The sequence below is a fragment of the Anomaloglossus baeobatrachus genome, chromosome 4 (assembly GCF_048569485.1).
Source record: "Anomaloglossus baeobatrachus isolate aAnoBae1 chromosome 4, aAnoBae1.hap1, whole genome shotgun sequence".
NCBI classification, from domain to species: Eukaryota; Metazoa; Chordata; class Amphibia; order Anura; family Aromobatidae; genus Anomaloglossus; species Anomaloglossus baeobatrachus.
In genome coordinates this window covers 565,990,435-566,062,523 of record NC_134356.1, presented here as the reverse complement: position 1 = coordinate 566,062,523, position 72,089 = coordinate 565,990,435, and the positions used below count along the sequence as shown (strand labels likewise).

General features: G+C 47.0%; 1 protein-coding gene across 2 annotated transcripts; it reads left to right on the top strand.

Moving 5' to 3' along the window:
• Nucleotides 1-28,893: 28,893 nt before the first annotated feature.
• Nucleotides 28,894-59,236, top strand: PARP16 (poly(ADP-ribose) polymerase family member 16). Of its 2 annotated transcripts, none has more exons than XM_075346032.1 (7): nt 28,894-28,973; nt 33,716-33,895; nt 35,065-35,202; nt 44,698-44,904; nt 46,553-46,724; nt 46,888-47,032; nt 57,233-59,235. In XM_075346032.1, exons 2-7 carry the CDS (start codon nt 33,743-33,745, stop codon nt 57,363-57,365), a joined length of 948 nt encoding a protein of 315 aa, XP_075202147.1. In that variant the 5' UTR covers nt 28,894-28,973; nt 33,716-33,742; the 3' UTR covers nt 57,366-59,235. The 2 variants fall into 2 exon arrangements, with proteins under 2 accessions (XP_075202147.1, XP_075202146.1); XM_075346031.1 differs by lacking the exon at nt 28,894-28,973 and adding an exon at nt 33,593-33,632 and having other exon boundaries at nt 57,233-59,236.
• Nucleotides 59,237-72,089: the final 12,853 nt, after the last annotated feature.

The window sequence follows — 72,089 nt, the reverse complement described above, 5'->3', positions numbered from 1 at the left end:
GTTGTTCCTCGTTCCTGCAGCACCACACATCACTGTGTGGGAAGTCGCAGGAATGACAAACATCTCCTTACCTGCGTCCCGCCAGCAATGCGGATGGAAGAAGGTGGGCGGGATGTTATGTCCCGCTCATCTCCGCCCCTCCGCTTCTATTGGCCGGCTGCTTAGGGACGTCGCTGTGACACTGTAAGCACCTCCCCCTTGAAGGAGGGATTGTTCGGTGGTCATAGCGACATCGCCAACCAGGTATGTGCGTGTGAAGCTGCCGTAGCGATAATGTTCGCTACGGCAGCAATCCCCACATATCGCATGTGCCCCGCGGGCGGGTGCTATCGCGCTCGACATCGCTAGCAATTGCTAGCGATGTCGCAGCGTGTAAAGCCCGCCTAAGACTAATAATTGAATACTTGGTTGCACAACCTTTAGCCAAAATAACTGCGAACAACCGCTTCTGGTAACCATCAATGAGTTTCTTACAATGCTTTTCTGGAATTTTAGACCATTGTTCTTTGTTAAACTGCTTCAGGTCCCTGAGATTTGAAGGGTGCCTTCTCCAAACTGCCATTTTGAGATCTCTCCACAGGTGTTATATGGGATTCAGGTCTGGACTCATTGCTGGCCACTTTAGTAGTCTCCAGTTCTTTCTATTAAACAATTTTCTAGTGCTTTTTGAAGTGTGTTTTGGGTCATTGTCCTGCTGGAAGACCCATGACCTCTGAGGAAGAACCAGCTTTCTCACACTGGGCCCTACATTATGCTGCAAAATTTGTTGGTAGTCTTCAGACTTCAGAATGTCATGCACACGGTCAAGCAGTCCAGTGCCAGAGGCAGCAAAGCAACCTCAAAACATCAGGGAACCTCCGCCATGTTTGACTGTAGGGACCGTGTTCTTTTCTTTGAATGTCTCTTTTTTTTTTCTCCTGTAAACTCAATGTTGATGGCTTTTCCCAAAAAGCTCTACTTTTGTCTCATCTGACCAGAGAACATTCTTCCAAAACGATTTAGGCTTTCTCAGGTAAGTTTTGGCAAACTCCAGCCTGGCTTTTTTTATGTCTCGGGGTAAGAAGTGGGGGTCTTCCTGGATATCCTACTATACAGTCCCTTTTCATTCAGACGCCGACAGATAGTACGGGTTGACACTGTTGTACCCTCGGACTGCAGGGCAGCTTGAACTTGTTCGGATGTTAGTCGACGTTCTTTATCCACCATCCGCACAATCTTGCGTTGAAATCTCTCGTCACTTTTTCTTTTTCTTCCACATCTAGGGAGGTTAGCCACAGTGCCATGGGCTTTAAACTTCTTGATGACACTGCGCACCGTAGACACAGGAACTTTCAGGTCTTTGGAGATGGACTTGTAGCCTTGACATTGGTCATGCTTCCTCGCAATTTGGATTCTCAAGTTCTTAGACCGTTCTTTGGTCTTCTTTCTTTTCTCCATGCTCAATGTGGTACACACAAGGACCCAGGACAGAGGATGAGTCAACTGTAATCCATGTCAACTGGCTGCAAGTGTGATTTAGTTTTTGCCAACACCTGTTAGGTGCCACAGGTAAGTTACAGGTGCTGTTAATTACACAAATTAGAGAAGCATCACATGATTTTTCAAACAGTGCCAATACTTTTGTCTACCCCCTTTTTTATGTTTGGTGTGGAATTATATCCAATTTGGCTTTATGACAATTTTTTTTTTCATTGAAGAAAAATTAAATGAAGATAATAATACCAAAGAATTTGTGATTGCAATCATTTTCAAGAAGAAACTGAGTATTATCTGACAGCATTGCAGGGGTGCCAATACGTTTGTACACTGTGCCAATACGTTTGCACTGTAGTAGAACGAGAAGAAGAAAGGAGCCTGTAGATGTCTTATGTAACTGCATCAAATGTGGAGAAAGAACCAAACGAGATGTGGGGAGGGATGGGAATTACGCTGCTTGGTTGCTGAACCAGGCCTTATTATACTGATTTTATTCATATAGCTCCAACAGGTTCCCGTCATGCTAGGTACAGGGAAGTAAGAAGCAAACGGAAAAATAGAATGGAAAGGAAACCCTTTGTCTAGAAAAGGGACTATGGTGACTCCTGACTAAACCTACTGCTGGTTCCTGGGGTCCCTCACCACCCTTGATAGGTGCGGAACCTATGTGCCAAGCCGGATACCTGAACCTAGGTATCCCAAGTGCTGGGCCCTAAATAGGGAACAGATTGGATGAGCTCTTCGTCAACCCCACTAAACACCAGAGAACAAAACAAGGAGAACACGCAGGGGGCAAACTGCATGAACTACTTATCGACAGATGTGTTATGTCCCGGTGGTGGATACTCTGGGCCGTGCACCGGACTCCTCCAGTGAGGCAACCTGGAGCTAACCCCTGTACAGGGACTGTCCGATCACCCCACCAGAGGGCCTAGATGCACGGTAGCCGGAGCACTAACGGTACAGGAACAGAGTCCTTCAGGAGACTGGAATGACGATGTCTCCGGGTCCACGGAGCTCCTGGAGGTAGTCCAGATGACGAGTCTCAGGTCCAGGTGCCGGGTAGAGACGTCAGGCGGGATCCAGGTCCAGCTGAACAAGTGGGCAGGTCCACAGGTATAGCCGAGGATCGGAGACGGGTTCAGGCTGGAGCAGATGGTGGGGTCGCAGCCGACAGTCACCGAAGGACTTCCAGGGCGAACCGTGGTCAGGACCGGGTTAGGGTGGCAGGACTGGCTCTGTGAAATACACAAGGTTAATAGGAGACTAGGCAAGAGGGGACCTGAACACCTAGCTTAATGAAACACGTTGAACAGGCACCGCCCACTTGGAAGGAAGGTCTTAATATAGCCTGTACCTGAATTTGGCATTATCCTGTTTCTGGAACGCTGGCCCTTTAAGAGGAGGTCAATGACTGCGCGCGCGCCCTAATGCGCATGTGCGAAGCCAGAGCAGGAAGCGGTGCAGAGGATGCAGGAGAGCCCGACAGTGTGTCCTGGGTGGCACGGGAACGCCGGGAGAGGGGGACAGAGAGCATGGAGGACGCAGATGAGGAAGAGTGAACTGTGTGGCCGGGGGCAGGAGGACCGGGGACCGAAGCGGTGAATGAGGGACGGCGTCGGGACCCGGGGAGCGTGACAGTACTACCTCCCCCCAAGCCCCTCTCCCCGCAATTGGGACAAGAAGTCACGTATCAGAGGGGTGCCAACATTTTCCCGGGGTTCCCAGGACCTGTCCTCGGGACCATAACCCGCCCAGTCGACAAGGAAGAATTGATTACCCCTTACGGTCTTCATGGCTACAATATCTCTTACCACATAAACGTCATCATCTGCAATAGGAGGAGGAGGAGTACCGGCATCAGCGGAAAAAGGAGCAAGGACTACAGGCTTGAGTAAGGAGACGTGGAAGGAGTTAGGTATCCGCATCGTGACTGGAAGCTGCAGCTTGTATGAGACCTCATTGATCCGTCTGATGACCTTGAACGGGCCGATGTACAGCGGACCCAACTTGTACGATGGCAACTTCAGTCGGACGTATTTGGAGGCAAGCCAGACCAAATCCCCAGGAGAGAAATGAGGAGCATCAAGGCGTCTCTTGTCCGCGTGTCTCTTCATCTGTGCGGAAGCACGTTCAAGGGAGGTTTTGACAGAGTTCCATATAGCAGAAAAGTCTCTGACCAGGGCATCTGCAGCGGGGACATCGGAAACCGTGGATACCGGTAAAGGAACGGAAGGCTGAAGTCCGTAGACGATATGGAAGGCAGAGCTGGAGGTGGACTCGCTGACGTGATGGTTATGAGAGAACTCAGCCTAAGGGAGAAGCGTGGACCAGTCGTCATGATGAACGTTGACGTAGTGGCGAAGGAAGGAAGTCAGGATATGGTTGACCCGTTCCACTTGGCCATTTGACTGGGGCTGGTAGGCCGAGGAAAAGTCCAGAGATACTCCCAGATGTTCGCAGAGAACCCTCCAGAAGCGCGAGGTGAACTGAGTTCCTCTGTCGGACACGATATGTGCGGGAAAGCCGCGCAGCTGGAAGATATGCTGTATAAAGGCGTCAGCGAGCTCCTGGGCAGAGGGCAGTCCGACCATGGGGGAGAAATGAGCCATCTTCGAGAAACGATCCACCACGACCCAGATGACCGTATGTCCGGAAGACAGGGGCAAGTCCGTGATAAAGTCCATGGCAATGTGTTGCCATGGAATGGAGGGAATTGGGGAATTGGCAGAGGCAGAAGACGACCATAGGGCAGGTGCTTAGGTGTTTTGTTCCGGGCACAGTATGGGCAGGCAGAGACAAAGGAGACGACGTCCTTGCGAAGGGACGGCCACCAATAGTGACGGACAATCGTACTCCACGTTTTCTTCTGACCAGCATGACCGGCTATTTTCGAAGCATGCCCCCATTGTAGGACTTTTTGTCTGTCAGTCTCCGTGACATAAGTCTTCCCAGGGGGTATCTGAGCCAAAGTGACGGGAGCCACTGGAACGACCCTACTGGGGCAGATGATGGGTTGGAACGTCTTCTCTTCCTTTTCCCCTGGCACAAAGGACCGGGACAAGGCATCCGCCTGCACGTTCTTATCCGCGGGCCAAAAATGAAGTTGGGAGTCAAACCGGGCAAAGAACAGAGACCAACGGGCTTGGCGCGGGTTCAGTCTTTGGGCAGACCGCAGATATTCCAGGTTCTTATGGTCAGTGTAAATGATCACTGGGTATACCGCCCCCTTCAAGAGGTAACGCCATTCCTCCAAAGCCATCTTGACAGCCAGAAGCTCTCGATCGCCAATGGTGTAGTTGCGTTCAGGTGCCGAGAAGATCTTAGAGAAGAAGCCGCAGGTGACCATCTTCCCGGTGGAAGATTTCTGCATAAGCACGGCCCCGGCCCCAGAGGAGGAGGCATCCACCTCCAAGGTGAATTGTCGATTCAACTCAGGTCGGTGGAGAACGGGGGAAGATGCAAACGCCCGCTTCAGAGAGCAGAATGAGGCGTCAGCCTCAGGTGATCAGTTTTTGGGGTTAGCCCCCTTCTTGGTCAAGGCAGAGAGGGGTGCTGTCAGAGCTGAGAAGTGTGGGATGAATTGGCGGTAATAATTTGCAAAGCCGAGGAAGCGTTGAATGGCCTTCAGTCCGGAAGGAGGGGGCCAATTGAGGATAGAAGAGACCTTCTCGGGATCCATCTGTAGACCTGTGTCAGAGATCACGTAGCCCAGAAAGGGAAGGGACGACCGCTCAAACACACACTTCTCGTATTTGGCGTACAGGCGATTCTCCCTAAGCCTTTGTAGGACGAGTTGCACGTTCTTTCTGTGGGTCTGCAAGTCCGGGGAATAGACCAGGATGTCATCCAGATATACGACCACACAGACGTAGAGGAGATCCCTGAACACGTCATTCACCAGTTCCTGGAAGACAGCCGGAGCGTTACAAAGACCGAAGGGCATTACACGATACTCGTAGTACCCATCACGGGTGTTGAATACAGTCTTCCATTCGTCCCCTAAGCGAATACGAACCAGGTTGTAAGCTCCGCGGAGGTCTAACTTGGTGAATATACGGGTCCCTCTGAGCCGGTCGAATAATTCTGGGATTAGAGGCAGGGGATATTTGTTTTTCACGGTGATCTGGGTCAAGCCCCGGTAATTGATACAGGGGCGTAAGTCGCCTTCTTTCTTCTTGACGAAGAAAAAACCTGCTCCGGCAGGAGACGAGGATCTCCGAATGAATCCCCTTGCCAGGTTCTCGGTGATGTTATCAGACATGGCCCGTGTTTCAGCAGGAGACAAGGGGTATATCCTTCCACGAGGAGGAGTGGTTCCAGGCAGTAAGTCGATAGCACAGTCGTAGGGTCGATGTGGCGGCAATACCTCTGACTCCTTTTTATCAAAAACGTCCGCGAAGGACCAATAGGCGGAGGGTAGTCCTGGTAGAGACTCCGGGGCCGGAGGTCGACGGATGGGCTGTACGGACTGCAGGCAGTTCTTATGACAAGACGGGCCCCATCTAGTTATCTCTCCAGAACGCCAGTTGACAGAAGGTTCATGTACCCGTAACCAGGGCAAGCCCAGCAGGAGCGGGTGAGACATACGCGGGAGGACATAAAGAGCGATTTTCTCGGTATGCAGGGCTCCGATACGTAGTTCCACGGGCTTGGTGATAAACAACACGGTGTCGGATGTTTCCCATCCACAGAGGCAATCACAAGGGGTTTGGCAACGGAACAACGGGTACCTGGTGCTTGTCCACCGTAGCCTGTTGAATGAAGTTGCCTGCTGCTCCGGAATCGAAATATGCCTCTGCCGTGAACCGGGTCTCCTCCGTCGTCACTTGGACAGTCCACGTAACTGGGTCTGGGAGAGTCCCGGTACCTAGGGTGGCCTCTCCTACCAACCGTAGGCTTTGGAGTTTCCCGGCTTCTCAGGGCAGGAACGCAGCAGGTGTGTACCATCTCCACAGTAAAAACACAGGCCCTTGGCGAGCCGTTCTGCTCGGCGTTGCTCGGATTGCCTCAGTAAGTCTATTTGCATGGGCTCGTGAGTAGAGGTGCCAGAAGGCGCGGACTGAGGGACGGTGTACTTCAACGGAGTGGGAGAGTGCCGTGTCGGACGTCTCTCGCGGGATACTTCTTTAGACCATTCCTGGAAACGAATATCAACCCGGGTTGCTAGGGTGACCATGGCATCCAAGGTAGGAGGAACGTCACGGCCGGCCAATTCGTCCTTAATGTGCCCGGAGAGCCCTTCCCAGAAGGCTGCTGTCAATGCCTCATTGTTCCAGCCCAGCTCAGAGGCCAGAGTACGGAACTGGATGGCATACTGACCAACCGTTAAAGTTCCTTGGCGTAACCTGAAAAGGGATGAGGCGGACGCGGAGGCACGTCCGGGTTCGTCGAATGTGGTACGAAAGGCTTCCAAGAAGTCCGGGATGTTGGTTGTCATAGGGTCTTCCTTCTCCCACAAGGGATTCATCCAGGCCAGTGCTTCGCCCTCTAGATGGGACATCACAAAGGCTACCTTCGCTTGGTCAGAGGCAAAGAAGTGCGGAAGCAACTTGAAGTGTAGCGAGCACTGATTCAAAAATCCCCTGCAGGTCTTGGGGTCCCCGGCATACTGGGGTGGAGAGGCCAGGCGAAGCTTAGAGGTCTCAGACGAAGCCCCCACGGGAGCCGCAGTCGTGGTCGGAGTCGACATGGATGTGGCTGTTGCTTGAAGGGTATTCATTCAAGTGTCCACTGAGGGCATGAAGACCAGCATGCGAGATTGGGTCTCGCGTTGACGTACCAGTTCCTGTTGTAAGCCGGCCAGCTGGGCCGCTAGTGCTTCGGCGGGATCCATGGCCTGTTCAAACTGTTATGTCCCGGTGGTGGATACTCTGGGCCGTGCACCGGACTCCTCCAGTGAGGCAACCCGGAGCTAACCCCTGTACAGGGACTGTCCGATCACCCCACCAGAGGGCCTAGATGCACGGTAGCTGGAGCACTAACGGTACAGGAACAGAGTCCTTCACGAGACTGGAATGACAATGTTTCTGGGTCCACGGAGCTCCTGGAGGTAGTCCAGATGATGAGGCTCAGGTCCAGGTGCCGGGTAGAGACGTCAGGCGGGATCCAGGTCCAGCTGAACAAGTGGGCAGGTCCACAGGTGAAGCGGAGGATTGGAGACGGGTTCAGGCTGGAGCAGATGGTGGGGTCACAGCCGAAAGTCACCGAAGGACTTCCAGGGCGAACCGTGGTCAGGACCGGGTTAGAGTGGCAGGACTGGCTCTGTGAAATACACAAGGTTAATAGGAGACTAGGCAAGAGGGGACCTGAACACCTAGCTTAATGAAACACGTTGAACAGGCACCGCCCACTTGGAAGGAAGGTCTTAATATAGCCTGTACCTGAATTTGGCAATATCCTGTTTCTGGAACACTGGCCCTTTAAGAGGAGGTCAATGACTGCACGCGCGCCCTAATGCGCATGCGCGAAGCCCGAGTGCCGGAGGCCAGAGCAGGAAGCGGTGCAGAGGATGCAGGAGAGCCCGACAGTGTGTCCTGGGTGGCATGGGAACGCCAGGAGCGAGGGACAGGGAGCATGGAGGACGCAGAGGAGGAAGAGTGAACTGTGTGGCTGGGGGCAGGAGGACCGGGGACCGGAGCGGTGAGTGAGGGACGGCGTCGGGACCCGGGGAGCGTGACAAGATGACTCAGGTAGAAGTTCAGCAAAGTGTTCAGCAGCAATACAACAGAGGAGTACAAGCCACCTGCTTACAACCAAGGCTTGAATTAATTGAATAATATCACCAGCACCAGTCCAAGAAAGGAATGAGTATTAAAGAATCAACAGAATGCTGATGATTAGCAAGTGGGTGGAAGTCGAGCTCCTGCTGGGTCCAATAGGGGGAGAGATGAATTCAGTAGGAAAGCTACCTATACCAATGAATTCTGAAAGCAGGACCCATGGAAAGTCAGAGAGCATTCTGCGTAGACAAACGCTATGTGACCTTCTATGGTGAGAAACCAGATCACTGTCTGTCACCCACGACACATCCGTGAAAGAACCCCCCTTGTATGAGTGGTCTCTTGACACTCACAACCAGGCCAATCTGGATGTGCAGCATGAATGAGTGAACCAGTCTTGAGGCATTCACATCCGATGCTGGGACCCACATCATTTCCTCTGGTCCATAACCCCTCCATTGCACCAAGTATTGAAAGGAACGAAGTAGAAAACGAGTCAACAATTTTAGCTATTTAAACTCCAAATTATCATGAATCATGGTTGGGGCCAGCAGCAAGAGGGATGGTTCTAAAGGTTCCACATACTTTTTTTTAGAAGTGCCCTCCTGTGGAACACATTGAGGATCCTAGGACCCTGTGGTAACGCAAGATTAAATGCTACTGGGTTAATGACATCTGTTTTTATATGGGGACCAATAAACCTAGGCCACAGCTTACAGGAAGGAATTTTCAACTTTATGTTCTTAGTAGGCCACTACAGTGCCTTGCGAAAGTATTCGGTCCCCTTGAATTTTTCAACCTTTTCCCACATTTCAGGCTTCAAGCATAAAGATAAAAATGTTAATGTTATAATGAAGAATCAACAAAAAGTGGGACACAATTGTGAAGTTGAATGAAATGTATTGCTCTTTTTAAACTTTTAGAAAAAATAAATTACTGAAAATTGCGGCGTGCAATATTATTCGGCCCCTTTACTTTCAGTGCAGCAAACTCACTCCAGAAGTTCATTGAGGATCTCTGAATGATCCAATGTTGTCCTAAATGACTGATGATGATAAATATAATCCACCTGTGTGTAATCAAGTCTCCGTATAAATGCACCTGCTCTGTGACAGTCTCATTGTTCTGTTTAAAGCGCAGATAGCATCATAAAGACCAAGGAACATAACAGGCTGGTCCGTGATACTGTTGTGGAGAAGTTTAAAGCCGGATTTGGTTACAAAAATATTTCCACAACTTTAAACATCCCAAGAAGCACTGTGCAAGCGATCATATTGAAATGGAAGGAGTATCATAGCACTGCAAATCTACCAAGACCCGCCGTCCATCCAAACTTTCATCTCAAACAAGGAGAAGACTGATCAGAGATGCAGCCAAGAGGCCCATGATCACTCTGGATGAACTGCAGAGATCTACAGCTGAGGTGGGAGAGTCTGTCCATAGGACAACAATCAGTCGTACACTGCACAAATCTGGCTTTTATGGAAAAGTGGCAAGAAGAAAGCCATTTCTAAAGATATCCATAAAAAGTGTTGTTTAAAGTTTGCCACAAGCCACCTGGGAGACATACCAAACATGTGGAAGAAGGTGCTCTGGTCAGATGAAACCAAAATCAAACTATTTGGGCACAATGCCAACGATATGTTTGGCGTAAAAGCAACACAGCTCATCACCCTGAACACACCATCCCCACTGTCAAGCATAGTGGTGTCAGCATCATGGTTTGGTCCTGCTTTGCTTCAGCAGGGACAGGGAAGATGATTAAAATTGCTGGGAAGATGGATGGAGCCAAATACAGGACCATTCTTGAAGAAAACCTGTTGGAGTCGGCAAAAGACCTGAGACTGGGACGGAGATTTGTCTTCCAACAAGACAATGATCCCAAACATAAAGCAAAATCTACAATGGAATGGATCACAAATAGATGTATCCAGGTGTTAGAATAGCCAAGTCACAGTCCAGACCTGAATCCAATTGAGAATCTGTAGAAAGAGCTGAAAACTGCTGTTCACAAACACTCTCTATCCAACCTCACTCAGCTCCAGCTGTTTGCAAAGGAAGAATGGGCAAGAATTTCAGTCTCTCGATGTGCAACACTGATAGACACATACCCCAAGCAACTTGCAGCTGTAATCGCACCAAAAGGTAGCGCTACAAAGTATTAACTTAAAGGGGCTGAATAATATTGCACGCCCCACTTTTCAGTTATTTATTTTTTAAAAAAGTTTAAAATAAGCAATACATTTCGTTCAACTTCACAATTGTGTCCCATTTGTTGTTGATTCTTCACCATAATATTACATTTTTTATCTTTATGTTTGAAGCCTGAAATGTGGGAAAAGGTTGAAAAATTCAAGGGAGCCGAATACTTTCGCAAGGCACTGTACATATAGTCATTCATACTTAGGTCCAAAACACACAAATGTTTTTTGTCAGCCATACGTTTATATCTGTCTCCCATGAGCTTCAAATTACTTTGAATCCCTTGCCATACTAAAGAGAGTGATGAGGCAAAACGCTCCTCCTCAGGAACTTTCAAATCACCCCTACCAATAAAAGTACCAAATTGTGGATGAAAACTGTATGCACCAAAGAATGGTGACTTGCCAGTAGACTTCTGATGACGATTATTTAAAGCAAATTCGGCCAATGGTAAATAAGATGGCTAATCCTACTGGTTCTCTGAGACTAAGCACCTAAGGTAAGCGTCCAAATTTTGATTTATGCGCTCTGTCTGCCCATTCGATTGAGGATGGAAGGCAGAAGCGAAAGTCAACTGCACCACCAGTCAAGCACAAAATGCTTCCAAAATTTGGAAACAAACTGGGTTCCCCGATCTGAGACCAAATCAAAAGGAACCCTGTGAAGCTTCATGATCTCATTGATGAACAACTGAGCCAGAGTCTTGACATTCAGAAGTGGCGGCAAAGAGATGAAATGCGTCATTTTAATGAACCTATCCACAACCACCAAAGCTACAGTCTTTACTGAAGACAAGGGTAGGTCAGTAATGAAATCCACGGATAAAAGCGTCCACGGTCTATTTGGGATAGCCAATGGCAGAAGACATCCTGATGGACTGGTATGCATTACCTTAGAACATGCACAAATACTGCAAGCAGACACATAGTTAACCACATCTTGATGATACTACCTGGATGACCCACAAGTTCTGAATTGTGATGCTCCCTAATTAGTTTATGGTGCAAATTGGATAGTACAAACAACTTCTCTGAAGGGCAAGAGCAGGGCATCCGCCTGAGCCTCCAACACCTCCCCTTTGAGGCCTGGGCACAAGACCGAAACGACCACTCCCATGTGAAAAATGGGTCCCGGGTTCACATGATCACTACCACTAGGTAGCTTCGGGATAATGCATCTGCTTTGATATTTTTAACCCTTGGACGCTAAGTGACAGTAAAATTAAATCTAGTAACAAAACAAAGTCCATCTAGCCTACCTGGGATTGAGACGTTTGACAGACTCGAGATATGACAGATTTCTATGGTCTGTGATTACAGTAATAGGATGAACTGCCCCCTCCAGCCAATGGCGCCATTACTCGAAAGCTAACTTAATTGCCAAGAGCTCTATCTTACCAACATCATAGTTTCTCTCGGCTGAGGACAATTTATTGGAAAAGAAAGCACAAGGATGCCATTTACCAGGAGACAGACCTTGTGAAAACACAGTCCCAATCACTGCCTCAGAAACATCGACCTCCATGATAAAAGGCTCCGAAACATCAGGTTGACTGAGTATACACTACAGTCCAAAAATTTAAGGTCACTTAGATATTTCCTTATTTTTGAAAGAAAAGCACATTTTTTTCAATGAAGCTAATGTGGCGCCCTGGACAAGCCAAGTCATCACAGAATAACACCAACACACCCCACACCCCGGTTAGGCACACCAAAGCCAGACGCAAAATCCTTGTTGCCTTCCTCCAGGGGCTGATGTCCACGCCAGGGGGTGGGCCAGGCGGTTGGTCCCGCCCACCGAGGAGTACACAGTCCTGGAGGCGGGAAAAGGAAGCAGAGTAGTCTAGGAGAAAGTTTGAAGTGGGAGGAAGGAAAAGTGGTAGTGGAGCAACTGTCTGACGGCGTCCGGGTGTGTGGCCCGGACGGTACAGCAAGGTTGGCAGACGGTGGTGGCCGTCTGCAGGAGAGGCCGATTAGAGTGAGCCGTAAGGACCGTGGACGGGCGGTGGCCCGGCGGTACTGGACCGGTGAACAAAGAGAAGCCAGCACCATCCGGCAGGGCTTACGGACCCCGACAAGGCTAGGAGTCGCCGTTGAATTTGTCAAATCCGTTAGCGAAGGGAACCTCCGGGGTTTCCCAGCAGCTAAGACCCGATTGAAGGCGACAGCTCAAACCGTGAAAGGGAAATACAGCCACCGCCAAGGCTACAGTTCCCAGGGCCAGAGCCTGCAGGCCAAAAAGGCGCTCCTTCAGCACCCATCCAAGCTGGGGAGCGGGTTACCAGTGGGAACCCATTGGAACCGTACACACTACAGAGTGCAGGGAAAGGCAGTCACCATCAACCTGCCGGGAGGAGACACACCGCAACCGTCAGTGGGCCCCGTCCATCCAGCCGTGTGTTTTACCAAGGACTGTGTCTTCGTGATTGACTGAGTGAGTACTATCGTGCCGTGCGGCACAGCGCTGCCCCTGCGACCCTGCACCTCACCAGGCGACGTAACCCGCCTGCCATCCATCCCTACCCCTCACTGGGCCCCGGGACAACCAACCCCCTACCCACGGAGGGGAGAACCAACATCCAGGCTGCTCCCTGTCATCGCTCCCGGGATCCCCGTCCAGAGCAGCGGTGGTGTCACCAATCTCACCACAACCGTGGGTGGCGTCACGGACAATAAATCCCAAAAACCATTCCCCTTTTCACTCACGGGCGAGGAACGCCGCTCAAGTCCCCGGGATCTGGCCCACCGCTCGAGCCACCACCGAGCAGCAGCAGCAGCCGGACCCGAGCAGTGGGTGAGCGCAGCGTCCCCTCCTCCGCCCGCGACAACTTGGCGTCACGAACAGGATCCTACCGCTCTGCCGTCTGGTAGAGGTGCGCCTTGTGACCGCCGGAGGTGTCCAGCCGAAAATTTGGAGAAGCCGCCATCTTGGGCGCGAAAAATTCCTGCTCGAGCGTCTCCTCGAGCAGTGGAGGCGCGAAGGCCTAAACCCCGCCCCTGTAGAGGAGGAGCCAGAAAGAGACTAAAGGTGGACGGAATGGTGGCTGGCCGCATCTGAGCACGGCTATAAAAGTGGGGACGCCAGGACCCTGCGGCCATCTTGTTGTTCCTGGAAGAGGCCGCCACCACGATGTATCAGCCGTCCCGCAGCACCGTAGCCCCCGCACCCGGGACCGCGGCATGGGTGGAGGTCCGGACCGCTCAGTTGCAACTACGGCTGCAGATCCGGATGCAGCTCCTCTTGGAGGAGTGGGAGGCCGACATGGCGGAGGTGGTGGAAGCCGTACGGAGACGCGAGGAGGAGGGAGTTCTGGACAGGCGGGTAAGTGACCCACGCCTCTGTACCCCTAGCGGGTCGGTCATCGCGGCCGAGGGGCCCGGTCTACGCACGCTCGTCCTGCTACCTCCCCTGCTACCCGTGTTGGCCGCAGCTGCCCCATCACTAGGCCAGCTACCATCACCACCGGTATCGGTACCCTGCCAATCCGCCCCGGCGGACCGGTCTGCAGCAGAAGCCCGTGACCGTACGAAACTGCTGCCGTGGAAGAAGCAGAAGCCCGAGCCCGTCGGCGAAGTCGTACCGGAGGTGCTGGTGACCATGCCTGACCCCGTACCGGCTCCGGCAGCCCGTCTCATACAGGAGGAGACGGAGGCTCAGCGGGAGACGACCCCTATGCCCATCCCCCAAGCCTCGGCTGAGGCCGCGCCGGGTTGCCGCTGCGGAGCAGCACCCCAGGCCATGACACCGCGGGACCTTCCCCCCAGAATGCCAGTCCTGGGCAGCGTGAAAGAGGTCTCGCGGGGCCCGACCCATGCGCCGGGGCCAGTAGTAGCCCCCTACTGGGACAGAGGACAGACCCCGCTGGGCCAGGAGATCGCAGAGAGGGAGCGAAAGAAGGCGGAGCTGGTGGCCCGCACAATCCGAGAGAAGAACCTTCGCCAGGCTACCTTCCGTGTCCAGGGCCCGTTCTATGAGGGGCAGGTGAGGAGGTTTGACGTCCGTCGGGGCTATGGATTAATCTACGAACCGGGCCTGGAGGCCGAGATCTTTATCGCCCGACGGGACGTCCACGCCCATCTGCCGGAGGACCACCCGGGCCGCAACCTAATGCCGGGAGATCTGGTCCGTTACACCAGGCACTGCGGGGAGCGGGGTTGGTTTGCCCTGGATGCAAGGTTGAGAGGCAGTCAGGAGGCCCAAGCCTTGACCCAACCCCCTCCTCAGGCCGACACCGTAGATGAGCAGTGAAGTCGGCGGTCCTCCGCCTAAAAAGTTGTCCCCGTTGGGACCACTAGCAATGTTGTTTACAGTTTCCAATGATAAGAATGATTAACGAAGAAGTTCACCTGATTTGCAACTTGATTGAACCGGTCGTTGCCGGCAACTGGTCCCCGTTGGGACCCATTGGAACCGATGCGTAGGAACTGCTACGGACAAGCCCGAGAACTAGCAGGGCAACCATGAACTTGTGGTATGTAAATAAAAATGTTGGCTTGAAACCGTGACCGCCTCCGGAGAGGCTGATTTGGGAGGATGGGCCTGGAGGAAAGGGATGGCCCATGCCCGCTACTACCGTAACCGGTGGCGATCCTCCGGGGGGTTCAGGGGTTCCCCATGGACGCGAGGCCCCTGAAAGGGACAGAACCCGCTCGGGCAACTTGGTGCTGGACTGGGGTCAAGGGGTGCTGCCCATTTGCTTAGGGGCAGCATCAAGGCCAGGTTGCTTGGGTGGGAGAGAGCGGAAGCCGTAACCGTATTTATTGAAATGTTGGTAACGTTTAAGAAATGTGCCTCCCGATGTGGGAAGAATGAAAATGCTTGTTTTTATATGTTTTTATCTTTTTCAGTTTGTGAAAATAAAACCGGTGATGGACGGGCAGCCGCGGATGGTCTGCATTTTACTAAGGGGGAATGTGGCGCCCTGGACAAGCCAGGTCATCACAGAATAACACCAACACACCCCACACCCCGGTTAGGCACACCAAAGCCAGACGCAAAATCCTTGTTGCCTTCCTCCAGGAGCTGATGTCCACACCAGGGGGTGGGCCAGGCGGTTGGTCCTGCCCACCGAGGAGTACACAGTCCTGGAGGCGGGAAAAGGAAGCAGAGTAGTTTAGGAGAGAGTTTGAAGTGGGAGGAAGGAAAAGTGGTAGTGGAGCAACTGTCTGACGGCGTCCGGGTGTGTGGCCCGGACGGTACAGCAAGGTTGGCAGACGGTGGTGACCGTCTGCAGGAGAGGCCGATTGGAGTGAGCCGTAAGGACCGTGGACGGGCGGTGGCCTGGTGGTACCGGACCGGTGAACAAAGAGAAGCCAGCACCATCCGGCAGGGCTTACGGACCCCGACAAGGCTAGGAGTCGCCGTTGAATTTGTCAAATCCATTAGCGAAGGGAACCTCCGGGGTTTCCCAGCAGTCAAGTCCCGATAGAAGGCGACAGCTCAAACCGTGAAGGGAAACACAGTCACCGCCAAGGCTAAAGTTCCCAGGGCCAGAGCCTGCGGGCAAAAGGGGCTCCTTCAGCACCCATCCAAGCTGGGGAGCGGGTTACCGGTGGGAACCCATTGGAACCGTACACACTACACAGGTGCAGGGACAGGCAGTCACCACCAGCCTACCGGGAGCAGAAACCACCGCAGCCGTCAGTGGGCCCCGTCCATCCAGCCGTGTGTTTTACCAAGAACTGTGTCTTCGTGATTGACTGAGTGAGTACTATCGTGCCGTGCGGCACAGCGCTGCCCCCACGACCCTGCACCTCACCAGGCCCCGTAACCCGCCTGCCATCCATCCCTACCCCTCACCGGGCCGCGGGACAACCAACCCCCTCCCCACGGAGGGGAGAACCAACATCCAGGCTGCTCCCTGTCATCGCTCCCGGGATCCCCGTCCAGAGCAGCGGTGGTGTCACCAATCTCACCACAACCGTGGGTGGCGTCACGGACAATAAATCCCAAAAACCATTCCCCTTTTCACTCACGGGCGAGGAACGCCGCTCGAGTCCCCGGGATCCGGCCCACCGCTCGAGCCACCACCGACCAGCAGCAGCAGCCGGACCCGAGCAGTGGGTGAGCGCAGCGTCCCCTCCTCCGCCTGCGACACTAACATTAAATTAAACAGAAATACACCCTATACATTGTTAATGTGGTAAATGACTATTCTAGCTGCAAACGTCTGGTTTTTAATGCAATATCTACATAGGTGTATAGAGGCCCATTTCCAACAACCACCGTTCACCGTTCCAATGTTTTAATGGTACATTGTGTTTCCTAACTGTGTTAGAAGGCTAATGGCTGTTTAGAAATCCCTTGAAGACCCTTGTGCAAGTATGTTAGCACAGCTGAAAACAGTTTTGATTAGAGAAGCTATAAAACTGACCTTCCTTTGAGCTGGTTGAGAATCTGGAGCATTACATTTGTTGGTTCCATTAAACTCTCAAAATGGCCAGTGTGAGGTAAATCCGGAGATATGACGATAAATCATGATATTCAAGTATGTCAGGAAGCCCTCTCCTGGTGTCACCCCCCCTTTCCTTCACACAACTGGTTTAGCAACAAATCCCATGGCCATGTCCTGTGATATGGAAATTAGGTGGCTTTAGGACAATGGACACAGGATGACTCCCTGCCGTCACCCTGTAGTAGGAGCTGCTAGCTAGTTAGCAAGGCTCTGGAAGTAGCCAGACAGAACGACTCCAGTAAAAAATGGTTCATATCTCGCAAGCCATATTTCCGATAAATATGGCAACCATAAAAATGGTGTCCCCGCATGTGGACGATGCCGGCACCCCCTTTTTATGGGAGCAGGACATTGGGAAATGCCCCAGGCGTGATATCAGCCAATGGGGAACTGGCAGACAGGTCATGAGTCCCCTCGTTCTGTAGCTAAATTCATAACTGTCACAATGAGAGCATTGGCGTCCGCCTACGACGCTCCCAGGCAAAGTTATGGCCCATATTCCATGTTGGGATATTGTCCATAACTCAAGCCAGGGGTGGAGCAGTGCTCCCTGTGAGGTCACGAAGGTAGGAGGGGACCTGGATTTGGCCAGGTTGATAACCCTACTTCGGCCATTTTCCAGTGTTCTTCTGCTCGGGGGCCTGGTTGGGAAAGACCTGTGAGGGAGTTCCTGGAAACCTGGTCTACAGCGCCCCCCTGTGGCCAGACGCACAAGGTAACTGATTGAATTGCATACCTGTTGTAAACCATGCTTTATCTGTAACTGTACTCTGACATATGTATATTCTGTAGATTCCCTATTGTATATATTGTAGTTCTAGTGTGCTTTAGGCTGATTAAATTATATAATTAATCTTGGGCTGTTCTGTTATCTCGATCTTGAATCCCACGTCTGTGTGTTCGGCTAATAGTTACCGTAAATCGGTTGGTGGCAGCGAATTGTGCCAAGGATTATTGTGGGGAGGCCAGTGAGATTCGGGGAGATTTTATATATTCCGCCCGCGGAGGTCGGGGGAATATATACCTTACTCTCACCGGGGACCCTTCAATAATCGGCATAAGTAGTATAGCGGCTTCCTTGCTTATTGTCGGGCAATTCCATAATTGGCCTGACTATAAGAGGGACGCTAGAGAGCGCGTCACGTGCTCTGTCTGTCGGTCGGGAGGTATAAAGGAGGGGTGACCCCCACTTGTTACCCCCCGATTGTGACGTACTGGTAGCCAGCGCGGGGGATTTCTGAGTGACCCCCCCGGTGGTTTGTGACATATTGGTGGCATAGCGGTGGGATCGAGATAATAGTGTGTGTGAGTGTGAGACCCATACTCCCAGACACTAAAGACTGCCTGCAGCAGCTGTGGCTGCTGGGGTCTTCAGACTAGCTCAACACTAGAGTGTCAGAGTGCAGATACTGTAAGGTGTGTGGAGGCATCAGGTGTCAGTTCTGTGTCAGTGACCAAAAGTCTGCAAGAATGGCTGATGGCACCAGGAGCAGAGCTATGCAACTGGCCAATGCTAAGGCAGGAGCCGAAGAGAGGGAGGACGGTGCTGTGGACAGCAATGAGGAGGTTGCCCACGAGTCCTCCAGGAGCTCGACGCCAGAAAACCGTTCTGCCGAGGACATTGCGCAACCTGGCACTGCTGGACAAGATGAGGAGGAGCTCACCCAAGGTTCCTCAACGAGCCAGATGCCAGCCCTCCGCTCTGAAAGGGACAGTGAATCGCCTAGCTCTGCAGCGTGCCGCAGATCACCACGTGCCATTCCACCGAGCCTGGGAGGCTCGGATAGCCTTCTTCAAATGGCTATGGCCCTTCTCCAGGCTGGAGACCAGAAGGGCTACAAGGAACTCCTGGCAGAGCGCAGGGCAGAGCGGCACGCAGAGCGTGAGGCTGCGGAGCGAGAGCGGCAGGCAGCGCGTGAAGAGCGAGAGCGACAGGCAGACCGTGACTACCAGCTGCAGCTAGCTCAGCTCCGGCCCTCATCAGCCACATGTGACCTTCGAGACACCAAACTTCCAAAGGTCCGTGTTGAGGACTTCCCAGTGCTGGAGAAGGATGGAGACTTGGACTCTTTCTTGACTGCTTTTGAACGGACTTGCTTGCAGCACCATCTGGACAAGGACCAGTGGGCCAAATACCTGACCCCCCGTTTAAGGGGTAAGGCCCTGGATGTCCTTGGGGACTTGCCTGCTGAGGCAGATCAGGGCTACGACACCATCAAGCGGGCCCTGATCCAACAGTACAACCTCACTCCAGAGTCCTACCGCAAGAAGTTCCGGAGCCTACAGAAGGGACCAAAGGACTCCTGGGCTGACCACCGGCGGGCACTTGCCCGAGCTGCCGACCACTGGACCCAAGGCCTGCAGCTTTCCACCGGACCGGAGATCCTGGACTTGTTCATCACGGAGCAACTCTTGTGGAACTGCCCTGAGGATCTCCGCCAGTTCATCCGAGACCAGAAGCCAAAGGGGTCCACGGCTACAGCTGCCCTTGCCGATGACTACACCAACAACCGGGCCCCTGAGGCCAGGAGAGCGGCCACCAGCAGCACCTGGAGAGGGGGTAAGATGAATTCTGCGACTGCCCCACCTGCCCCTAGACTGCAGGGGGTGTCCCCCTCAACTCCCCTCTCCAGGCCCGTGGCAGAACCAAGACGGTGCCACCAGTGCAACCTACCTGGACACTTCAAGGCCATGTGCCCTCAGCGTCCCAAGGCCCCGGCTCCGTCCCCGTCCCAAGGGCCGCCCAAGGTGTATTGTGTGGGTGGGGGTGGTGGTAGGTCCCTGGACAGCTTCCAACCTGTCACCGTCGGCCGGTCTGTGACCATAGGACTGCGAGACAGCGCCTCGGAGGTGACTCTGGTGCGGCCTGAGATGGTGTCCCCCCAGGACTTGATCCCTGGAAAAACCCTCGCTGTCTCCGGGATTGGAGGCACTGACCCGGCGCTGCCTGTTGCTGACATTTATGTGGACTGGGGCGCAGGGCGAGGGGTGAGGGAGGTGGGGGTAACTGATCGGATCCCTGCAAACGTGCTACTTGGGACAGATTTGGGGCAGATAACCTCCCAGTTTGGGCCCCAACCAAGGGCTGAACCTTCAGCCCGTACTGACATGACTCCTAACAATGTTAATGTGTTATCTATGAATGATGTAAGGGAGGAGGGAGTGAACTCTGATATTTCTGCTTGCATAGACACCATAGACACACACTCAGCTGCAGCTGTGACAGGGGAGGGGGTCAGAGAAAGGTGTGACAATGCCTCTACAAGTAACCAGCCTGTGAGCTGGGATCTGTTGCCCTCTGCAGGGATAAGCAGAGAGCAGGGTGCTGCAGGGGGAGGACCAGTGTGTGGGGTGGGGGCTACCACAGCAAATGTGGGGTCCCCAGAGATTTCACAGCGGGGTTCTGTTGCTGCAGGAGGGGAACAGGCAGGTGAGATTGGGGCCGGTCCAGGAGCGGAAGTGCTCCCAGGTAAGATCTCGGTGCATGGTTCCCCCACAACCGGGGTGTCAGGAAGCCAGGTAGGTCTGCCTGAACCGGCGACTTGGTCAGGAACGGAGGAGGAGCAGGCACGACCCACGGTCGCAGCGGCTGTGGCCGCTGTCACCCGCAGTGGGAGTGCTGGAAGCCAAGGGGCCTCCCGGAGGTCCGATAGCTCTTCCCCTTCTGACCAAGTGGCAGCCGAGTCAGGTGGAGGCCAGGACACAGGTCCCGGGGTACTGACTGAAGATGTGACAGTCTCGTCGATTCTGGCCACATCTAGTCAGGGGTTTCAGGCAGCGTTAGAAGCTGACGACAGCCTGAAAGCTCTTAAGGAGCAGGCGGCACAGCCTCCCTCGGACTCGGACCCGGAGCGAGTGGTCTGGGACCAAGGACGGCTGTACCGGGCCACGGTCCAGCAGGGTTCACCGGAGGCGTGGCCCAGGGACCGACAGTTGGTGGTACCCTATCCGTTCCGGACGGAGTTGTTGCGGATCGCACATGAGATTCCGATGGCCGGACACCTAGGGATCGCTAAGACCAAGGCCAGGTTAAACCAGCATTTCTACTGGCCAAAAATGGGGGCCGATGTGGCTGCCTACTGCCGTTCGTGTGAAACCTGTCAGAGAGTGGGGAAGGCGGGGCCACACCCCAAAGCCCCACTAGTATCTCTGCCAATCATCGATGAGCCTTTCAGGAGGGTGGCTGTGGATCTGGTCGGCCCGCTGGCCATCCCCAGCAGCTCCGGGAAACGCTTCCTACTGACGGTAGTGGACTATGCCACCCGGTACCCAGAAGCAGTGGCCTTGTCGTCCATTCGGGCTGACAAGGTGGCCACCGCATTGCTGGAGATTTTCTCCCGAGTGGGTTTTCCCCAGGAAATGCTCACTGACCGGGGGACCCAATTCATGTCCCAGCTGATGGAGGCCCTCTGTAAGCAAGTCCAGGTGCGACATCTGGTGGCCAGCCCGTACCATCCACAGACTAATGGCCTGTGCGAGCGGTTCAATGGCACCTTAAAGCAGATGCTTAAGATGTTGGTCGACTCCCATGGGCGAGACTGGGAGCGGTATCTCCCACACCTGTTATTTGCTTACCGGGAGGTTCCACAGGCCTCAACAGGATTCTCACCGTTTGAGCTCCTGTACGGGCGACGTGTGCGGGGCCCCCTGGCTCTGGTGAAAGAGGCTTGGGAAGGGGATTTGGCCACCCCTGGAGTGTCGGTTATCGAGTATGTCATGCGCTTCCGGGACAAAATGCAGGCCTTGACGCAACTGGTACACGACAATATGGCTCAAGCCCAGGCCGATCAGAAGCGTTGGTACGACCAGAACGCTTGTGAGAGGACCTACCAAGTGGGTCAAAAGGTGTGGGTACTGGTCCCCGTACCACAGGACAAGCTTCAGGCAGCCTGGGAAGGCCCATACCTCGTGTACCAGCAGCTCAACCCTGTGACGTACCTGGTCACCCTGGACCCTGCCCGTGGAAGGCGGAAGCCCTTCCATGTGAACATGATGAAGGCACATCATGAGCGGGAGGCATGTGCGCTCCCCGTGTGCAACCTGCCCGAGGAGGGAGAAGCGGAAACCCTCTTGGATATGCTAGCCCAGGTTAGGGCAGGCGGATCCATTGAGGATGTGGAGGTTGGCCACCAGCTCTTGGAGGACCAACGGTCCCAGCTGTGGGCCACCCTACACCCCTTCCGGGGGTTGTTTACCAACCAGCCCGGAAGGACTGACTTGGCTGTCCATCACGTGGACACTGGGGATCATCCCCCGATCCGGCGTTCAGCATATCGGGTCTCCCTGGAGGTGCAGCAACACATGCGCCAGGAGATTGACGAGATGCTGAAGCTGGGGGTGATCCAGGCATCCAACAGCGCTTGGGCCTCGCCTGTAGTCCTCGTCCCTAAGAAGGACCGAACCACTCGGTTCTGCGTGGACTACAGGGGGCTCAATGCTGTCACGGTCGCCGATGCGTACCCAATGCCACGCATCGATGACCTGCTCGATCAGTTGGCCGGGGCTCAGTACCTGACCATCATGGATCTGAGCCGGGGATATTGGCAGATCCCCCTGACTCGCAAGGCCAGGGAACGCTCTGCCTTTATTACCCCATTTGGACTGTACGAGTCCACGGTGATGCCATTCGGGATGAGGAATGCCCCTGCCACTTTCCAGCGGATGGTCAACACCCTGCTCAAGGGACTTGAAGGGTACGCGGCCGCGTACCTGGATGACATTGCCGTCTTCAGTCCCACCTGGGAGGACCACCTAGAGCATCTAGCACAGGTGCTCAGGCGGATCCACCGGGCAGGTTTGACCATCAAGCCGGGAAAGTGTCAGCTGGCCATGAGCGAGGTCCAGTACCTCGGTCACCGGGTAGGTGGGAGAACACTGAAGCCCGAGCCTGAGAAAGTGGAGGCCATCGCATCCTGGCCCACCCCCAGGACCAAGAAGCAGGTGATGTCCTTCTTGGGGACCGCTGGGTACTATAGGAGGTTTGTTCCATGCTATAGTAGCCTGGCAAAGCCCTTGACGGACCTCACCAAGAAGAAGCTGCCCTCTGCAGTCGATTGGACAATGGACTGCGAGACAGCCTTCCGGGCCCTAAAGGACGCCCTGTCCAGCCCGCCCGTGCTACAGGCAGCCGACTTCACGCGGCCGTTTGTAGTACAGACCGACGCCAGTGACTTCGGCCTCGGTGCGGTGCTCAGCCAGGTGGACTCTGCGAGCCAAGAGCACCCAGTCTTGTACCTGAGCAGGAAGCTGTTACCAAGGGAAGTTGCCTATTCCACGATGGAGAAGGAGTGCCTGGCCATAGTGTGGGCCCTGCAGCGTCTGCAACCCTATCTATACGGGCGCCACTTCATCGTGGAGACGGACCACAATCCCCTCAGCTGGTTGCACACCGTCTCTGGGACGAATGGGCGATTGTTGCGATGGAGCCTTGCGCTCCAGCAATACAACTTCACCATTCGCCACAAAAGGGGCCGTGACCACGGTAACGCAGACGGGCTGTCCCGACAAGGAGAGGTCGCGGACGGGCGCACGGGGGAACACCGGAGTGTGCTGCCCCCTAGCACCCTCAAAAGGGGGGAGGTGTGAGGTAAATCCGGAGATATGACGATAAATCATGATATTCAAGTATGTCAGGAAGCCCTCTCCTGGTGTCACCCCCCCTTTCCTTCACACAACTGGTTTAGCAACAAATCCCATGGCCATGTCCTGTGATATGGAAATTAGGTGGCTTTAGGACAATGGACACAGGATGACTCCCTGCCGTCACCCTGTAGTAGGAGCTGCTAGCTAGTTAGCAAGGCTCTGGAAGTAGCCAGACAGAACGACTCCAGTAAAAAATGGTTCATATCTCGCAAGCCATATTTCCGATAAATATGGCAACCATAAAAATGGTGTCCCCGCATGTGGACGATGCCGGCACCCCCTTTTTATGGGAGCAGGACATTGGGAAATGCCCCAGGCGTGATATCAGCCAATGGGGAACTGGCAGACAGGTCATGAGTCCCCTCGTTCTGTAGCTAAATTCATAACTGTCACAATGAGAGCATTGGCGTCCGCCTACGACGCTCCCAGGCAAAGTTATGGCCCATATTCCATGTTGGGATATTGTCCATAACTCAAGCCAGGGGTGGAGCAGTGCTCCCTGTGAGGTCACGAAGGTAGGAGGGGACCTGGATTTGGCCAGGTTGATAACCCTACTTCGGCCATTTTCCAGTGTTCTTCTGCTCGGGGGCCTGGTTGGGAAAGACCTGTGAGGGAGTTCCTGGAAACCTGGTCTACAGCGCCCCCCTGTGGCCAGACGCACAAGGTAACTGATTGAATTGCATACCTGTTGTAAACCATGCTTTATCTGTAACTGTACTCTGACATATGTATATTCTGTAGATTCCCTATTGTATATATTGTAGTTCTAGTGTGCTTTAGGCTGATTAAATTATATAATTAATCTTGGGCTGTTCTGTTATCTCGATCTTGAATCCCACGTCTGTGTGTTCGGCTAATAGTTACCGTAAATCGGTTGGTGGCAGCGAATTGTGCCAAGGATTATTGTGGGGAGGCCAGTGAGATTCGGGGAGATTTTATATATTCCGCCCGCGGAGGTCGGGGGAATATATACCTTACTCTCACCGGGGACCCTTCAATAATCGGCATAAGTAGTATAGCGGCCTCCTTGCTTATTGTCGGGCAATTCCATAATTGGCCTGACTATAAGAGGGGCGCTAGAGAGCGCGTCACGTGCTCTGTCTGTCGGTCGGGAGGTATAAAGGAGGGGTGACCCCCACTTGTTACCCCCCGATTGTGACGTACTGGTAGCCAGCGCGGGGGATTTCTGAGTGACCCCCCCGGTGGTTTGTGACAGCCAGAAAAAGAGAACTTTCACGTGAAACTTGACAGTCTATTCTTGTTCTTAGAATGCCAAGACATTTCCTACAACCGTGTGTACTACTCCCTTCGGAGGAGAGCACAAACAGGCTCTAACCAGAGTAAAACGAGAAGTGGGAGGCCCCGCTGCACAATTAGAGTCTCGAGTTTGAGAAATCGACGCCTTACAGGTCCTTAACTGGCAGCTTCATTAAATAGTACCTGCAAAACGCCAGTGTCAATGTCTACAGTGATGCAGCGACTCCGGGATGCTGGCCTTCAGGGCAGAGTGGCAAAGAAAAAGCCATATCTGAGATTGGCTAATAAAAGGAATAGATTAATATGGGCAAAAGAAAACAGACATTGGACAGAGATAGATTGGAAAAAAAAGTGTTATGGCCACATGAATCGAAGTTTGAGGTGTTTGGATCACACAGAAGAACATTTTTGAAATGCAGAACAACTGAAAAGATGCTGGAAGAGTGCCTGACGCCATCTGTCAAGCATGGTGGAGGTAATGTGATGGTCTGGGGTTGCTTTGGTGCTGGTAAAGTGGAAGATTTGTACAAGGTAGAAGGGATTTTGAATAAGGAAGGCTATCACTCCATTTTACAGCGCCATGCCCTGTGGACAGTGCTTGATTGGAGCCAATTTCATCCTACCACACCTCCAAATTATGCACGATCTATTTAGAGAAGATTCAGGCAGCTGGTATTCTATCTGTAAGGGTATGTGCGCACTAGACGTTTTTTTCACGCTGCGTTTTTATGTGCGTTTTTGTCTAAAAAAACGCACCAGCGGCTAAAAAACGCGGCAAAAACGCATGCGTTTTTGCCGCGATTTGGTGCGTTTTTTGCTGCGTTTTTACTCACTGCGTTTTTAATCAGTGCACAATGCCATTAAAGATTGTTGATGAAAAAAAAAAGGTCTGATGTCATTTCCTTCTTCAAAATGTTCATTGTATGCAGGAGAGCAGACAGCTGCAGAACTAGTGTATGCAGGAGAGCAGACAGCAGCTGCAGAACTACAAGTCTCAGCATCCTCCATTCACTAGTGTATGCAGGAGAGCAGACAGCAGCTGCAGAACTACAAGTCTCAGCATCCTCCATTCACTAGTGTATGCAGGAGAGCAGACAGCAGCTGCAGAACTACAAGTCTCAGCATCCTCCATTCACTAGTGTATGCAGGAGAGCAGACAGCAGCTGCAGAACTACAAGTCTCAGCATCCTCCATTCACTAGTGTATGCAGGAGAGCAGACAGCAGCTGCAGAACTACAAGTCTCAGCATCCTCCATTCACTAGTGTATGCAGGAGAGCAGACAGCAGCTGCAGAACCACAAGTCTCAGCATCCTCCATCCAGGACTGTATGCAGTTTTTTGCCCAAAAAGAAAAAAAAAATGGCATGGGCTTCGCCATATTTTTGTATGCTAGCCGGGTACAGAAGGCAGGTACGGGCTGCCCCCAACCCCCAGCTGCCTATTTGTACCCGGCTGGGAACCAAAAATATAGAGAAGCCCTTTTTTTAATTATTTCATGAAATAATTAAAAAAAAAAATGACGTGGGCTTCGCCATATTTTTGTATGCTAGCCGGGTACAGCAGGCAGGTACGGGCTGCCCCCAACCCCCAGCTGCCTATTTGTACCCGGCTGGGAACCAAAAATATAGAGAAGCCCTTTTTTTTTAATTATTTCATGAAATAATTAAAAAAAAGAATGACGTGGGCTTCGCCTAATTTTTGAGTCCAGCCGGGTACAACTAGGCAGCTGGGGATTGGAATCCACAGTGCAGGGTGCCCATGCTTTCTGGGCACCCCCACTGCGAATTGCAGTCCGCAGCCACCCCAGAAAATGGCGCTTTCATAGAAGCGCCATCTTCTGGCGCTGTATCCAACTCTTCTAGCTGCCCTGATGCCGGGTGGCTAGCTAGGTAATAATGGAGTTAGGGCTAGCTGTATATTATCAGCTAGCCCTAAGCCCGAAATTCATGGTGTCACGCCAATATTAGACATGGCCACCATGAATTTCTAGTAATGATAAAAAAAAAAACACAACACAGAAAAATATTTTTATTAGAAATAAAACACAACACAATTAGTGACTCCATCTTTATTGAAATAAACCCCCCTCCGCAGTAATCCTGGGTCAGGGTCCCGCGCCGTCCAATCAGGATCCAATATCATCTGATCGGTTTGCTGGAAGGCAAAGCGATCAGATGATGTGTCAGGATCAAGTGCCTGAATCCCATCACACATCAGCTGATTGTATAAAAGCCGGTTATACAATCAGCTGATGCATCAGTAGAAAAAAAAAATAATACTCACTTATGTGCTGATTACCGGCAGCTCCTGGAGCGATCGATTGGACAGGAGTCTGAACCCGTCCCATCGCTGCAAGAGCTGCCGGTAATCAGCTGATGAAGTCCCCTGACAGCAGGATCAGCTGATAGCCGGCCGGGCGCGAAAAAGCCGGCGACACCGCGATCAGCTGATGCGTCAGGTGACTGCATCAGGTGATCAGCGCCAGGTCCTGCAAGCAAGGTCCTGCCCCGGGGAGACTGCACACAGCCAGAGCGGCGGGACCGGGAGGAGATGGGAGCGGGCATGGCACCGGGACCCTGCGGACAGGTGAGTATATATGACATTTTTTTTTTCTACTGTTCACTTTGGTTTTCGCCGCTGCCTCCACCTCCCGCCAAGACATGGCGCCGCACGGAGCTGACATGCACAGGACGGGAGGTGGAAGCAGCGGTGACGGTACCGGGAGGATTCACGCTTCTGTGTTTACCAACAGAAGGAATCCTCTTCCTGTACACGTCACTGTAGTACCCACCCCTTGCGTTTATAGCTGCGTTTTTAGTCATAGAAACGCGGCTATATGCGTTTTTCATTGCGTTTTTAACATCTCATTGAATTCAATGAGTGAAAAACGCAGTGGAAAACGCAGAAATAATTGACATGCTGCGTTTTTGTGGTCACCACAAAAACGCAGCTAAAAAAAAACGCTGTGTGCGGACAGCACTTATGAAAACCCATTGACATTGCTGGGGAAGCAATGTCACTGCGTTTTCAGCACAAAAACGCGGTAAAAAACGCCGCTAAAAACGCGGCAAAAACGCCTAGTGCGCACAAGGCCTAATGGAGTGGCCAGCCCAGTCACCAGATCTCAACCCTATTGAGCTGTTGTGGGAGCAGCTTGACCGTATGGTATGCAAAAAGTACCCATCAAGCCAATCCAACTTGTGTGAGGGGCTTCTGGAAGCATGGGGGGAAATATCTCCAGATTACCTCCGCAAATTAACAGCTAGAATGCCAAAGCTCTGTAAAGCTGGGATTGCTGCAAAGGAGCATTCTGTGACGAAAGCAAAGTTTGAAGGAGAAAATTATTATTTCAAGTAAAATCATTATTTCTAACCTCGTCAGTGTCTGGACTATATTTTCTATTCATTATGCAACTCATTTGATAAATAAAAGTATGATATTTCATGGAACAGACAAAATTGTCTGGGCGACCCCACAGTTTGAACTGTAGGGTAGATATATGTCATGTTCATTCCCTATCTAATGCAGGGAATACAATATACACCAGATTATATGGGCTATGTGGACATTTCCCTAATTTCTACATATATTCTATGTTAATTCCATGTCTATGAAACCTATTATTCATTTCTATAATTTGGAACCAAAAAGTTATTATGTTAATTCTTTTTATTCATTCCTTTTGTTCATTCTTTTACTATGTCCCCACAAGATCTCAACTTCACAAGAAATCAACTTCATCATTGTTAACCTGTGCAAGTCCCAGTGGTCGGATCCTACTGATCAATAAGCAGGGATAGGCGACAGCTTCCTTTCACTGCCAGCCCCACAAGCAATCTGATCACTTATTGATAACCGCATTATGGATTATTTCTTTTATATATGTGAATATTGACCTGCTGAGTTTAGTTTCTGGCAGGGGTGACTATAAGAACTTCCCAGAGTGACCAGTAGGGTGCGCTCCAGTGATATGCAGTCCCGGCTCTACAGCAGCTGCGCCTAGCTACTCTGCACACGTGCGGATCGAAAGTAAAACTACACCTCCCAGCGTCCTTTGCGGCTGAGGCCCCCGAGGGGTATGTTTTTTAATGCCTGTGTAGCATATTGTTATATTGTTCAGGACAGGCAGTTCTGAGGGCAACTAAAAGCCTGAATTGCTGGAGGCCACGTCAGCTGTGCGGAAGTGAGCATGGTGTGCCCAGAGTCTGTAAGGAGCTCAGGTGAGAGAGGGAGCAGGCTGGCGTCACTACATGGCAGCAGAGCGGCCTCCTCACTGCTGTGGGTGACATGTCGGTGCTCTCTGGACCTAGTCACTTCATCATACTGTGATGGCTATAGACACCATGCTGACAGTGGCTGCTCCCTCAGTGTATATGGCACCTGGGGATCTGCACCAGGTCAATTCATTATTTAGCCAATACAGCAGATTCATTAAAATGTCCAAAAGCAAAAACGTCCTTTATTGCACATAGGAACCAATCACAGCTTAGCTTTCATTTTCATTTTGCACTATAGGAAATAAAAGTTGCTCTGTGATTGGTTCCTATGGACATCAAAGAGCCTTTATTTTAACACTTTGAAGCACCATTCCAGTGTTTTTTGTTTACCTGCTAAAGTGGTGTTGCTTTAAATGTACATCTCCTGCCCCTCGTACTATACTCGCCGTCCGCTATTCTCAACTTCTATCGCCGCTGCTCCTGTCGGTTTCCAGCAGTTTGTGACCTGGTGACAGTTCCAGTGTTTCATGGAGTGCGCTGCAGGTCACAATTCATTAAATCTTTAAGAGCCTTCTACCTCACATAGACTTGTATTGGGAGCTTGTGATGTAACTTCTGACCAGTCAGAAGTTACAGGTGCAAGATGGCGTCATGGGATAGGAGTTAAGCTGGGGGTCACATGAAAAAAAGGAGAAATTCCAGCAACTTCAGGAGAAAGTAGAATTTTCTTAAAAAAACAGATTCTTTATTGATCATAAAAATATTAATATTCCATCCAAGCAAGACAAAAAATAGGCAAGACAGAGGAGCTGTTTCCTACGCGTTTCAACCTGAATAGGTCTTAATCATGGAATTAATCTTTCCATGATTAAGACCTATTCAGGTTGAAACGCGTAGGAAACAGCTCCTCTGTCTTGCCTCTCTATTTTTTGTCTTGCTTAGATCATTCCATGATTAAGACCTATTCAGGTTGAAACGCGTAGGAAACAGCTCCTCTGTCTTGCCTCTCTATTTTTTGTCTTGCTTGGATGGAATATTAATATTTTTATGATCAATAAAGAATCTGTTTTTTAAGAAAATTCTACTTTCTCCTGAAGTTGCTGGAATTTCTCCTTTTTTTCATGTGTTCTCACCCAGGTCAGGGTGTTTCCGTGCACCGGAGGTAAGATTTGGGAGTGAAGAGGGGAGAGCTGAAGTTTCTTCCTTTTTGAAGCTGGGGGTCACACATAGCGACGCAGCAGCGATCACGACGGGCGACCTGACCTTATCAGGATCACTGCTGCGTCGTTACATGGTCGCTGGTGAGCTGTCAAACAGGCAGATCTCACCAGCGACCAGTGACCAGCCCCCAGCGACGCATGGAAGCGCTTGGTATCTAAGATAATTATCGGGTAACCAAGGAAAGCACTTCTCTTGGTTACCCGATATTTACCTTAGTTACTAGCGTCCGCCGCTCTCACGCTGCCAGTCCCTGCTCCCGACACTCCTAGCCAGAGTACACATCGGGTTAATTACCCGATGTGTACTCCGGCTACGCGTGCAGGGAGCAGGGAGCCGACACTGGCAGCGTGAGAGCGGCGGTGCTAGTAACTAATGTAAATATCAGGTAACCAAGGAAAGGGCTTCCCTTGGTTACCCAATATTTACCTTGGTTACAGCTTACCGCAGGCTGCCAGAAGCTGTCTCCCTGCTCGCTTCGGTTCGTCGCTCTCTCGCTGTCACACAAAGCGATGTGTGCTTCACAGCGGGAGAGCGACGAGCAAAAAATGAAGCAGGACATTCAGCAACGAGCGGCGACCTCACAGCAGGGGCCAGCTCGTTGTTGGATGTCACACACAGCGACGGGACGTCGCTGCTACGTCACAGAAAATGGTAACTTAGCAGCGACGTCGTTGTCGTCGTCGCTGTGTGTGACATCACCTTTACACTGATAAAAGGTGAAAACGGAGGAGGGGGGAGTATAAGACCTTCACACATCCGTGCAAAACAAAAACTGTGTGTATGTGTGTGCTATCTGTCTGATATCTGGATAGAACATAGACCACATGAGTTGGTATACCTGTCTCCGGCGCTGCGGTCTCCTGCACTATTACTGCTTCTGGGCCTGCGGTAAGTGCAGTGATTATGCATGAACATCATGAGGCGACCAGGTAGCAACAGCAGCGCCGGAGACAGGTAAGTATAAAAATTGTTTGTTTTCTCTGGTACGTGTCACACTGATCACATGAGTGTGCGGTCCGTGTAACATCCATGCTGCCGGCACAAAATGGACATGTCACTGTGTGGAGCACATAGAAACGCGTGAGCTCCACACGGACGTGTGTGCAATCGTGATGGGCAGTCTGGCTCTTTACGGTGATCCGGCTCACATGGCTCCATTCACCAAAAAGAGCCAGCTCTTTCAGATCCTAAATGGATCTCTATTAAATATGTATTCTCCCCAGGTGCCCACCCGCTGCTAAACCCACCCTCCCACAACGGGCCAATTAAATTGTTGAATGGGCGGGGTTTCGTCCACTGAACAGCGGACTTTTACGCCCATTGAGTGCCAGTAATAGGACTTAGAGACTCTCACTAGGAGGCCGGCTCCTATCAGTCACAGCAGGGAGCCGGATCTTTATGTTGGATTGTTCACAAACACATCACTGGTGCTCAAACCCATTGATTTTAATGGGTCTACTTGTGTCCGTGCCTCTGGAACGTGTGAAAATGGATGTCACATGTACTGGGAACATGAATGTGTGAAGGAGGTCTGAGACCGGGGGCAGGGGCTTACATTTAAACCACCACTCCAGCAGTGAAAACACCAACAAACACTGAAGCAGTAATTTAAGGACATAGCCATTTTCTGTTTTACCATTTTGTTTTTTTTATCACGTTCTTCCAAAAGTTATAGATTTTTTTTATTCTTCTGTCCACATCCTCATATGACGGCTTGTCTTTGAAGAACGAGTTGTAATTTGGAATCACACATTTCACTTTACCAGATAACGCTCTTAAAAATGGGAAAAAAAATCCAAGTGCATTGAAATGGTGACACCCCCCCAAAAAAAACAAACCCCAACACAATTCTGCTACTGTTTTACAACATTCATTGTGCGGGAAAAAAAAAAATTGATTCCTCAGATCAATACAGTTCCATCAATACCAAACACATTTTATTTTGTATTATTGTAGCAGCTTAAAGGGGACCTGTCAGGTCTCATATGCATTCTGAGGTATAAGTAGTGTGTTGTGTGGCCAAATAACCCTTTCTTACCCATCCCTGTGTTGTAATATTGTGGAATATGAAAGTAATAAATGTTTTATTACTTACATATTCCCTATGTAAATGATCAGAGTGTCTAGTCCCCCGAGCGTCACATCGCCCCGTGGGCGTTTGCATGTTTTGGTGGTATCATGCCCCTGTGGGCGTAATACCATGGATTTACATGTGCGACATCACCATCAGCGTCTTCAGATCCCGCGCGTGCGCACTTACCATTCCCGCAGCCTTCTCATCCTGCTTTCTTCTCTGATTCAGATGGGCTCTGCACATGGTCGGAACTGCAGGAGTCTTCTGAGCATGCGCAGTGCGCGTCTGAAGCCGACAAGCAAGCAGGATGAGAATGCTGCGGGAATGGTAAGCGCACACGCACGGGACCTGAAGACGCTAACAGTGACGTCTCTCATGTAAATCCATGGTATCACGCCCACAGTGATGTGATGCCATGGAAAACATGCAAACGCCCACAGGGCGATGTGAAGCCCATAGGGTTAGACCCTCTGATCCTTTACATAGGGAATATGTAAGTAATAAAACGTTTTTTATAACTTTCATATTACACAATAGTACAAGAAAGGGATGGGTAGGAAGGGGTTATTAGGTCACACATCACTCTGCTTATTGGTCAGAATGCATATGAGACCTGACAGGTTCCCTTAAAGGGTTAAAATTGCAAAGTGCAGCAAAAAATGAAACACAAATCTGATGGAAATCAAAATGTGACCTCCGCTGTATCGATTGTCACCTTGTGACACATCTGACATGGTGGACATTTTGTGGTAGTCTTGGGGATTAATTGAGGTAATACCCGTGACATTATTAAAGGGGTAGTCCACTGCCTGGACAAGACTTTTTAAATGAGGTGGATGCCTTGTAAAATAAAAATAATAGATACCAGCAATGCTGGCGTTGGTCTGCATAGATTCACACTACATTATCGCCATTGGTCGGCTGTGCCTCCTACTTCTATTCGTCTGTGGGAAATAAGAGCGCAGCAGCCTAATAGATGCGTCTGATTGGCTGCAGCGCTCATGTGGCACTACCACCAGCACGAGGGGAGTATTGGGCATTTTTATATAAATAGGGATTGTCCAGGTAGAGGAAATCCCCATAATAGACAATAATAATATTTCATTTAACAAACCAATCCTTTTTGGGGGTAGAGGTATTTTGCATCTCTGGAAGCTAGGACAGTTTTTACTCTTTTGATGTAAACAAATAAACTCTAACATATAATATACACTTGCATTACGCATTTTATATATTTTCATACATATAACAATATTGTGGTAATATTTATCCCAAACAGAAACTTAATGGTAAATGGACAGCGCCTCGAAAGAATCAAAGCTTGTGCCGATATCTTCAGAAAATCACAAATGAACAAAGATGCACTTGTACATAATATTTTATTTACTTTTTAACAGAGCCTCACTATAGTTCTCTATCTTATAAATAGTATTTTCTATTTTCTCCACAGAAGAATTTTTGGACTTGGATTGAAGCGATGGTAGAGCGGATTATCGTTCGGGATCCACTAGCAGCAGATCTGAAATGCAGTCTCTTTGTGTCTGCTCTCCGCAGCTACAAGAGAGACTCCGTGCTACGACCATTCCCTGCCTTCTACGCCACTGACCAGTGCAAAGATTTTGATGCCTTGGTGAGTAAATAATCCATTGTTAGGTATTAGCCAACAGTTTTCAAAACAATCTATTGGTAGTTTTTCTAAGATCACCTCATATATTAAATATATACCAGCAAACCTTCAGTATACCATTTTTCTAAGGGTATCGATCACATCTAGCAGCATGTCTGCTGCCTAATTGTCTACCTAGCCACCGTGAGCAACAATCAGCCTCCTGATGAACCAGATTTTGGGGAAACACATTGAGGCATGAGGCAATGGAAAATAAGTAGCATCATGTGGGACTGTCCCTAATGACGTGTGTTGTAACTGACAACTGTTTGGTTTTTGTGACCTCTTACAGTATTGATAGAGGTTTATTGTGAACCCGGCTAATTGAACGTTTATCACTTTATTGCTGAGCACTGCACTTTATTAATTTCTTTTTGCAGGGGTTTACAGGGTAAAGCCCCCGTCACATTTAACGACTTACCAGCGATCCTGAAAACATTGTGACCTGATAAGGATCGCTGGTAAGTCGCTGGGGACTCGCTGGTGAGATGTCAGTCAGATCTTACCAACGACGCAGTAACGATCAGCGACCTGTATAACAATCTTGGTGGGCATTGGGACTGTTAGGAGGTTGTTGGTAGGCGTCAAACACAACGATGCGTCCTACCCAGCAGGACATCGCCTTTGAAGAACATGGTCCCAACCATTCAGCAACGACTAGCGATCTCACAGCAGAGGCCTGATCGCTGGTAGGTGTCACACATAACGAGATCGCTGCTGCGTCACGGAAACGGTGACGCTGCAACGATTTCTTTAGCGATCTCGTTGTGTGTGACGGGGCCTTAAGAGTAGGGACAGTAGTCAGTGAGTGGGGGCGCCATATCGTGTATCTAGGGTGCTGACCTCCATTGGCAGGTAGGGCACAGGAGGGAGTGTGTATTGTAGGGACTTTCTTTCCTTCCTCCCTACTGTACACCAAGTAATATGGTACTAATAATTTGTGGTTTTTGATCATTTTAAATTTATTTAATAAAATTTGACATTTTAAGTTAGGGTTCTATGTTAGACGCTAATATTATTATAATTACACCTGCTACTTATTGGGCTAAGATCTTGGAGATGGGAATACCCCTTCAAGCCCATAGATATATTGTATTTGTCATTTACTCGAGGCCTGTTTTTGTCTTTGGTAGATCGCCGACACAAACGTCTTACCCAGTCTCCAGGAATTCATCCAAAACAAGTCAAAGTTAGACACGAGCCTTCTCAATCTGCTGAGCTGGATTCTGTCCGAGAAACTATTCACCATCAAATGCCTTAAAAAGGAAAAGGTAAAGTGGTTCAGGAGGTTCTGCGGTCATCCTATAAGGATTGTCTGATGAAGAACAGTTACAGCCTACATGGCCTATGAGCCAGACTATTCCTACTCTGGTGGGCTGGAGCCTTCCTTGTACTAGTATTCATCTGAATATCCTCCTTAAAATACTATATTTTCCTTGAAGCTAGCGCTGCAATGTAAGTGTCTAGATGGGCATGGCTTCTCACACCAAAATCAGCCGTTTGCTGGGAGCAGGACCTGAGGTGATCCGCTGACCGCTCGTGTCTTGCTAAATTCTACTAAAAAGGGGGCTGAAAGCCCGTACTTACGAAGCGCTCACTGATATCCTAATCAGGCATGAATACTAATATTCTTTATAGCAAGATACTATTTATTTTAATAGCACATGAATATAATCAATGGTACATAGGCATAAGAACTATAGTCATAGAAACTTATACAATAACAGAAATATGCATCAACATTACCGTTATGTTGTAGCAATCCTTTCACATCGGAGGGAACTCGAGTTAATGATAAGGAATCAACATCATGGCATCTTGCATCACAGGAACAGTGCGTACGTACACTTCAATGTCCTGGAAGGTATTCCCTAACATTAAGCGAGTTCGGTGTATTTTTTATAGGAAAACTTTGTAGGCTGGGTTTAAAATGGTCACCAGCATATGACAGCTGAGTCATGTTCATGTAACTTGACCACAAGCTGCTGTGGGCACCAGTAGCTTCCTGCACATTTCCTGCACATTTAGCCAGTGGTCAACTGGCTGACCACAGTTTAACCATAGTGTTAGTGAAATATTGCAATGAGCCGTAAATTTCATATGCAAGCTTCCTTAAACCTGTCTTTAAGCTAACCACAAGTTTCCGGTAAGTGGAACTGTAAATGTTACTTCCTTTATCTTGAAAACTGCTTCAAGACATGTATTCTTTGGTCATCATATTGGCCCTCCAAAGGACATCTCTTTGATACTGAATTATTGATAGGTCAAATAATATCTGGGATCACTCCTATCTTTTATGATTCCTATCTAATCACACATTCTTTCAGTCATATCACATTGGTATCACAATCTGTCCTTGATCCCAGGGATTATTTTCCATCATCAGTATTCCACTAGAAGAAGATCACTCAGAATATACCATACCATGACCAAGAAATATCACTTTTAATAGGACACTAACATTGACTTTGCCACAGATTTTGATTTCTTGGTTTGTTTGGATAAACGTTGAATCACAAATATAATCACTTTCACTACTATGTATATTAAAACTAAAAGCAATATTATCTGAAAAGCTCCCTTGAATATCATGTGTTTTGGCATTTGCTCGATATTCAAAGGAATCATTACACATTACATTTCCCGATATGTTACTACAAGTTTCACTAGACCCATTTATGAACATATTGGCATAAGGCCATAACATATCATGAATTGTCTTTTCCACTAAGCTGGGTTTAAAAGCATCTACAGTATTTATAGCTGTCCCAAAACTTATTTTTATATTCCCCATAGGGATGAATCCCAGGTTAGTCAGTCCAGTCTTATATCTTAGTACCCAAATTCCTCCCTTAAAAGCCAGATATTGCAAATTGGTGACTGTTGCATTCAAATTGCCTTGCCACCATGGAAGATTGATCCATCCCACTATGGAAATGGGTACTGTAGTATTCTATAGACGAACAGTTCGAGTGTCTTTATCAGCAAGATGATCAGAACAACTTGTCTACTTTAAGATTTCCTCCATCGATACCGGGACATCCAGATAAGGGATACTGGTGGCTGTAACCGAAGAATGTGTACAGATCCAGCAATCTGTGTGTTGAAAATGTGATGGTGCATCAGAAATTTATTCGCCATAGGTTCCTCCTGATGTAGACTTGTCCATCCAACGACCAGAGAGGCAAACATCAAACACAGGAATTTCTCCATCTCATCACTATCGAGCTCTTCCCAGTAACCGATACCATGGATTCCGCTTATTTACAACACCATCTGCAAATAAAGATAAACTATTATTCCTGTAAATAATATTTTTCTTGTGGGACATATTCCCACTTCTCCACTCCTGGTCTCATTATCAGGAGAGTACGATCTTTTCCGACCGCTATTACCTCTGCCTCTGAGGGCGGTCCTTGGAGGTTTTGAATCCATATTTTTGCTCCTACATTTGTAATATTAGAGGATCCAAAACCTTTAGTACCCCGTATTGTTAATTCTGCTGGGGCAGTTCCTTCTCTTATTTCAGACAAGTTTATTGGGATAATCAACATCTGAGCCACCCTCTGGTGTTTCATCAATATCAAAGGTTCATTTCCAAAATTTAGCATCAGTACCTTGATTTCTCCCTGATAATCTGCATCTATTACCCCTCCCACCACTATGGCTCCTTTTAACACTAAACTAGAACGAGTGGCTATTTGACCATAATGATCCTTTGGTGTATGGCAACCCAATCCTGTTGAAATTGGTTTTACCTTACCTGGGGGTACCACGACAGTTTCCAATGTACTGAGGTCTAAACCTGCTGAATAAGGTGTCGCTCTTTCTGGTGTGCCCAAACAGCTGTACCTTGCCTTGTCAACTGTTGGACTGACTTGTCTGATGGCTGCTGCTTTATCTGCTTCTGAATTAAACAAACGTTCAAGTGAGTTAGTAGGGACATGAGCATCGACATGAAATACAGTGGTCTTGGTAGATTGAATAATCCCTTCAATGTCTTGCCACACTTCCCTGACCATCTCAAACACATTTTGCTGTTCCTCTCCCCATTGGAACTCATATTTTTTACTCGTTACTTTGTACAAATGAGCCAACATTTGTCCCAAATGAGGGATATGTTGTCTCCAAAAATCAAGCAATCCAATATAAGACTGAGTCTCCTGTTTGGATTTAGGGACCGGAAAATTAATAATTTTCTGTCTGGCATTGGGCAAGATCTCTCTGTGCACCTTGTTCCACTGAATCCCTAGAAATGTTACCACCTGAGACGGTCCTTGAACCTTGGCATCACGGATTTCCCATCCTTTACTTCTCATATGAGCAATCAGTTTTGTCAATTGATCTTTCACACTTTGCTCATCTTGTCCTTGTATCATTATATCATCGATATAATGTGAGATCTGCATTTCTGATGGTAGATCAAATCCATCCAAATGCTCTGCCACCGTCCGGTGACAGATTGTGGGGCTATGTAGCCATCCTTGGGGTAACCTGGTAAAGGTATATTGTCTTCCTAACCAAGTGAATGCAAATTGATCTTGAGCCTTCTCTTCTATAGGTATAGTAAAGAAAGCATTTGCCAAATCAATTACTGCATACCAAGTTCCAGAGTGAGTCTGAATATTTTCCACAATCGTTATTGTATCCGGAACTGCAGCTGTCAAGGGAGGAGTATTCTTGTTTAACTCCCTATAATCAACTGTCATGCGCCAGGAGCCATCACTCTTTTTAACTGGCCAGACAGGATTATTCCATGCGGTAGTAGTAGGGCGCATTACCCCAGTTTCTACCAATTCTTTAATGGTTTCTCCTATCTCTCTGTGACCTCCTGGTATTCGATATTGTTTCATAGCTACCATTTTTGTAGCTGGAGGCACATGTACAGGGGGCATTTTGACTTTGCCCACCACCACTGGTCGCATTTCCTTATGACAAGACTTAATCCCAAAGGAGAATTTTCCTTCTGTTAGATTAAGAGTCATCCCTTTTAGGACATCAATTCCCAAAATATATTCTGGTATAGGAACTACCAGCACCGTATACTTCTTGATAGGTAAATTACCTATCTTCAAAGCTACCTGTGTCTGAACCCCGGTGATCACTTGACCACCTAGTCCAGCAATTTTTACTCTAGGTCCTTTTATTTTTTCTGGGTTTCCATGAATTAAAGTAGCCTCCGCCCCCGTGTCAATCAAAGCTGGGACTCTTTGAACATTTCCCCCTTTCCAATGTATGCTAAGATTGACGTAGGGACGTTCGTCCCTTTTTATCAATAGGGGGGCTTGGCTGGCTACCTATGGTAAATCACTTCCTTCTGAACTTTCATTTACACAGACTTCAGTCTCTGTATTAGCCCTTCCTTCCGTAACCTTTGTGGCCACGGCTGCAGCCAGTTCTTCCCATGGATAAACTGACTGAAAATCTTCCCAAGACACTTTCTTTGGGGGTTTTTCCCCTTTTTCCTCTGATTTCTTTACCTTGGGGGTTTTTGAACCCCCTTCCATATTTGTAGTGGTCACTTTCTTTGCAGATAGAACTTTCTGTTTGTACAAATTCCATAATTCTCCTGTCTCCTTTCCATCAATCCTTTCCTTATTGATCCCGGCTTTAAGCAAAGCCTGGAACATGTCTTTGCGAGACACCCGTGGGGCCTCCCCTACTGATTTCTTTTTCCAATCAGGATTATTTGGCTTACTGTTGCCAACATGGCCTCCAGGGGATGATTTATCCCACTGTCCCATATCCTGTAACTCCCTCATCCTCCCTAGAACTACACCGATTGATTCTCCAGTCAGCGCTACAGTTAAGGTTAAAATAACTGTTTTGTATGCTGGGGGAGCATGTTTAACCAGCCTATTTCTTATGCTGGCTGTTAATGGGTACTGGAGATAATCATCATCCATTCCCAAAAGAGGAAGAGCATTCCTCATTGCTTCTTCCTTCAGCCTTTCCATACCATCTTTTAAGGTATACCAAGGTTTATCATTGATAGGAAAGTCTGCTTCTGATGGATATTTGTCCAGAAAAGCATGGGCTAAGATCATGATTAAGTTTTGAGTACCATGCTCATTATGATCAACAAAATAATTTTTTATTGATCTCTGAATTACCGGGTCACGAGACATGGTGACAAATTTTGCCACGTCTCCGGCGTCAAAGTGCACTCCACCTCCTCCGAGATCGTGCACCCTGACCAACCAGGGAATTTCTCCTTCTCCTGGTTTTTGTCTAAACTGTGTTAAAATGCTATCAACTTCTCCCTGAGAGTAATCTTCAATGGTTACTCGATTTTTTACATGAGGAATCGTTCTCTCATTTGTGATGGCATTACCATCTTCGTCCTATTGCAGATTCCCCTGACCATCCCGGACATGTTCCCGGATGATCTCATTCTCTGTCCTCTCTAAGCGCCTCCTTACTGGGTTAGCCTGAATCTTCCCTTTATGGTAATCCTCCTCATCAGATGATGAAGATGAATCCCACACATCCCCATCCCAAGTATCGGGATCCCAGTTTACAGAAGCTGAGGCGATACTTTTATGTACTTTGGTTTTATTTACTTTTCCTCTTCTTTTCTTGTACTTATTTTGAGCAATTTTTACGGCAGCTTTTTCTGCCACATTCTGATAATGTTCCAATTTATCCTTCAACAGTCTGGTATTACATTCCAGAACTGTTTTCTGGCCACCTAATTCTATCATCTTTTGTTCCATTTGGGAACATTTCTTCTGCATCTTTAGATTACGCTCATGCATTTCGCGATATGCACTTGCCAAAATCCAGATGCGCCGTCCTAAAGACACTACATCACCTGCTTTCACAGGGACACCACTGAGTACATTAACAACATCAGTAATCTCACTACCCTTGAGCTTATTCTGCCATTGTTCTGCCAATCCACAATTGACCAATTTATGTGCTATAAGATTGTAGGGAGCCTCAGTCCAGCCGGGGATCTCCACAACAACCTCCTTAACATTATCCTTACGTTTTCTGAACATTTTGACACTATGCAAAAAGATTAAAAAATATCTGGAAATTTGCCAAATATATGTTTTTAATTTCTAAATTACAAAAATTCGTTAATTACTTCTTATAGAAGTAATCCTGCTGACTACGCCAATTTATGTCTTGCTAAATTCTACTAAAAAGGGGGCTGAAAGCCCGTACTTACGAAGCGCTCACTGATATCCTAATCAGGCACGAATACTAATATTCTTTATAGCAAGATACTATTTATTTTAATAGCACATGAATATAATCAATGGTACATAGGCATAAGAACTATAGTCATAGAAACTTATACAATAACAGAAATATGCATCAACATTACCGTTATGTTGTAGCAATCCTTTCACATCGGAGGGAACTCGAGTTAATGATAAGGAATCAACATCATGGCATCTTGCATCACAGGAACAGTGCGTACGTACACTTCAATGTCCTGGAAGGTATTCCCTAACATTAAGCGAGTTCGGTGTATTTTTTATAGGAAAACTTTGTAGGCTGGGTTTAAAATGGTCACCAGCATATGACAGCTGAGTCATGTTCATGTAACTTGACCACAAGCTGCTGTGGGCACCAGTAGCTTCCTGCACATTTCCTGCACATTTAGTCAGTGGTCAACTGGCTGACCACAGTTTAACCATAGTGTTAGTGAAATATTGCAATGAGCCGTAAATTTCATATGCAAGCTTCCTTAAACCTGTCTTTAAGCTAACCACAAGTTTCCGGTAAGTGGAACTGTAAATGTTACTTCCTTTATCTTGAAAACTGCTTCAAGACATGTATTCTTTGGTCATCATATTGGCCCTCCAAAGGACATCTCTTTGATACTGAATTATTGATAGGTCAAATAATATCTGGGATCACTCCTATCTTTTATGATTCCTATCTAATCACACATTCTTTCAGTCATATCACATTGGTATCACAGCTCGGCACTTACTTTTTGAAAGGCGTTGTCTCTGATTAAAGGGAACAAATCACTAAGATGTTTGTATATAAGCTAAAGCCAGTGCTATACTGGCACTATCAGGCTGATTCTATACATACCTGTAGTGGTCAGCTCGGATATATAGGTTTTGAAATCCAAGAAAGTGAAGTTTGTAAAATGAGCAGCTTCTTGAGTGACAGCAGCACTGGAGCAGATCATATATTCATAGTTATCCCCTCCTCCTGTTAGAATTACCTTAAGTATTATACAAAGTACTCACTTTGTCTAGCAGAACCTGTGGTGAGGTCATACCCATGTGACCAGCTGATAGCCAGCTTTGGTGGCTGAGGCCCCGCCCCTTCTGGTCACATGGGTATGACCTCACACAGGTCCTTCTAGACAAAGTGAGTCGTTTGTATAATACTTATGCTAATTCTAACAGGGGAGAGGATAACTATGAATACCCCCAGATATTATCTGATCCTCAGCTGCTGTCACTCAAGAAGCTGCTCATTTTACAGACTTCACTTTCTTGGATTTCAAAACCTAAACATCCGAGCTGCCCACTACAGGTATGTATAGAATCAGCCTGATAGTGCCAGTATAGCACTGTATGTATAGACTCAGCCTGATAGTGCCAGTATAGCACTGTATGTATAGAATCAGCCTGATAGTGCCAGTATAGCACTGTATGTATAGAATCAGCCTGATAGTGCCAGTATAGCACTGTATGTATAGAATCAGCCTGATAGTGCCAGTATAGCACTGTATGTATAGACTCAGCCTGATAGTGCCAGTATAGCACTGGATTTAGGTTATATACAAAAATCCTGATTGGTTCCCTTTAACGCTTCATCATCAACCTCGCTATGTTCTATGCTATAGGACTGAACAGTGAGGACTAGTGTTTTACTATACTGTAAGCTGGAATAGCTTTGTGGTATACGTTGTACACTATATTATGTGAGCGGACTCTTGTATCCTTGTGTATATATAGTGTCACCAATTCATACACATTTCAGATGTTAGGAGTGATGCAGTAAATTCCCACAACCTGGCCTCCCCAAGATCGCCACCGGCTGCCACATTCAAGGAATGTTTTGTTTTTTTTAATGGAAATGATTGTTGACTCCATACCAATGTTACCTCTGTAATTTTAAGGACCTTTACATATAATGCTTTTAATGTGTATCAATTCCAGGTAATGAGGTCTATTGTGAGCAGTCCGCTTGTCAGAAGTCTGCTGTGATTTAAAGGGGTATTCCCATCACTAAGATCCCATCCCAATTATGTTGAATATGAAATAATAATAATATTAGGTATCCATGGCTACAACCACGAGCATCCTACTAGCACTATACTAGCAGAGGTAATGTAACTATGGATACCTAAGCACACGAGGTCATGGCTATATCAAGACAACTATACTAGATTTCTAATTGGAGGTATTTGCTAATATTATTATTATCACACCTACTACATATCGGAATAGAATTTTGGAGCTGAGAATATCCCTTTTACCCCTTTACGACCAAAGCCCGCGGTAATCCCTGGACATGTTTGCTGGTCTGATCAGCAGATGTGTGGCTAACAGGTGCAGGTGAATCATAGATCCACCCGCACCTGTTAACCTCTTATTTTACACTGTCAAACACTGATAGCATGATTTAAATGGCTGCGACGGGGATTATGCTGTTCCCTGCTGCCAACGGTGGTCCCGTGATGCGTTCATAGGGCACCAATTTATTGTCATAGTAGCACGGGGTCAGCTGATGACTCACTTCCTATGAGAGCCAACAGAGCGCCGACACCCACAGGAGATGAGCATTTCTGCTGATCAGAGCGATGCAGCTCTGATCAGCAGAAACATACAGGTGAACCTGAAGCAGTGAAAAGACGTACCAAAGATTGAACATATGAACAGAAAGTTGTGTTTACATAAAAAAGCCAAATGTTCATTCTATTTAGCATTTAGCTCTGTTTCATGTGGGTTTTATAGAAAAAGTCGTGGTGTGCCCATACCGTACTGAACTGAATGGCGGATATGGGACACTTTATTACTGAAGTAGTTTTAATACATAACAGCCCGGATTCAGATCTTCTGGTTGAGAAATTCTTCTGTTCAGTCTTTATTAGCTTCTGTTACTCGTGAGATTTGGTCACCATGTTGTTCTCTCTACATGTTCATGGTTTATTTCTTACTATTTACTATTGATGAAATTTGTCCGTCGTAACACATATAACCGTGTATTAATTAATACATTCCAGAAAGTTCCATGGAAAATCCATTCCATACATATGAGTTGTTTTTGCTGCATGTGAAGGATTTCTGCAAGGTCTATACCGATGAATGGAGCAATCACAGAAATGTTCTCACAGATCTGCCGCATGTGATTGAACCTAACGGCTGTCCTTAAAGAGATATTCCCATCTCCAAGATCCTATCCCAGTATGTAGCAGGTGTAATAATGATAATATTAGCACATACCTCCAATTAGCAATGTAGTATAGTTTTCTGAATATCTCTTTCCTCATGTGCAGGGCATTGCAGTAATAATGGTTACGACCATAGTTGGTTGCTCGTAGTCGTAACTATGGATACCTAAGCTATAATGTCCTGCACGTGAGGTAAGAGACATGGCTATTTCAGGAGAACTATACTGAATTTCTAATTGGAGGTATTTGCTAATATTATTATTATTATTACACCTGCTATATATTAGAATAGGATCTTGGAGATGGGAATACCTCTTTTAATGTCTGAACGAACCATATTGGCTACATACCTCAGGCTTGAATTAAGGCCTCCCGTCTCTTGCTGTTTCAGTTTGAGGACATCCAGGCCCTGCCGGGCTCCCCCTGCGTTGCTCTGCCCTCTCCTGACTTCCTGTTTGAAATCGAGTACTGCGAGAAGCTGAATGCCAAATTCCAGGAGACCCGTGGGGAGATGGAGGTGATCTATGCCCTGCACGGCAGCCGTCTGGAGAACTTCCATTCCATACTGCACAATGGCTTGCACTGCCATCTGAACAAGGTAGGACAACGTAACAGATAAGATACGGAGAGCGCACATTTTTGTCACTTCCGCACGACTTTACTTATATTGCATGGTCCGAAAACCTGCAGAAGCATACTATTTTAGAAATAGTTATTTTAGAGAACATCCTTCTCCAGAATGTTCATCATTGTGCTTTAGATTTTAGACTGTTGATCTGCTTCTGATCTTGGTAGTTTTTCTAAAAAAAGCTGTCAAACTGGCTGCAATTTCTCTCCTATCAACTGTGTAGAGACGTTTTCCATCCTGTTTTCATAAGAGATAAGTGGCACAGTGGTGGTTGGCATCTACTCATCCCTCTCCAGTCTGCTGACAAAGGCCGGTTTCACATAAAACTGTTGCCCTCTGTAATTCCCTGTGCACATGCTGCGGTTTTTGATGCAGTTTATTTATTTATTTTTTTTAAATCTGCATCATAATCTGCATGCCTCTCCAGAAGCCAGCAAAGTCTATGGGATTTTAGATTTGCTGTGTACATGGTGCGTTTTTTTCCACCCGGTTTTTGGTGCGGGTTTTGATGCAGAAGAAATCTGCATCATGTCAATTTTTGGTCAGGTTTAGCAACATTTTTTCACCAATTGACATCAATTCATTAACTTTGTTGATGGCCCAAAAAATTGCAGCAAAACCGCGTCCAATTTTGACGCAGTTTTTTTCCACAGCGTGCAGATCTGGTGCAGAACGACTTCTATGATGGAAAATCTCGCGATGCATATGAACGATGGAGGACTGCGATGTGTGCCAACGCAGTAGGCATAGGGTTCAATTATAAAAGACACATAACTATTGGTATACATTCCTTTGCTGTATACAGTGGTCCTCTATGTTATTCCATACCTCTTTGTGGTATACTGCCCCGGCAGAGACCAAATGACCCTTTTCATACCTACAGATATGCTTAGCTTGTACTCTGGAAGCAAGCTAATGTGATCAACCTTTCCCGGCAGACGCTCTGTATGTTGATCACTAATGGGATTTGAGTGTGGTCTAACACAGACGTTTGGTAGCAGGTTATTGAGTAATAAGGATAATTCTGAGCCCCTATGTTTCCTCCTGAAACTAACTGATGCCATGTTATACCTGGGCAGGTCACTTTGCATTTCTTTGGTTCACCATGTCATGAATGGACTGTGTACTCTTCACTATTTAAAGGGAATCTGTCAGCAGGTTTTTGTTACCTCATCTGAGAGCAGCATGATGTAGGCAAAGAGGCTCTGAGTTCAGTGATGTATCACTTAGATTGGTGGCTGCAGCCAATCTGACACAGTGAAAGATTTTAGATTTTGCATGTAGCAGAGCTCTGAGAGCGTTCCCCCCACCCCACACCCGATTTTCAGTGTACATTTCTATAGACAGAAGCTGTTAATCACAGAGGTGGGGTTGGATAACAACTCACACTGCTGAGACCCACTAATGATAAAGATAAAAGGCTTAAGCTAACATTGCAGGTAAGCAAAAAAAAAGGCTGTGAGATAACAGATGCAGGGCTGAATTCTCTGTTTTAACTCTTGCAGCATGCTGTCTTAAGGTTACATTGAAGACATCTGCTGACAGAGTCCCTTTAAAAGTCATGGTTAACATTTATCAGTTGATTTTTTTTATGTCTTTAACCTTCCTGTTCTTGCAGACATCGTTATTTGGAGAAGGCACTTACTTATCCAGCGATCTGAGCATGGCTCTTCTGTACAGCCCCCACGGACATGGATGGCCTCGTAGCATATTGGGACCAATTCTTAGCTGTGTTGCAATGTGTGAAGTGATCGATCATCCTGATGTTAAATGCCAAGTGAAGAAAAAAGGTGAGAGAAGATAGACACATGCTTACAAAATAGTTGAGGACTGGATAATCTTTTTTTCTCTGTTGAATAGTTGCTGTGTAGCTGCGTTTTCTGTGAGTGTTCAGTATCCTTCGTTCTTCCTATTGATTTATAGCTTTATTTCTTTGCCGCTTTTTCGGTGCAGACTCATCAGAAATAGATCGTAAGCGAGCCAGAGCACGGAACAGCGAGGGCGGAGATGTCCCAGAGAAATATTTTGTGGTGACCAATAATCAGTTATTACGAGTGAAATATCTGCTGGTATATTCTCAGGAGCAGCCACAGAGGAGGTGAGTGCAGCACTCCATATTTTTGATTTAGCAGTGTGTTAATGTGGCGCCCCTGACCTGGTCAGGCACCACTGAGTACTGCACCCATGCTGGGACAGTGCTTCCAGGTAATCCTAAAGGCCAGAATGAGGTGTGTACGCACGACACATAGCAATCAGGTCTCCCACACCGTTAGATGGGACCCTTGGGCAGTCCCTGGAGGGGTCTGGCCTTCAATTCTTGTCAAGGGGTGTAGTGGAGGGCCTGGAAGCTAAAGTGCAGAGGCTGTCAGGAAAGGAGTGGATCGAGCCAGTCTGGTAGTGGTGAGCGGCGGTTGCTAGAAGACACAGACGCGTGGAGTAGCCGTTAGCGGGGGAGAACGGTTACCAGTCAGTCAGTCAGTCAGAAAGATAGAGGGAGAGAGTCAGTCGAGTACGGGGACTGACGGTGACTAGGCACGTACGGGGAACAGGTCCCTAGAGTAGACTCAAGTTTAACTATCTGTTAAACCTGCCGGTGAGGGGAACTACAAGTCCTTCACCAACCATACAGAGTCCGAGCCTCAGCAGCAACGCAGGGACCGATAAGGAGACAGAGCCAGAAGCCATCTCAGCTGGTCCATGCTGCCGGCAAACGGTCCAAAAAGGGGAGAAAAGGCAGTAGCGACTTCCCTGGATAGACCCCATGGTACTTCAAGTCAGGGGTTATCCGAACAAAGAGTGCTAGAAAGGCGAGTTAATGGCTACCCTCAGACTGGCTTGAAGGATACCTGGTTTCACCTGGTTTATTGCAGTATCACCCGGGTCAGCTCACTATAACAGCAAAAGTGAGTAAAAATGAGTTGAAAGACTTTCTGGACTGAGCCTGAGTTATTCCTGACCCGCTATCCTACCTACCCAAGCCCCTGGGGCCAGCCTCACTCACGGGAGGCCACCCCATCCGACTGCAGATCCCATCAGCCCCAGGCGCTCGTTAAATCTGCAGTGGCAGTCACCCATATCCCTGACCGCAAGCCGTGAGTGGCGTCACGACACATATATACAAAACCGACATACCTGTTGCCATATACAGAAGAAGACCCTGTGGCATCCCTGAAGTTGGAGCGGCATCCCTTGGGGCGACACATTATCAGATTGGAGGAGGTCGAAGCTGGAATGTCCCTGGCGCTCTGTTAGGGTATGTGCCCAAGATCAGTGTTTGCAGCGTTTTGGATGTAGCGTGTTTTCGCTGCGTCCACAAGTACAAGCATAGTGGATGAGATTTCTAAAAATCCCGTGCCCACTGGGCTTGTTTTTTCCGCAGCAAACACTGACCTGCAGCGCGGCTTTACGAGTCACAGCATGTCAATTGTTTGCTGAGGATTATCCTGCGTCCTCTTGCAGGGAGAACATAGAGAAGAGACCGCAGTGCACTGAACCCTGATCGTTAGTACAAGCAGCTGCGGTCTCCTGTGGAGGACACTCACGGCCCCGCAGGTCAGGACCCGCTGCGTCCAGTGAGTCCTGATCATGGGCACATACCCTTAACCTCTTCACGACCAGCCGATTTTTCGCTTTCCGTTTTGTTTTTTTTTTCCGCCATTCTTCTACTAAAAGACGTAACTTATTTATTTTTTCAGTCAATATGGTCATGTGAGGGCTCATTTTTTTGCGGAACGAGCTGTACTTTTAAGTGAAACCATAAGTTTTACCATATAGTGTAGTAGAAACGGCAAACAAAATTCCAAATGCAGAGAAATTGCAAAAAAAATTGCGATAGCACTATTGTTTTTGAGATATTTTATTCACTGTGTTCACTATATGGTAAAACTGATGTGTGGGCGTGATGCCTCAGGTTAGTGCAAGTTCGAAGACACCAAACATGTATAGGTTTACTTTTTGTAAGGGTTAAAAAAAATTCGGACGTTTGTCCGATAAAAGTGGCGCACGTTTAACGCCATATTCTGTGACTCGTAGCATTTTCATTTTTCGGGATCTATGGCTCAGTGATGGATTATTTTTTGCGTCTCAAGCTGACGTTTTTAACGGTACCATTTTTGTGCAGATACTACATATTGATCGCCTATTATTGCGTTTTGCGCAAAATTTGTGGCGACCAAAAAACGTAATATTGGCGTTTGGAATTTTTTTGCCGCTACGCCGTGTACTGATCAGATTAATTGATTTTATATTTTGATAGATCGGGTGTTTCTGAACATGGCGATACCAAATTTGTGTATATTTTTAATTTTTTAACCCTTTAATTTTCAATGGGGCGAAAGGGGGGTGATTTGAATTTTTTTTTTATTTTTTAAAACTTTTTTTTATTTTTATTTTACTAGTCCCCCTAGGGGGTATATGGATCAACAATCCGATCGCTCTGCCATATCTGCTGATCACAGCTATACAGCTGTAAACAGCAGATATGCTAATTTTCTCCCTCAATCGGCTTCGGGCCGAGTGAAACCGAAAGTAATTCATGTGAGCTACAGGAGTCATCACATGACCCTGTGCTACCATGATGTTTACCGCCGATGCAGTTATAATGGCGCTGTCACATATTGACAGCGCCATTTACGGGGTTAAACGGCACGAGCAGATAACGATTCTGCTCGTGCCTAGCAGGCACACCTTTCAGCTGTGAAAATCAGCTGAGATGTGCGCCGATCGCTGCAAGCTGCCGGCAGCAGACCGCGGGCAGTAACACTATGACCGCTATGGCGTAATATTACTGCCCGCGGTCGTTAAGGGGTTAAAGTATTTATAATGCTGTTCTCTGCTCCCAGGGACAGGACAGTGTGATTGAGCCGTGATGGGTGCAGCCTGGGAAACCCTTCTCTCCCATGGCTGGAGGATGCTGCGTGACGGGCTGCTGATACATTGTGGCAGAAAGGTCAGAACACAGACATTAGTTCAGGGACTGGAATGGCTTCAGGACAATGGAACAGTACAAAAAAGTATAATCCTATAATTATGCAAGTTTCTAATACACTTTATGTAACAATTCCTTATGATTTCAATCAATAAATGTTCATTGGTTGATTCCAGAGGAATTGATCAGCATGATCCTGGATAAGACTTTCTGTAAGGGTGCTGCTTTCAGACGACCTTATAAATCAGACCGAGATCGAACTGCAATGCTCGGACTGGCCGCGCATCTACCGACCTGAGCGTGATAATGGCAAACATATATATTATATATATATATATATATATAGAAACATATGAAGCTGTCATGCTCAGGTCAGGAGAACCATGGCCAGTCCGAGCATTGCAGTCCGATTTATACGGTAGTCTAGCTGTAACATGTCATGCAGCTGTGTGATTTTTAACATGAGGTGTAACCTTTAAAAAATCCTATTCAAAGACTGAAAGCAGACGATCTTTACACTGTTGCCCCCCTCCCCATGATAACTCAAAACGAACAGTGAGCTGCCAGCTAATCAGGCGAAGGGGTATGCATGCCCACAGAGAACTGTAAAGACTTAGGCTAGGTTCACACACTGCGTTTTTTTGACGCTGCGTTTTTGTGCGTTTTTTGCGGCAAAAACCGCACATAAACGCACCCGCGTCAAAAAAACGCAAAAAACGTGCGCGTTTTGCCGCGATTTGGTGCGTTTTTTGCTGCGTTTTGCTGCGTTTTTGCTCACTGCGTCTTTATGCGTTTTTTATCAGTGAACAAAAAAAAAAGGTCTGATTTCATTTCCTTCTTCAATATGTTCTTCATTCTCCACTAGTGTATGCAGGAGAGCAGACAGCTGCAGAACTACAAGGCTCAGCATACTCCATCCAATAGTGTATGCAGGAGAGCAGACAGCTGCAGAACTACAAGGCTCAGCATACTCCATCCAATAGTGTATGCAGGAGAGCAGACAGCAGCTGCAGAACTACAAGGCTCAGCATCCTCCATCCAATAGTGTATGCAGGAGAGCAGACAGCAGCTGTCGAACTACAAGGCTCAGCATCCTCCTTCCAGGACTGTATGCAGGATTTCTTTGCCCCCCAAACAAAAAAAATGACGTGGGCTTCGCCATATTTTTGTACGCTAGCCGGGTACAGCAGGCAGGTACGGGCTGCCCCCAACCCCCAGCTGCCTATTTGTACCCGGCTGGGAACCAAAAATATAGAGAAGCCCTTTTTTTTTAATTTTCATGAATTTCATGAAATAATTAAAAAAAAAATGACGTGAGCTTCGCCTAATTTTTGTGTCCAGCCGGGTACAACTAGGCAGCTGGGGATTGGAATCCACAGTGCAGGGTGCCCATGCTTTCTGGGCACCCCCGCTGCAAATTGCAGTCCGCAGCCACCCCAGATAATGGCGCTTTCATAGAAGCGCCATTTCTGGCGCTGTAGCCAACTCTTCCAGCTGCCCTGATGCCGGGTGGCTCACTGGGTAATAATGGAGTTAGGGCTAGCTGTATATTATCAGCTGGCCCTAAGCCCGAAATTCATGGTGTCACGCCAATATTAGACATGGCCACCAAGAATTTCTAGTAAAGATAAAAAAACCACAACACACAGAAAAATATTTTTATTAGAAATAAAACACAACACAATTAGTGACTCCATCTTTATTGAAATAAAGAACCCCCCCTCCGCAGTAATCCTGGGTCAAGGGTCCCGCGCCGTCCAATCCGGATCCAATATCATCTGATCGGTTTGCTGGAAGGCAAAGCGATCAGATGATGTGTCAGGATCAAGTGCCTGAATCACATCACACATCAGCTGATTGTATAAAAGCCGTTTATACAATCAGCAGATGCATCGGTGCAAAAGAAAAGAAAAAAAAAAAATACTCACTTATGTGCTGATTACCGGCAGCTCCTGCAGCGGAGTCTGATCCCGTCCGATCGCTGCAGGAGCTGCCTGTAATCAGGGATGAAGTCTCCTGACGCATCCGCTGATAGATGAAGCCGGCCGGGCGCCAGCGTCAGCCCGAGACTTACGATCAGCTAATGCGTCAGGTGACTGCATCAGGTGATCCATCGCCAGGTCCTTCATCCTGCAGGCATACGCACCCGGGGAGACTGCACACACCCTGAGCGGCGGGACCGGGAGGAGATGGGAGCGGGCATGGCATCGGGAGTCTGCAGACAGGTGAGTATAACTTTTTTTTTTTTACTGTTCACTTTTGATTTTGCAGCTGCTTCCACCTCCCGCCCAGACATGCACAGGACGGGAGGTGGAAGCGGCGGTGACGGTACCGGGAGGATTCACGCTTCTGTGTTTACTGACAGAAGGAATCCTCTTCCTGTACATGTCACTTTGCTACCCACCTCCTGCGTTTATAGCTGCGTTTTTGGTCTTAAAAACGCACTAAAATGCACCAAAAACGCACCTTTTTGCGTTTCTCATTGCGTCTTTCAACATCCCATTGCACTCAATGGATGAAAAGCGCAGTGACAAACACGGGAATAATTGACATGGTGCGTTTTTGTGGCACCACAAAAACGCAGCTAAAAAAAACCGCTGTGTGCAGACAGCAAAAATGAAAACCCATAGACTTTGCTGGGGATGCAAAGTCATGCAGTTTTCTGAGCAAAAACGCACCCGAAAACTGCGCAAAAATGCCGCGAAAAAACGCACTGTGTGAACTTACCCTTAGTGGTACTTCTCACATAGCGAGATCGCTGCTAAGTCACAGGTTTTGTGACATACCAGTGACCTCGTCAGCGATCTCGCTGTGTGTGACACTAAGCAGCGACCTGGCCCCTGCTGTGAAATCACTGATCGTTACACACTGTTCTGGTTCATTTTTTGCTTGTTGGTCTCCCGCTGTGCAGCACACATCGGCATGTTTGACGGTGGGAGACCAATGAGCACCGACTCTGTGGTAAACAGCGTACACTGGTAACCAGGGTAAATATTGGGTAACCAAGCAAAGCTCTTTGCTTAGTTACCCGATATTTACCCTGGTTACCAGCGTATACCGCTTAGCGCTGGCTCCCTGCACACATAGCCGGGGTAAATATCAGGTAACTAAGCAAAGCGCTTTGCTTAGTAATCCGATGTGTACCCTGGCTACGTGTGCAGGGAGCCAGCGCTAAGCGGTGTACGCTGGTAACCAGGGTAAATATCGGGTAACCAAGCAAAGTGATTTGCTTAGTTACCCAATATTTACCCTGGTTACCAAGCGCAGTATAGTTACAGGAGTCGCTGGTGAGATCTGCCTGATTGACAGCTCACCAGCAACCATGTAGTGACGCACCAGCGATCCTGACCAGGTCATATCATGGTTGGAATCGCTGGTACGTCGTTTAGTGAGACTGTACCCTTACAGTGAATCTATCAGCAGATATTTGCTATAGAATCTGACAGCAGCATTATGCAGGAACAGAGACCCTGATTCCAGGGATGTGTCACTTAGTTTACTGGATGAAGCAGTTGTGATAGAATCACAGTTTTCTCTGCTGCAAATCTAGCAGAGCTCGGAGTGCTGAGCCCTGTATAACCCCGCCCACACCACTAATTAGCAACTCTCTGAGTACAATGTATATTGAAAGAAAAGCTGCCAAGCAGTGGTGGAAATAGGGTTGAACTAGGAAGCACGCAGACCTCTTGTCCTGTAGTGATTATCACCTGCTTGTAAAGCAGTGATTGTACTGAAGCAAAACACAGGCCAGTAAGTGACATATCACTGGAATCAGGGCCTCTGCCCCTACATAATGCTGCTCTCAGATTACATAGCAAAAACCTTCTGACAGATTCCTTTTAATAGAAAGTCTACCAGCTCCATGCTGTGTACAGGTTCATGCTGTGTACAGACGTTTTGAAGTATATTGTGCCAGCAATCAAAGGTTCCCGTGTTCAAGTCTTCTATTGGGGCTATAAAATAAAATAGAAATCAAAAATCTAAAACAGACCTATCAAAAAAACAAAAGTTATCATGTTTCTTAGGTGAAATGAATCTAAACATTAAAAAATATGAAAAACTATTAAAACCTCATGTTGTTTATGTGTGGTAATTGTTGTATATTAGAAAAAACACCCAAACTGCAGAATTGATTCTTTTTTTCACCTTGGCTCTAAAAATAGAATAAAAAGCCATTAAGAAGTCATACAGTTAGGTCCAGAAATATTTGGACAGTGACACAATTTTCGCGAGTTGGGCTCTGCATGCCACCACATTGGATTTGAAATGAAACCTCTACAACAGAATTCAAGTGCAGATTGTAACGTTTAATTTGAAGGTTTGAACAAAAATATCTGATAGAAATTGTAGGAATTGTACACATTTCTTTACAAACACTCCACATTTTAGGAGGTCAAAAGTAATTGGACAAATAAACCAAACCCAAACAAAATATTTTTTTTTTCAATATTTTCTTGCGAATCCTTTGGAGGCAATCACTGCCTTAAGTCTGGAACCCATGGACATCACCAAACGCTGGGTTTCCTCCTTCTTAATGCTTTGCCAGGCCTTTACAGCCGCAGCCTTCAGGTCTTGCTTGTTTGTGGGTCTTTCCGTCTTAAGTCTGGATTTGAGCAAGTGAAATGCATGCTCAATTGGGTTAAGATCTGGTGATTGACTTGGCCATTGCAGAATGTTCCACTTTTTTGCACTCATGAACTCCTGGGTAGCTTTGGCTGTATGCTTGGGGTCATTGTCCATCTGTACTATGAAGCGCCGTCCGATCAACTTTGCGGCATTTGGCTGAATCTGGGCTGATAGTATATCCCGGTACACTTCAGAATTCATCCGGCTACTCTTGTCTGCTGTTATGTCATCAATAAACACAAGTGACCCAGTGCCATTGAAAGCCATGCATGCCCATGCCATCACGTTGCCTCCACCATGTTTTACAGAGGATGTGGTGTGCCTTGGATCATGTGCCGTTCCCTTTCTTCTCCAAACTTTTTTCTTCCCATCATTCTGGTACAGGTTGATCTTTGTCTCATCTGTCCATAGAATACTTTTCCAGAACTGAGCTGGCTTCATGAGGTGTTTTTCAGCAAATTTAACTTTGGCCTGTCTATTTTTGGAATTGATGAATGGTTTGCATCTAGATGTGAACCCTTTGTATTTACTTTCATGGAGTCTTCTCTTTACTGTTGACTTAGAGACAGATACACCTACTTCACTGAGAGTGTTCTGGACTTCAGTTGATGTTGTGAACGGGTTCTTCTTCACCAAAAAAAAGTATGCGGCGATCATCCACCACTGTTGTCATCTGTGGACGCCTAGGCCTTTTTGAGTTCCCAAGCTCACCAGTCAATTCCTTTTTTCTCAGAATGTACCCGACTGTTGATTTTGCTACTCCAAGCATGTCTGCTATCTCTCTGATGCATTTTTTTCTTTTTTTTTCAGCCTCAGGATGTTCTGCTTCACCTCAATTGAGAGTTCCTTAGACCACATGTTGTCTGGTCACAGCAACAGCTTCCAAATGCAAAACCACACACCTGTAATCAACCCCAGACCTTTTAACTACTTCATTGATTACAGGTTAATGAGGGAGACGCCTTCAGAGTTAATTGCAGCCCTTAGAGTCCCTTGTCCAATTACTTTTGGTCCCTTGAAAAAGAGGAGGCTATGCATTACAGAGCTATGATTCCTAAACCCTTTCTCCGATTTGGATGTGAAAACTCTCATATTGCAGCTGGGAGTGTGCACTTTCAGCCCATATTATATATATAATTGTATTTCTGAACATGTTTTTGTAAACAGCTAAAATAACAAAACTTGTGTCACTGTCCAAATATGTCTGGACCTAACTGTATGTATGTCAGGAAACATTATCAATAAAAACAGCTCTCCCTGCAGAACGCATGCCTCACACATCTCCTTCAATGGAAGAAAAGGTTCGTAAATAAAGTGACACAATAACAAATGATTTTTTTTAACACGTTGTATGCTAAAATAAATTCTGCCATTAAAAAATACATCTCGTCCAGCAAAAAAAAACAAAAAACAAAAGGTCTAATTTGGTTGTATAAATAGAAAAATATGAACACTGGGACTGTTAGAAGGCAGAGAGGGAGAAGAAAAGCTAAAAATTACATGTCTGGCCTTACAGTACATGGAGGCTGTTTATGGTGAGATTTATAAGGGGCTGGTTTACTCTATTATAACGACCAAGAATCCATTTTTTGCTGATCTGAGATATGAGAGAATTACATCCCCACCAACAAGTAATCTACAGTTGACACTTTACTGCATCAGCCACAGTCGGTGATGACACTGATGATGGCCGTTTATCCCCCTCGATTAGTAGTACACAACCTTCAGCCCTGTGAGAGTGTTGTGAGCCACATTTAGATCCCGTTCCTCACAGTGGGGACACCCAGAGCCCCCATTACCAGTATAATGTCAGCCAATGCTTTTCCACAGAAATCACCAACCCAGGGCAATATACCAAGATCAGGAGGTTCCCACCGCCGTCCAGATCTGGTCTTCTACACACAATAGTCCCCATCTTGAGACCTGCTCTTCATAGCTGTTGGCTAGACCTGATGATAATGCACCAAGCTGACAGACAGCTATAAGCCACTCATCTTTGGCCCGTGAGCCACAGGTTGGGGACCCCTGCTCTAGATGCTGCTGTCAATAGTGATTGGCATCTAGATGCCTCTTTCACCCCATTGGTACCCTGAGATTGTGATTGTGTGGTCCTGATGCTTGCCATGGCAGTCCAAGGCCGAGTGATGGCCATAGAGTCTGCCAGCTATATTGACCTGTTCAGAGCAATATTTTAGTGGCAAAAATATAATTTTTTTCATTCCTGTCTTTACGCTTTGCGATAATTCCTGAAAATCATGTGATGCTTTTTTTAATATATTGAGGGGTGCTGTTTATAAAATAGTGTATATCTTTCGGGGGTTTTCTACTATATGGCTTTCCCCAAAGTCACTTCAAAACTGAATAGGTCCCTAAAAAAGTTTTGTAAGTTTTCTTGAAAAAACATGAAAACAAAATAAGGACACTTTACAAATGGTGCTGATGTAAGGTAGAATGAGATTTCTGTAAAAAAAAAAAAAAAGGCAAAACATAATCATAATAACCTAAATTTACGACTATCCTAACATGAAAACAGTCTGTAAATCACCGGGATATGTTGAAACATTCCAGAGTAAGTGACACATCAATTTGAAACATTTGGCCTGGTCACCAAGGGGTTGAAGATCTAATGCCACTGGCCAAGGGTTGCGTTGGGTTTGGAAGCTCCAGTGAAGAGGGCAGATCCGCTCCCTTGTTACCTTTTTGTTTTGTTCACAATATTCTTTGTGTATCTTTTCCCTCTTGCAGGTCCAGGCAGCCTTCTTGGTTGTCGAGCCATCGGTTTGCTGTCTTAATGACGTTGTACCTCTTTGTACTGATTGTCATTGGGTTAAGCAGTTCCAAGACGTTTATGCATCACTGGAACAGACTCCTGAGCTGAAGACGTTGGTGTCTTCCGCTCTACAAACTGCACCCAAAGCCTTAAGTATGTACTTCTGCCGCAACCATTCAGATTTTAATCCTTGACTTGTTCAAGCAAAAAGGCGTTCCAGCTCCTAGAAACTCTGGGGTCATCTGTGAGTGGTGGGGAACAGCCGTGAGCCGTTTTAATTACTATTCCATCAGACATATGAGGTGACTAAGCAATAGAAGAAATGAAGACTCTTGCCGTGGATTCCTAAAGGAGATGTAAAAATAAAGACGCTGGTTATTATAAAATTCTGACTTTTATATCCGCCTGTAATGGAGCAGCCGTATTCGGTTCTCTGCTGCTCCCACTCACATTCCAAGCTGAAAACTAGAGTAAAAGTGACTTTCTCTTCTCCGTGGACATTGGGAAATAAAGTCTAATGTTTTTCTGGTGAAATGTATTTCAATGTGGTATTTTAGTCTGATGGAGTTTCAGCTGTTTGGCCATTTTTGATTTTAGTTTCTTTTCCTTTCCATGCCACCGAAAAAAAAAATAATTTTTGTTTTTTACTGAGTCGTTCCTTTAACAGTCATGTTCTGTCCTCAAAACTTCCCAGAATCATTTCACTCTTTTTCTTTAAGTAGACCATTGGTTAGCAAAGGAAAACTGACTGCTGAATATCGCCATAGAATATAATGTGTCAGTGAAAACAGTGACCGCACATGGTCAATAAGCACTGACGTGAATGACTCATTACGGCGACATTATATACAAGGATTTTTGCTAGAGTGTAAGGCTGTTTGCACATGGTGCATTTTTTGCCTCGTTTTTTCTTGTAGATTTTCAGAAATCTGCAAGGAAATCCTGATGCCAGGAACGTCTATGAGAATCCTGAAGTGCTGGGCACACATTCAGGATTTTTTTTTCCTTGCAGATTGTGTTGCAGAAAAAACCTTCAGCATGTCAATTCTTTCCTGTGTTTTCCTGTGTTTTCACCATTGAAAGCAATGAAAAAAACATCCATAAAAAAAAGCTGCAAAAATTTTTGCAATTTCTCGGTAAAAATGTACTTTTTTTTTTATAGCATTTTTAATGCCAGAACATGCAGATTTGGGTGCATATTGTTTAAAACCAAATCTACAACCTGTGTGCATAGCCTTACAATATCTATAACTATATTCATGGCATATTCAATAGGATTCATGCACACAGCTGATTACATCTCTATTTAAAGGGAATCGCAGGTTTTTCTACCTCATCTAAGAGCAGCTTGATGTAGGCAAAGAGGCCCTGAGATCAACGATGTATCTTTTATATTACTGTGTGCAGCCGTTCTGACACAGTGAAAGATTTGAGATTTTGCATATAGCTCTGAGAGCTGCCCCTGCCACACCAAGCTTTCAGTATACATTTTCATAGATAGAAGCTGCTAATCACAGGCGAAGTCAGACTACAACTCAGCAACAAAGTAGATGTGGAACTGTTAGGCTATGTGCGCACTAGACCGTTTTACCCGCGGATTTACCCGTGGATTTGCCGCGGAAATTTCTTGAGAAAGATTAGAAATCTTTCTGCAGACATTTCCCAGCAAAACCTATGTGTAAAAAAATAGCTGTGCGCACACTGCGGATTTTTTTCAAGATAATTTCTAGAGAAAATTTTTCTCAAGAAAATGAGCATGTCCATTATTTCCTGCGGAATACCCCCGGAACTTCTATACTTGCATGTGTCAGGAACAACCTGCGGAAAATCCACGGTGAAATCACGGATTTGGTGCGTTTTTGTCCCGCAGGTGCATGAATCTTCAACTCCCAGAATGTCTCTCAAGAAAGTTTCTTGGGAAAAAGGACATTTCTAGTGCGTACATAGCCTTACTGCGCTGCTGAAGATATGACATGAATACAGGAAAGTTGAATGAAGGTGGTTTTATTCAATGCATTTCAAAGTGTCACCCCACTTCTTTATTAGGAAATCCACCAATTGGTGGCTTTCCTGATGAAGAAGTGGGGTGACACTTCGAAATGCTTTAAAAAAAACCAAAACACCTTCATTCAACTTTCCTGAATTTGTCATATCTTCAGCAGCGCAGTAACAGTTCCACATCTACTTTGTTCCTGATCTGTTTTGGCTTTTTTTAGCACGTGGATTTTGCAGCAGCTGACTACATGCTTTAATTCTGGTTGTGTTACACACAACCCCATAAGGTGAGCAGATTCCCTTATTACTCTATGTCTGTTGGGTAAGAACCTATAGTGCTTTTTCTCTTAAGCTTTTATCTAGACTACAACTCTGCTGAGATTCACTAATAATAAAGATAAGAGGCTTAAGCTAAAGGTCCAGTCACACTAAACAACTTACCAGCGATCCCAACAACGATAGGGATCGCTGGTAAGTTGCTAGGAGGTTGCTGGTGAGATGTCACACTGCGACGCTCCAGCGATCCCACCAGCAACCTGACCTGGCAGGGATCGCTGGAGCGTCGCTACAAAGGTAAATATCGGGTAACCAACCCGATATTTACCTTGGCTACCAGCGCACGCAGCTACACGTGCAGAGAGCAGGGAGCAGCGCACACTGAGCGCTGGCTCCTTGCTCTCCTAGTTACAGCACACATCGGGTTAATTACCCGATGTGTACTGCAGCTAAATGTGCACAGAGCAGGGAGCAGCGCACAATGCTTAGCGCTGGCTCCCTGCTCTCCTAGCTACAGCACACATCGGGTTAATTAACCCGATGTGTCCTGCAGCTACGTGTGCACAGAGCAGGAGCCGGCACTGACAGTGAGAGCGGCGGAGGCTGGTAACAAAGGTAAATATCGGGTAACCAAGGACAGGGCTTCTTGGTTACCCGATGTTTACTGTGGTTACCAGCCTCCGCAGAAGCCGGCTCCTGCTGTCTGCACATTTAGTTGTTGCTGTCTCGCTGTCACACACAGCGATCTGTGCTTCACAGCGGGACAGCAACAACTAAAAAATGGCCCAGGACATTCAGCAACAACCAACGACCTCACAGCAGGGGCCAGGTTGTTGCTGGATGTCACACACAGCAACATCGCTAGCAACATCGCTGCTATGTCACAAAAGTTGTTCGTTAGCAGCGATGTTGCTAGCGATGTTGCTTAGTGTGACGGGGCCTTAACATTCCAGGTAAACAAAAAAACACTAAGAGATAACAGACACAGGGCTGAATTCTCTGTTTTATCTCTTCCAGCATGCTGTCTTCAGATTACATTGCAGAAATCTACTGACAGAATCCCTTTAAATAGAAGAACCTGTCTCAATGTACATGCTGTCAGACCTGTTGAGAGCATGGTACAGAGGAGAAGCTAAGAAGAATGTTAAAAAGTTTTGCAGGGAAAAAATGGTATTTTATTAATTGAAATCTTTGATATTTGTGTGCATAGTTCAGTGGGCGGTCCTTCTCAGTGATTGACATCTGTCAATGAATGCAAAGATATACAGAGAATACTATCAATCACTGAAGAAGACCAGCCCCTGTACTCCTATGCATACAGAAGGAGGTTTGGCGTGCACTCAGTGTTGAAATGGTGGTATTACACAAGAAGCATCAGTAATTAAAGAACAATCTGAGCGTATAGTGTCTACATATCTGCGTGCAGTCTCCAGGACTCAGCAAATATATTACAAAGACTCGAGACGGGTCTAAACGTCTAGTGAAATGTCGCATATGTCCTTATAATTTCAGCACTAAATAAACTGAGACTTTTTTTTGCATCTTAACCTCCTGTGAAAAGCATTTGTTCTTTAATTACTGGTGCGCCTAGGCATACAAACGATAAAAATATCCAAGTTTCACTGAAAATTTGAACACACAAATGTATATCATAACTTGGAATAAAAACAAAATGAGCAAACAACCTGCAGTACGTAAATGGTAATAATACATGTAAATACTATCGGGTACTTAGTTCAAATTATTTTGTTAAAAAAAAGCATAAAAGCCATCTCACTGCAACATGGAACAAGGTTCCGGTCGCTTTAGCGATGTCGTTGCGTGTGACACCTATGAGCGATTTTGAATCGTCGCAAAAATGGTCAAAATCGCTCATCGGTGACATGCCCCCCTATTCTCGATTATCGCTGCTGCTCGGTGTACGAAGTAGTTTGTCGCTCCTGCGGCAGCACACATCGCTATGTGTGACACCACAGGAACGAGGAACCTCACCTTACCTGCGGCCGGCCGCAATGCGAAGGAAGAAGGTGGGCGGGATGTTACGTCCCGCTCATCTCCACCCCTCCGCTTCTATTGGGCGGCGGTTCGGTGACACTGCTGTGACGTCGCTGTGACGCTGAACGAACCGCCCTCTTAGAAAGGAGGCGGTTCACCGGTCACAGCGACGTGGCAGAGCAGGTATGTGCGTGTGACGCTGCTGTAGCGATAATGTTCGCTAAGGCAGCGATCACATGATATCGCAGGTACGATGGGGGCGGGTGCTTTCGCGCTCGACATCGCTAGCAATTGCTAGCGATGTCGTAGCGTGTAAAGCGGCCTTAACTCTTGTGTTTGACCTCTTTATGTGCCAGCAAGTCTCAAATAGATGGGGGCAAAGGAAGACCCAAGCGTGATTGTTTAAACACCTTCCCATAGAAAGCTAGCTGGCTCATAGTGAGGTGAACTGCAAGAGTTAGAGACCATGGGTACAACTTTTTTGCGGTGCATTGGCCTATACACTTATTTAACCTCTTAAATGCTGTTTTACAATTGACTGTGGCTTCTATAAGGTTAAACTGTTGCAATCCCATTAGCTTCAATCTTAGCAGTTCTTTTCAGGTGCCGTCTGTATAGCACAGCCTTCAATTCTGCTTTATGGAGCTGGCTTAGGGCTGTTTGACACATCCGGCTTTTCGCCGGATTGGCGGATTCGGCCCACTCCAGTACAGTGTGATACAGTGCAATGGCAGCGCGGCAACTACTGAGTCACATGCTTCAGTCACATGACACCATGTGACCGGATCTTGTCGTGCTGCCATTGTACTGTTTACACTGTACTGGAGTGCGCCGGATCCGCTAATCCGGCGAAAAGACGGATGTGTGAAACTAGCCTTAGCTCTGCTTCATATAGTAGATGCACACATTTGCTGTCAGTGGCCAATCTTGTTAAATGGAGTCTGTCAGCAGGTTTTGTGTCCCTAAATAAACTTGAAGCAATATAACCTAAAAAAAATTCAGGGCCACAAATCAATGTTGCTCATGAAATAATTTATTAAATTTGTGATAAGGGTAGATAGGGGAAGCTATGAACGGACACTTGTATTCACACAGCCTCCTGACGAAACCAAAAGGGGAATGAAACGCACGTCGAGGTGTGGAAGTTTACGGGACTAATTGGATGAACACATAAATCGCTACAGGTATAGTTATAATACTGCACTGGCTTCTAATATGAGGCACTAGTACTAGCTACTAGACTATTTAGGAATGATTTAGATGTATATTTGCTAGGTCACTCCAACTGAAGGGTGATGTTCTTTTGATCGATTACTACTACTGTCAGCAATACTGTTTTGTTTTTACTTAAGGCTGTGTAAATACAGATGTCCGTACATAGTTTCCCCATCTACCCTTATGTAGTGCAACATTTTCCTCTTATCCCTCCTGATGAGCCCCTATGTATAAAGTGTTTTAATGTATTTGTCTCACAAATTTAATAAATTATTCCATGAGCAATGTTGATTTGTGGCCCTGAAAGTTTTTTTAGGTTCTATTCAGGGTTTTGCTATGTAATCTGAGAGCGATATGATTTAGGGGCAGAAACCCTGATTCCAATGATGTCACGTACTGGGTTGTTTGCTGCAGTTTTGATAGAATTCATGTTTTCTCTGCTGTAGATGTAACAGTTTTCTGAATGCTGAGCTCTTTATAACTGTGACCACACCACTGATTGGCAGCATTCTGTGTACATTGTCAGCAAACTGTGGGGTTACACAGAATAGGTTTGCTGTCTGGCATGCAACACTTGGCGCTGTAGTAATAATCTCCTGCTGATAAAACACTGATTGTAGTGAAACTACAACACACCGCCTAATAAGTGACACATCCCTGGAATCAGGCTCTCTGCCTGTACATCATACTGCTCTCAGATTAAATCGCAAAAACCAGCTGACAGATTAACTTTAAGACTTTGCAGTGTTTTTGCCAGTAATTTTTTTTTTGTATTTTACAGTGAAAGCAAACTGAAGAAAATTTCTGAAATCTCATGCACATTCTTATTTTTTCCTTGCAGATTTGAGCCTTCAAAATATTTTTCACAATTGGAGCATGTCAATTCTTTCAGTGTATTTCACTCATTCAAATTGTCTCTTCAGGGAGGAAGGAGACGAACTCTAGCACCACCTATTGGAGGTAGCAATCCTAGAAGTCAAAAGTGACCCTTTAACGAGTCTTGTCATATGACTTAGGATTTATGCCAGATCAGAACCTCAATTTGGAGACACAGTGTTTCGTGATGTTTTGTCCCTCGTCAGTGCAAAGTATGAGATCTGATCTGGCTGTATGAGAAGCTATAGTGGGGCCTAAGGGGAAAACTTTTCTGCTTGCGAAGACTGACAAACCAATCTGGCTGCCAGTGAGGAGTCTTATAGCTGCAATGCTCCTCTATTTTCCATAAATGTTTTCACTTATTCAAATGATGGGGGAAAAAAACAAACGTAAAAATGTATCAAAACTGCACTGTTTTTCATGACAACACTGTATTTTTTCATTAGAAAAATCTGCTGCAAACCCTAACCATGTGCACAAATCCTAAAAGTACACTGAGACTTCTAATTGTTACTATCTACCATCCACAGGAGTAAGATGGTCTGTATGAGATCTTGAAGACGGAATCTTTCATTCCATCTTTACAAAAAAGCAATCAGTAACTCCACAATACACTGTGTGCAGAATTATTAGACAAATGAGTAATTTGATCACATGATAATTTGTATACATGTTGTCCTACTCCAAGCTGTATAGACGTGAGAGCCAACTACCAATTAAGTAAATCAGGTGATGTGCATCTCTGTAATGAGGAGGGGTGCGGTGTAATGATATCAACACCCTATATAAGGTGTGCTTAATTATTAGGCAATTTCCTTTCCTTTGGCAAAATGGGTCAGAAGAGAGATTTGACGGGCTCTGAAAAGTTCAAAATTGTGAGATGTCTTACAGAGGGATGCAGCAGTTTTGAAATTGCCAAACTTTTGAAGCGTGATCACCGAGCAATCAAGCGTTTTATGGCAAATAGTCAACAGGGTCGCAAGAATTGTGTTGGGCAAAAAAGGCGCAAAATAACTGCCCATGTATTGAGTAAAATCAAGCGTGAAGCTGCCAAGATGCCATTTGCCACCAGTTTGGCCATATTTCAGAGCTGCAATGTTACTGGAGTATCAAAAAGCACAAGGTGTGCCATACTCAGGGACATGGCCAAGGTAAGGAAAGCTGAAAAATGACCACCTTTGAACAAGAAACATAAGATAAAACGTCAAGACTGGGCCAAGAAATATCTTAAGACTGATTTTTCAAAGGTTTTATGGACTGATGAAATGAGAGTGACTCTTGATGGGCCAGATGGATGGGCCAGAGGTGGATCAGTAAAGGCCAGAGAGCTCCACTCAGACGCCAGCATGGTGGAGGTGGGGTACTGGTATGGGCTGGTATCATCAAAGATGAACTTGTGGGACCTTTTCGGGTTGAGGATGGAGTGAAGCTCGACTCCCAGACTTACTGCCAGTTTCTGGAAGACAACTTCTTCAAGCAGTGGTATAGGAAGAAGTTGGTATCGTTCAAGAAAAACATGATTTTCATGCAGGACAATGCTCCATCACATGCATCCAACTACTCCACAGCGTGGCTGGCCAGTAAAGGTCTAAAAGATGAAAAAATAATGACATGGCCTGTTTGTTCAACTGATCTGAACCCCATTGAGAACCTATGGTCCCTCATAAAATGTGAGATCTACAGGGAGGGAAAACAGTACACCTCTCGGAGCAGTGTCTGGGAGGCTGTGGTGGCTGCTGTACGCAATGTTGATCGTAAACAGATCAAGCAACTGACAGAATCTATGGATGGTCGGCTGGTGAGTGTCATCATAAAGAAAGGTGGCTATATTGGTTACTAATTTTTTGGCATTTTGTTTTTGCATGTCAGAAATGTTTATTTCTAAATTTTGTGCAGTTATATTGGTTTACCTGGTGAAAATAAACAAGTGAGATGGGAATATATTTGGCTTTTTATTAAGTTGCCTAATAATTCTGCACAGTAATAGTTACCTGCACAAACAGATATCCTCCTAAGATAGCCAAAACTAAAAAAAAGAACACTCCAACTTCCAAACGTATTAAGCTTTGATATTTATGAGTCTTTTGGGTTGATTGAGAACACAGTTGTTGATCAATAATAAAAAAATCCTCAAAAATACAACTTGCCTAATAATTCTGCACACGGTGTAGTCTGTGGAGCCAAAGCCTGAATGTTTTGCCCAATTTTATTAAAACTAGTTTCAGCCATTTTATTAAGAATAGGTTTCTTTTAATTTATCATCAATTAAGAATCAAAGAATAATCTTCTCTGGACTGTGAGGGAACACTGAACATCGAAGCATTTTTAGCAGACAGACAACTGAAGAAGGGTTGCTTGGTCGTCAAGGTTTCTGGAGAAGGCTCCTCTGCCATCAATGGCCTTATAGTTAGACAATAGCGGTTTTTTTTACAACTTTCCCTTTAAGTACTTCTAGTTTCTACATTTAGCACATATTTAATCCAGGTTCACAAAGCAATGCTGTCAACAGCAAGAAAACCATCCGAATAAGTGATGTTGGGCCAATGACAACCTATTCTTTCTTATCAATCTATGACTATCCTAGAGCCATTCAGGAAACAAATGCTGCATTTTTTGGTATTTGTCGATCAAGGGCACTCATGACAGCCCCTTAAGAGATATTGCATATTTGTCTCTTGTTTTCTAGATTATTTTAGCAAGACCTTGGGTCGTTAGAAGGCCTTTCTCTCTCTATGATTTGCTTTAGAAAAATAGATATTTTGCTAAAATATGATCAAGGTATAGTTACAAATAACCTGTCCGTGAATCATGAAAGAGGTTAATGAGGCTCTTTCTGACTTGCAGTATCTGCTGTGTTAGGCCCGTTTCACACGTCAGTGAAAAACAGAGACGTTTTTCACTGACCTGTAAAACACGCACATGTCCCTCCGTGTGCCGTGATTCACGACACACGTGGGTTGTCTAAGTGCAATCCGGGCTCCGTTCTCCGTGGTCCATGATTGCACATAGAGATTAACTCACCTGTGCGCGCTCCCGCTGTCCATGGTGCTGATCGCTCCCGTGGTGCAGCATCCGGCCGGCACTGACCTCCACAGCAGCTGCTTCCGGGTCGGCTGTGTCGTGCATCATGAATATGCACGACAGTAATGAGCCGGCTCAGAAGCAGCAGCCAGAACAGGCTGCAGAGAGCCCCGCTGGAGCCGGGTGAGTAAAAATGATTTTTATTTTATGTGCACGTTTTTTTCTGGCATGTGTTTCACGGATCACACCACTGCGTGGTCCGTGGGACATCAGTGATGCCAGAAAAAAATGGACATGTCTCCGTGCAGCAATCATGGACACGCGGGTACACCGCACGGAGACACGTGCAGTGAAAAATCACTGATGTGTGAGCAGACCCATTGATTATAATGGGTCTGCGTATGTCAGTGATTCTGGTACGTAGAAAAAAAAAGCACAAACGTCCCAGAATCACTGACGTGTGAAACAGGCCTTAGGTTGAGCTCATCTGTGTTCTTCCCATGTTATATCTCCTCTGCACCCCTCAGACTGATTGAAGTCCTAGCTGGCAGCAATATTTATTCTTAATTGATGTATGTATTAAAGGGAATCTGTCAGCACATTTTTGCCACCTCATCTGAGAGCAGCATGATGTAGGCAAAAAGATCCTGAATCTAGCATTGTATCACTTAGATTATTGGGTGCTGCCGTTCTGATACAATGTAAGGTTTTAGTTTTAGTCATGTAGCAGAGCTGAGAGCGCTGTCCCGCCCACACCAGACTCTTTATAGAGATTGTACATTGACAGTGAAGTGTCAATCACAGCAGGGGGCGTGCTGGACAGCATGGCAGGATCCACCACAGTAATGGGATTAAGCCTTTATGTAAATAACAGCACAAAGCTGGATAAGAGGGGCATAGTTAATATTTGTTTTTAACCCCTACAGCATACTGTCCTCAGATTATGTAGCAAAAACCTCCTGAGAGATTCCCTTTGATCCATGTTTGGCACAAATGTCTGCAGTCACTCTATGTGGCTTGGGGAAGGGGCAGATATATCATTGGTGCAAATTGTGTACCTGCACAGGGGCCAAAGAGGTTAGGTGGTCACTTTCACCTTCAGATCAGGAAGCAGCAATCTGAACCCATTGCATATTTACTTTGGCTTCTAGAATGCCATTATATCAATGAAAGAATCATAACTTATTCTTCCTGTACATGTAACGTTATGTGGGCTTGTTATTTGTGAGTGCAAATAGTCAATTACTCGCCCAACACTACTCCCTGACTTTTCATTATTCCTGCTGTCAGTATTCATTGGTGTAAGTAGCTTTCCTGCTGGATTCATCTCTCTCCTTTGTTGACTATCAGTATTTTCTTGGTGTTTAAATACCCCTTCCTTACTATAGACTGGTGCCGGTGATATTTTTCATTTCCTTCAATCCTTGGGTGCAAGCAGGTGGCTTGTACTACTCTGTGATATCGTTGCTGAAAACTCTGCTGAACTTCTACTTGAGTCATCTAATAAGTAGTTCATGCATTTTCCCGTGTGTGTCATCTATCGTGTTTAGTGGGGTTGACGAGACCACATTTCATCTGTTCCCTACTTCGGGTCCAGCACTAGGGATACCTAGGGTCAGCTATCCGGTTTGGCACATAGGTGCGGAACCTATCTAGTGTGGTGAGGGACACCAAGGACCAGCAGTAGGTTTGGTCAGGGATCACCATCTTCCCTCTCCCTAGACACAGGGTTTCCCAACCCTTTCGCCGTGTGCTTGGTACTTCCCTGTAGCTAGTGTGACAACTGGCATGTGGCTAGAGAGCATTGAACTTAAAGTGGCATCTTAAAATACTACTGATAAGCTAGACTTTTCAGTAGCCGGAATTCATTTCAGGCTCCATTCAGGCATTTGATTTTCTCATCAATGTGTTCTCCATTTTTAAAATGGATAGCACACTGGATTATAAGAACCTTGAAGCCATCCCATTAATCTCAGATAATGTCCTCATCCATTTTAGGGGATGCAAGTCTAAAGGCCACTTTACACGCAGCGACATCGCTAGCGATGTTGCTGCCGATCGCACCCGCCCCCTTCGTTTGTGTGTCACGGGCAAATCGCTGCCCGTGGCGCACAGTATTACTAGGCCCCGTCACACGGACTTACCTGCCTAGCAAAGTCGCTGTGGCCGGCAAACTGCCTCTTTTCTAAGGGGGCGGTTCGTGCGGCGTCACAGCGACGTCACACGGCAGGCGTCCAATAGAAGCAGAGGGGCAAAGAGCAGCCGCAGGAAAGTCACGCCCATCTCGTTTACGGAGGACACAGGTACTGTGTTGTTCGTCGTTCATTGGGGTGTCACATAGCGATGTGTGCTGCCTCAGGAACGACGAACAACCTTCGTCCTGCACCATCAACGATATTTGGGAAATGAATGACGTGTCAACGATCAACGATTAGGTGAGTATTTTTGATCGTTAGCGGTCGTTCGTACATTTCACACGCAACGACGTCGCTAACGAGGCCGGATGTGTGTCACGAATTCCGTGAGCCCAACGACATCTCGTTAGCAATGTCGTTGCGTGTAAAGCCCCCTTTAGGCGATCCATCAAAACTAGATTTAAATTGTAAGACATCCATTTTTTATCATTTTTTTTCCATTTTTAATTGATCTATTCTTAAAAGTCAATGAAAAACATTCAGGCGGTCGACCTCATCCAGTCTTTAAAAATGGATGAGAAAAAATATCTAAGGCAAAATGGGTGACAGAGGAGAATGAAGTGGATCGTTTTTAAAGGATGTAAAAATGGAAGTGTCAATGTAGCCTAATATTGTACAAAATGTGACCACTGTACACAAAGTATTTGCCAAAAACTTTCCTGTCCTATCGGCAAATGTAGTGTTACTCCACTTGACCACTAGATGTCCTCATTCCTCAAGTCATTTAGACATGATTTCTTTTCATGCACAGATTGGCAGCTTCATATGAGTTTACTGCATTTTGGCTAAAACAAGCTTGCTGGGAAATAAATGTACGGTATGTCATACTATAAATTTCATTCTCTTTATTAGGATTATGATATATTTATATTCGCTCAATACAGTAAAATAATTCAAGCACATTTTCTATACTTTTGTTTTCATGACCAGAACAAGAAACATTTAAAATATGTATTCGCTTATGTGTTTCTATCTTAAATAATGTATGAAAGTAATAACTGAAGACTTTAGGCCCAGATCCTGCACCGCGGAGCGCTCCGCCTGCGACTGTGGAGCAGCCTGAATGTCACGCAATTAATGCAGCAGATACCAATGTGCAGTCTGATCGCAAAGAACTGATGGGGCCCAGGTCCAATGTTTCTCACCTATGTTCATGATTGGTATCATATAATATGTTCTGTACTTTTCCTGACTGCTCCATAGACCTGGACTTTGCAATTGTTCATTATGTGGCTGCTTTCAAGAGAAAAAAAAGTCATCGGCATAAAGCACACATCCTCTAGTGGCCCCCCAAATGGGACTTTGAGCCCCCATCTTCTTTTTAACTGATTCATGTAGCTTTGCATAAGGCCTCTTTTAGATGTCTCTCCCCCCCATGTGTTCTATGGGTTTTTTCACAGATAGGACGCATACACACTAATGTAATTTACATTCATGCGGTCACATGCCGACTAGACACGTGTGGCCTCACTCAGTGAAAATGAATTGAGCGCTGCCTGGACACATCTAGTTGGAATTTGGCCAGAAGTATACAAACTATATACTTGTGCTCACATGACCGTCCACTCTTGCCACTGGGAAGGGAGAATCATAAAAGTGTGCAGTGTGTGCTCTGTGAGAAGTCAGAAATCTGCAGCGACCTAGAGTGACTGTAGACTTTTCTCACAAATCTGGAAAAGGCTTCTAATTATGAAATTAAGCACTGTAACATGCCCAATCCTAACCGTGTAATATACTCACTGTCAGCATTCAGCATTGTTTGCTAGTTCCAGCAGTCATCACATGGATACTCCACTGATGCATTTTTCATACTTACGGTAATGTCACAACTGACTTTTCTTCCTGCTTCTCCAAGTTTTTCACTGAACATTGAGAGAATTGGGAAGAGCAGCTCATCGGCATGTGACTGTAAGGGGTACTTTGCATGCTGCGACATCACTAGCCGATGCTTGCGATGCCGAGCGCAATAGTACCCGCCTCGTCGCACATGTGATATCTTGTGATAGCTGCCGTAGCGCACATTATCGCTACGGCAGCTTCCGCAGACTTACCTACCCTGCGACGTTGCTCTGGCCGGCGACTTCACACGGCAGGCGGCCAATAGAAGCGGAGGGGCGGAGATGAGCGGGACGTAAAAACATCCCGCCCACCTCCTTCCTTCCGCATTGGCGGTGGAGGCAGGTAAGGAGATGTTCCTCGCTCCTGCGGCTTCATACACATTGATGTGTGCTGCCGCAGGAACGAGGAACAACATCGTATCTCCTATTGGTGCGACATTATGAAAATGTCCGACACTTCACAAATCACCGATTTACGACGCTTTTGCGATCTTTTATCGGCGCATCTAGGCTTTACACGTAGCAACGTCGTTACCGGTGCCGGATGTGCGTCACTTTCGATTTGACCCCGACGATATCGCAGTAGCGATGTCGCAACGTGCAAAGTACCCCTTAGTGTGCAAATCGCATATGAAAGATTAAAAGGTGCTTTACACGCTGCGACATTGCTAGCGATGTCGTGCGCGATAGCACCCGACCCCGTCGTACGTGCGACATGTGGTGATCGCTGCCGTAGCGAACATTATTGCTATGGCAGCGTCACATGCACATACCTGTGCAGCGACATCGCTGTGACCGCTGAACAATCCCTCCTTCAAGGGGGAGGTGCATTTGGCGTCACAGCGACGTCACTAAGCGGCCGCCCAATAGCAGAGGAGGGGCGGAGATGAGCGGGCGGAAGATCCCGCCCACCTCCTTCCTTTCTCATTGCCGGTGGACGCAGGTAAGGAAATGTTCGTCGTTCCTGCGGTGTCACACATAGTGATGTGTGATGCTGCAGAAACGACGAACAACTTGCGGCATGCCCCACCACCGATATTTGGTAAAGGAGCGATGTGTCAACGATCACCGATTTATGACGTTTTTTCGATCGTTGAACGTCGCTCCTGTGACGCCCTGGACCCCAGGGGTCACAGGTAACAACACCTACCACATTACACACACACACACACACCCCCTGTGAGGACACACACATCACCCGAAAGGGAGACCTGATGCCTCCCTCAGGGCCAGTAGGGCACACCAGGTGGGCGGAGTCAGGCGTAAAGGCACGCCCACCGAGGACACTACTGGCCTGAGGCAGGAAATACAGGGATTTAAGTTGTAGAGTGTGACAGTGACAGGAGGTGAAAAGGAGAGAAGCTGTCAGGGACCCGGGTAGGAGCCTGGGCCCCTTGGAAACGTCAGGCAGGCAGACGGTG

Coding starts and splice junctions, on each gene's coding strand:
- PARP16 (XM_075346031.1), top strand. Junction 44,905..46,552: donor TGCACTGCCATCTGAACAAG/GTAGGACAACGT, acceptor CTGTTCTTGCAG/ACATCGTTATTTGGAGAAGG. Junction 46,725..46,887: donor ATGCCAAGTGAAGAAAAAAG/GTGAGAGAAGAT, acceptor TTTTCGGTGCAG/ACTCATCAGAAATAGATCGT.